The sequence below is a fragment of the Propithecus coquereli genome, unplaced genomic scaffold, assembly GCF_000956105.1.
Source record: "Propithecus coquereli isolate 6110/MARCELLA unplaced genomic scaffold, Pcoq_1.0 Scaffold409, whole genome shotgun sequence".
In the NCBI taxonomy this organism is placed as follows: domain Eukaryota; kingdom Metazoa; phylum Chordata; class Mammalia; order Primates; family Indriidae; genus Propithecus; species Propithecus coquereli.
In genome coordinates this window covers 535,384-602,383 of record NW_012149830.1, presented here as the reverse complement: position 1 = coordinate 602,383, position 67,000 = coordinate 535,384, and the positions used below count along the sequence as shown (strand labels likewise).

The 67,000-nt window shown below is 48.4% G+C and overlaps 4 protein-coding genes across 8 annotated transcripts in view; all 4 read left to right on the top strand.

Moving 5' to 3' along the window:
• Positions 1–6,564: 6,564 nt before the first annotated feature.
• Positions 6,565–39,452, top strand: PRPF8 (pre-mRNA processing factor 8). The gene is made up of 42 exons (XM_012653025.1): positions 6,565–6,670; positions 7,152–7,320; positions 8,286–8,450; positions 8,536–8,754; positions 8,867–9,079; positions 9,198–9,323; positions 9,407–9,512; positions 10,830–11,020; positions 11,151–11,270; positions 11,359–11,548; positions 11,680–11,799; positions 11,910–12,044; positions 12,401–12,530; positions 12,920–13,116; positions 13,382–13,588; positions 13,708–13,871; positions 14,015–14,141; positions 14,262–14,454; positions 14,723–14,910; positions 15,058–15,296; positions 15,507–15,653; positions 15,846–16,056; positions 16,258–16,374; positions 28,705–28,952; positions 29,397–29,576; positions 29,786–29,921; positions 30,033–30,202; positions 30,360–30,489; positions 30,611–30,757; positions 30,935–31,095; positions 31,400–31,591; positions 31,844–32,081; positions 32,218–32,346; positions 34,573–34,686; positions 34,771–34,944; positions 35,226–35,419; positions 36,173–36,412; positions 36,510–36,651; positions 38,206–38,346; positions 38,498–38,637; positions 38,740–38,942; positions 39,123–39,452. Exons 1-42 carry the CDS (start codon positions 6,571–6,573, stop codon positions 39,275–39,277), a joined length of 7,008 nt encoding a protein of 2,335 aa, XP_012508479.1. The 5' UTR covers positions 6,565–6,570; the 3' UTR covers positions 39,278–39,452.
• Positions 39,453–40,028: 576 nt separating this feature from the next.
• RILP (Rab interacting lysosomal protein) lies at positions 40,029–43,343 on the top strand. 2 transcript variants are annotated; one of them, XM_012653022.1, is made up of 8 exons: positions 40,029–40,441; positions 40,515–40,608; positions 40,701–40,807; positions 40,896–41,144; positions 41,429–41,574; positions 41,948–42,070; positions 42,544–42,627; positions 42,894–43,343. In XM_012653022.1, exons 1-8 carry the CDS (start codon positions 40,214–40,216, stop codon positions 43,036–43,038), a joined length of 1,176 nt encoding a protein of 391 aa, XP_012508476.1. In that variant the 5' UTR covers positions 40,029–40,213; the 3' UTR covers positions 43,039–43,343. The 2 variants fall into 2 exon arrangements, with proteins under 2 accessions (XP_012508476.1, XP_012508478.1); XM_012653024.1 differs by lacking the exon at positions 42,544–42,627.
• A 429-nt stretch (positions 43,344–43,772) lies between these two features.
• On the top strand, positions 43,773–56,115 carry SCARF1 (scavenger receptor class F, member 1). Of its 2 annotated transcripts, none has more exons than XM_012653020.1 (11): positions 43,773–43,935; positions 44,239–44,300; positions 44,488–44,589; positions 45,437–45,962; positions 47,112–47,330; positions 47,726–47,854; positions 48,597–48,700; positions 52,276–52,396; positions 53,625–53,746; positions 53,828–53,974; positions 54,637–56,115. In XM_012653020.1, the coding sequence occupies exons 1-11, from the start codon at positions 43,835–43,837 to the stop codon at positions 55,494–55,496; spliced, it is 2,493 nt and encodes an 830-aa protein (XP_012508474.1). In that variant the 5' UTR covers positions 43,773–43,834; the 3' UTR covers positions 55,497–56,115. The 2 variants fall into 2 exon arrangements, with proteins under 2 accessions (XP_012508474.1, XP_012508475.1); XM_012653021.1 differs by having other exon boundaries at positions 53,865–53,974; positions 54,637–54,681.
• Positions 56,116–60,453: 4,338 nt separating this feature from the next.
• The window catches only part of SLC43A2 (solute carrier family 43 (amino acid system L transporter), member 2), a 37,763-nt gene continuing 31,216 nt past the window's right edge, over positions 60,454–67,000 (top strand). The window contains exons 1-2 of one of the 3 annotated variants that reach the window (XM_012653054.1): positions 60,915–60,965; positions 61,361–61,563. In XM_012653054.1, coding sequence (XP_012508508.1) covers positions 61,404–61,563 — 160 coding nt within the window. In that variant the 5' untranslated portion in view covers positions 60,915–60,965; positions 61,361–61,403. Of the gene's footprint in view, positions 60,478–60,914; positions 60,966–61,360; positions 61,564–61,826; positions 61,936–67,000 lie in introns of those variants that run through there. The other 2 variants (XM_012653055.1, XM_012653056.1) reach the window with 2 other exon arrangements.

The following is a 67,000-nucleotide window of genomic DNA, read 5'->3' as shown; positions in this document are numbered from 1 at the left end:
GTGAGCCACCATGCCCGGCCTTAGGAAACGAAATATAATCATTGCTAACTACATAAATGACCTGCAAACCCATGGATATGATTTGAATAGAGAGACATTATAGTAAAGTGACTAAGGGAATGGCTCCTAGAGCCAGACTGCTTGAATTTAAATCCCAGATCTGCCACTTATTAGCTATGTGGTCTTGGGCAAGTTACCTGACTCTGTGCCCCATCTGTGCTCATCTGTGCTATGAAATAACAATAATAGGATTATTGCAAGAATTAAAGGCCAGGAATGATGACTCACTCTTATAATCCCAGTGCTCTATAAAAAATTAGCCAGTTGTGGTGGTATGTATCTGTAGTCCCAGCTACTTGGGAGGCTGAGGCAGGAGTATCACCTGAGCCAAAGAATTGAGGCTGCAGTGAGCTGTGATTGTGCCACTGCACTTCAGCCTGGGTAACAGAGTGAGACCTTGTCTCTAAAAAATTAAAAAAATTAAAAAAAGAATAAATGAGTTAATATGGGTAATGTGCTTAAAACAGTGCCTGACACAGAGTAAATGCTATATAAGGATGAGGTATTACTGCTGCATGCACAATTATGCAAACATTCACTATTAATCTCACCAAAATGATTATAACATAACCACATCGGGAGAAAGGGTAGTGGGAAGGGTGTGCATGTATATGCGAGGCTGGGGAAAGAGTTGGATCTCCATTTTCTATAGTGGAAGGTGAGTAGATAATACCTAGAAGTGAAAAGCCAAGAAGTAGCAATACAAGCTTATTACTTGGAAAGAAAATGCCAAATATGGAAATAAATATATGGAAATGAAATATGAAGTAGAAATAAATGCCAAAACAACCAGCTAAAATTATGGTTTCTTTTGGGGATGGAAAAATGGGAGGAGGGAACATAGACTGCTGTTCTTTATAAAAAAATCTTTGTAACAAACTCTATGAGACTGTACAACTTTGTAAAAATTAAAACTAAAAAATTAAGTAGTTATTTATTGTCCACTTCCCCAACTAGAACGCAAGCTCCCAAGAGGCAGAGCCTAGATATGGTCTGCTCTCCATTGTATCCTGGCACTTGGGCAAGGCCAGGCACCTGGAAGTTCACATTAAATTTTTTTTTTTTTGAGACAGAGTCTCGCTTTGTTGCCCTGGCTAGAGTGAGTGCCGTGGCGTCAGCCTAGTTCACAGCAACCTCAAACTCCTGGGCTCAAGCAATCCTTCTGCCTCAGCCTCCCGAGTAGCTGAGTCTACAGGCATGCGCCACCATGCCCGGCTAATTTTTTCTCTGTGTATATATTTTTAGTTGTCCAGATCATTTCTTTCTATTTTTTAGTAGAGACAAGGTCTCGCTCTTGCTCAGGCTGGTCTCGAACTCCTGACCTTGAGCGATCCACCTGCCTCGGCCTCCCAGAGTGCTAGGATTACAGGCGTGAGCCACCGCGCCCGGCCTCACATTAAATTTTTGTAGAGGGAAATCTGTAAGGGAATGTACGTTTTGGAAAGACTTCCTGCAATGAATGGGAATTTGGACAAAATAATCCCTGATGTGCCTGCCAGTTCTACCATTCTACTCTACCTTTCTTCTCATTTCAATTTCTCTTAATCCTCATGTTCCAGTTCAAATTCTCGCCTGTCTTTTAAGCCTAAATTTTCAAAGGAATGGTCAATTTCCCACCGCCTCCATTGCTTCATGATCCTCCAGGAGAGGCAATCTGGAAACTCCTCTCCCATTATTTTTCTGAAACTGCTCTCCATGGTCAGAGATTCTTTCTTGACAAGCTCATGTCCTTTCTCAATCTTCTTCTACCTCTTGCAGGATCTAACATGGCAGAGGGCCTCCTTTTCTTAAAGCTCTTCCTTCCTGTGAGCCTCTCCCAACCTCTCCAGCTGCTCCTTCCCTGGCTTTTTCCGAGCCTTCTCCTGTCCTTGACTGTGTATGTCTCAAGCCTTCCTCATCTGCTTTCCCCTTTTTCTTTCTTCAGTGAACTGATTCCTTCTCCTGGCTTTCGTATCACCTTTGGTCGGATGACTCAGCCTCTTGCTCGTGCTCTGGACTCCCACTTGTGTATTTCTAGCCCAGGAACACCTACATTTGTATGACCCACAGTCACTTCCAAGTCCTGTTTTAAACTCCTCAAACAATGAGGACACTGGCTTGGTGCAATGAGTGGTCCCTAATAATGGCAGCTAATATCTTATGTTCAGTTCTGTTCCCGGCTTTGTCACTTTCCTACTCAACTGAGCTTCGTCAGACTAACTCAGACAGACTGTGTTTGACAAGTTAAGAGAACTTAAGAGAAGTTCTGAATTCTTTTTTTTTTTTTTAGAGGTTCTTAATTCTTTAAGCCTTAATTTCTTCATCTGAAAATTATTTTATTTACATAAATGCTTTTCAGCTTAAAAAAATAAAGCTTGGAAATCATTGGTATGTAAGTTAAAGTAAAAACTCTGCTTGGAATTCAAGACCAGCTATAATTTGGCTCAAATTTTCCAATTCAGCATCATCTAGGCTTCTTAGTATGAATGTAGATGATAACATAGCAGCATGGTTAAGAACAGGAGCTCTGGAGACAGTAGTTTAGGATGGAATGAAGATTGCATTATTTACCATCTGTGGGGCCTTGAGGAAGTGGCTCAGCTTTTCTGAACTTCAGTTTCCTCATCTATAAAATGGGGCTAATAATAGTGCCCACCTCATTAAATTATTGTGACAGTTAAATGAACAAAAGCATTTAAAGTCGTTAGCAAGGCTGGGCGCGGTGGCTCACGCCTGTAATCCTAGCTCTCTGGGAGGCCGAGGCGGGCAGATTGTTTGAGCTCAGGAGTTCGAAACCAGCCTGAGCAAGAGCGAGACCCCGTCTCTACTAAAAATAGAAAGAAATTAATTGGACAACTAAAAATACATAGAAAAAATTAGCCGGGCATGGTGGCGCATGCCTGTAGTCCCAGCTACTCGGGAGGCTGAGGCAGAAGGATTGCTTGAGCCCAGGAGTTTGAGGTTGCTGTGAGCTAGGCTGACGCCACGGCACTCACTCTAGCCCGGGCAACAGAGTGAGACTCTGTCTCAGGAAAATAAATAAATAAATAAATAAAGTCTTTAGCAAGAATCTTGGCCATCTAACCCAAGGCACTTGACTTTGTTGATCCTGGGATTCTGATCAGGAAAATGGGAGTAATAGTAATACCTACCTTGTGAGGTTGTTTTCAGGATTAAATGAACTTTTTTTCTTTATTAATTAAATTTTTACGTTGAAATAATTAAACAAATTTTTTCTTTTCTTTTCTTTTTTTTTTTTTTTAGAAATAGGGGTATTTCTCTGTTGCCCAGGCTGGAGTAAAGTGGTATGATCATAGCTCACTGCAACCTTGAACTCTTGGGCTCAAGCAATAATCCCACCTCAGCCTCCCAAGTAGCTGGGGTTATAGGTGTGAGCCATTGCACCAGGCCTATGTTGAAATAATTTTAGGCTTACATGGAAGTTGCAAATAATAGCACAGAGAACATAAAGATAAACATAGATCAATGGAATAGAATCAAGAATCTCAGTAAAAAAACAAATAGTTGAGTTTTGATAAAGGGGCCAAGACAATTCAACAGATAAAGAATAGTCTTTTCAGGCCAGGTGCAGTGCTCACGCCTGTAATCCTAGCACTCTGGGAGGCTGAGGCAGGAGGATCGCTTGAGGTCGGGAGTTCGAGACCAGCCTGAGCAAGAGTGAGACCCCGTCTCTACTAAAAATAGAAAAAATTAGCCGGGTGTGGTGGCATGTGCCTGTAGTCCCAGCTACTTGGGAGGCTGAGGCAGGAGGATTGCTTGAGCCCAGGAGTTTGAGGTTGCAGTGAACCCGGGCAACGGAGTGACACTCTGTCTCAAATAAAAAAAAAAAAAAGGAATAAATTTGAGCTGGGTGCAGTGGTGCATCCCTGTAGTCCCACCTACTTGGGAGGCTGAAGTGGGAGGTCGAGTCCGGCCTGGGCAACATAATGAGACACCATGTCTAAAAAAAAAAAAATGAATAAATTTGGATCTGTACCTCACATGGATACAAAAAATAAACTCAATGAGAATCATAGACCTACAAGTAAGAGCTAAAAGTATAAAAGTCTTAGAAGAAAACATAGGAGTACATCTTTGTGACTTGAGTTAGGTAATGATTTCTAAGATCTGATACCAAAATCATAAGTGATAAAAGAGAAGCTTGATGAGTTGGACCTTATCTAAAGTAAAAACTTTTGTGCTTTAAAGGACACCATTAGGAAAGTGAAAGGATAAACACAGAATGGAAGAAAAGTTTTGCAAATCACGTATCTGATAAAGGACTTGTGTGGAGAATATATAAAGAACTCTCACAATAATAATAATAACAATGACAATAATAATAGGATGACCCAATTTAAAAATGGGCAGAGGATCTCAATAGATAGTTCTCCAAAGAAGATATACACATTGCAGTAAATATCAACCTCAAAAACACTAAGTAAAAGAAGCCAGTCACAAAAGGCCCCCACTCATAAGTCTATAATACCACTTATGTGAAATGTTGAGAACAGGTGAATTCAAAGAGAAGAAAATAGATTTGTAGTTGCCTAGGGCTGAGGAGTAGGAGGTGGGAAGAAATGGGGAGTGAATGTTAATGGGTACAAGGTTTCTTTTGGGAATGATGAGAACGTTCTGGAACTACATGGTGGTAATAATTGCACAACTTTGTTAATATGCTAAAAATAGTTGAATTGTACACTTTAAACAAGTGAACTTTATGGAGTACAAATTATACCTCAATAATGCTGTTTTTTTTATTTTTTTATTTTTTTGTTTCTATTTTATTTTACTTAAGCAATGCCAGCAATTAATGCTGTTTTGAAAATAGTACAGAGAGTTCTTGTATATCCTCAGTCAACTTGAGAACTTCTTACATAACCATAGTGCAACAATAAAACCAGGAAATTGATATTGGTATAAAATTATTAATGAAACTACAGGCCATATTAGGATTTCACCAGGGCTGAAAGCAATGTCTGGCACATAGTGAACCTTACAACAGGCCGTAAGGACTTTACTACAGTGATGATCATGAAGATGGTAATGATGATGCTGGACTTTCTACCACAGCCAGGTTGATTTGCTGGCTGTTTTCAGAGCATGCCATGTTTGTTCCTCTTTCTAAATTCTTACCCTAGCAGTTCCATCACCTGGGATTATCTTTTTCCTTCATGTTCCTTTACTTTTACCAAATCCTTCACATCTACCCATTGCCATTAAATCTTTACTAATTCTCCTCTCCTTTCCTTGTATCAATCTCCAGATCAGCCAGCCATTGTCTGGACTCTCCCTTGCATTTTTCTCTATTTCACCTTTGAGTCCTAAATCTCAACTAGATTAAGTGGCTATATGGGTATAATTCCTCTGCATCCTAAATGATAAATGAGGTGGGAGTTGAAACAAATTTATCTGTTGATTAAGATTTAAAGTTATTACCAGAAACAGAGCTGCAAAGAACGGAGCAAAGGGAGTGAGGTGAAACAGCGTGGCAGGAGATGGAGAGCCACTCAGGCAGCAAGACATAGGCTGAGCCTGAGCAGTCAAAAAGCATTTCATAGGGTGTTCACTATACACTCCATAGTGTAATCATTGCCAGGGAGAGAAAAGAGTAATAGAGAGGGAGGGGTGAAAGATACCCACCACTAGAATTACACACAGCCTCTTTTATTTTCCTGGGTTCATTGACTAACTCCTCCTTGACTTCACAGGCAGGATTAAATGCCCTGCCTTTGAACTCCCAACATACCGCAATGGAAGAGCCTGGGCTCTTGTCTGCCTTCCTGCTATCCTGTGAACTCAATGGGTTGTGTTTTTCCCTGCTATATCCCCAATCCTTGGTACATAGTGGACACTCTATAAATGATGGTTGAATGAACGAATGTATGAACAAAGGACCTGGAGCTAGTACTGCACCTCAAGCCTACATTTATGAGAACAGACACAGTGTGCAATTTTGACAAATTTATTAAAATTGTGTAAGCTTCGGTCTCTCACAGTGCGAGGTCAGTAGCCTATCAGACTCGGAGGTCTATTAGTGGGCCCAGAGATTGCCTCAGAAACGCGGGAGGCGGGGCTTGAGCACCCGAGCACACCCCTTCGCGTTCAAATCCTTTCCGCCTATGGACCCGCCTCCTCCGGCGCGGTATGCAACTCTAATTGGTGAGCTCGCCAATCCATCTGAGCACATCGGGGCCTATTGGATCAACTGCTGAACCCGGGTTGCGTACTTCCTGGCGTTGGTAACGCGCAGCGGACGCAGACTGGCCGCCATTGCGCTGCAGAGGAAAGCGGCGGTCTGTGTGAGGGGCTGTAGGGTGCGTGGTGGAATTTCTAGGCCGGGCTAGGGGAGGCATGGTCTGGACGGCCTGAGTGGCTGCAAGAGTTTGGCCCGGCCGGGCCGAGCCGGGCTGAATGTACTCTTAATGAGGCAGGACTGCAGGACGGGGGTCTCCGGAGGCGTTGCTTTGCCTCCTGTGGGCCTGGACCTTGTTAATTTTTCTCTCCCGCCTCTTCGCAGATTCTCCGGGTATGGCCGGAGTCTTTCCTTACCGAGGGCCGGGCAATCCTGTGCCCGGCCCTCTAGCCCCGCTACCAGACTACATGTCGGAGGAGAAACTGCAGGAGAAAGGTGAGGAAGGAGTGTGGGAGTGGCACGCGCGCGGGCCCGGAGGCGGAGCTCGTGTGCGCGTGCGCGCAAGCGGGTTTAAACTTTCCCCCCTCTTTTGTCAGGTCATTAGATGTCAGCTCTCTTGTTAGCCCCGTTTAATTTTTTTAATTTAATCAAGTCATTTTAAGCGCCTGTTACAAAGGAGCTTATCCAGTGGGGGCTCAATAATGGAGACAAAACTCTTGCCCTCATAGGGTTTAAATTATAATGAAGGAAGTAGACAACAAAAAACCTTGAAGATGTGTAATAAAAATATTAGGTAGCGTAAATGTGGTGAAGGAAAATGTAGAGTAAAATGGCAAGAAAATTGGCGAGGAGTGCTCCTCCCTGCCGATGCCTGCTCTTCCCTCACACCCTGACAGAAGCTTACCGTACAGTAAGGGATTGCGATAATTAGGTTAAGTTAGAGTGTGCGGTCCTTTAAACAGAGGTGTTTTCGTAGCTCGAAAATGGCAGCAATTGCAGGCCAAGCGCTATGCAGAAAAGAGAAAGTTTGGGTTTGTGGATGCTCAGAAGGAAGACATGCCCCCAGAACATGTCAGGAAGATCATTCGAGACCATGGAGACATGACCAACAGGAAGTTCCGCCATGACAAAAGGGTCTACTTGGGGTAAGGAACATCCTGAAATCGTTTCATTTGGAGTGTGGCCCTTTTCCCTTCTTGTCCCATAGGTTGCAGTCCTCTGTAGATGCTCTGTTGTTTTGGAATAGGACTCTGCTTTGACAGCCCTTCTTGGTGGTTATGAAAAAGAAGAAAACCATTAGGATTCTGTGATAATTTCTACATCTTCCCATTGCCCTAATTTCTCTTCCTAATTTGGGACTGGTGCTTTAATTTGTCCTATTGATGCTATTATAAGGTAGTCCTATCGTTGAATGGGTTGAAACCCAGGGTGGGACACTTTATGCACTCTGGCACCCTGTCACTCCTCAGTGACCAGTATTCTGAAATTGGGGTATTTAACTCCAGAGGTGTCTGTACTCTTGTTTTCCTGTGGCCCTAACCTGGGTATCTCCAGGTGTAAATGTCTTAGCAAAATCCCTATTCCATTTGGACACAAAAATGTTAGCCAGTTAATGAACTGGTCTAATGCAGCCATGGATTTATTTCAAGTATATATTTTTGAGAAATGTGCTAGGGCTGTAACAGTGAGCAGGCAGTAATGATCTCTACCTGGTAGGAATGTACAGTCTAGTGGCATGATAGACGAGAGACAAGTGATTACAACATAGTAGGGTGAGTATTTTATTGTTTATGCGAAGCTGCAGAAGGAATAGAATGTGAGACAGTGTAAAAGTTGTCTTCGGAGGTACAGCTGTTGATTTAGAGGGGTTGAAACCCAGTATTGTGGGACTGTGAAATTGAAGAGGAAGAGTGGCACAAGGTGAATTCGAAGAGGGGGAGGCAGGATTTCTGGTTATGGAGTGCCTGTGTGCTAAATTTGGGAATTTAGACTATATGGTAGAATTTTATGTGGAATATAGTACTGTGACAACCATGTGGCTTCTCTGCATGGCACAGGTAGCAGAACACGTTATCATTTCTAATATACTTCTCTCTTCTGAATGTGGCAGTGCCCTGAAGTACATGCCCCATGCAGTCCTCAAACTTCTGGAGAACATGCCTATGCCTTGGGAACAGATTCGGGATGTACCTGTGCTGTACCACATCACTGGAGCCATTTCCTTCGTCAATGAGATTCCCTGGGTCATTGAGCCTGTCTACATCTCCCAGTGGGGGTGAGAAAAGCTAGAATATGGTGTGTGGTGGTTGTGGTTGGGGGACAGTGGGTTGAAACCATTGTGTGACATTCTTGCCTTCCAGATCAATGTGGATCATGATGCGTCGAGAAAAAAGAGACAGGAGGCATTTTAAGAGGATGCGCTTCCCTCCTTTTGATGATGAGGAGCCACCCTTGGACTATGCTGACAACATCCTAGATGTTGAGCCACTGGAAGCTATTCAGCTAGAACTGGACCCTGAGGAGGATGCCCCTGTGTTGGACTGGTTCTATGACCACCAGCCATTGAGGGACAGCAGAAAGTGAGTGATGGGTGGAGTTATCACTCCTGTGAAAGTTTTAGGAAACCCAGGAGTCCTGGGAGAGCAATAGGTGGTATGCTATTTGACGTGGGCCCCTCTTTTTTTTTCTTAGATATGTGAATGGCTCCACTTACCAGCGCTGGCAGTTCACCCTGCCCATGATGTCCACTCTATACCGCCTGGCCAATCAGCTCCTGACAGACTTGGTGGATGATAATTACTTCTATCTGTTTGATTTGAAGGCCTTCTTTACCTCCAAGGCACTCAATATGGCCATTCCTGGAGGTCCCAAATTTGAACCTCTTGTTCGAGACATCAATCTACAGTAAGTTGGAGAAAGTAGAGATTTTAGGCACTTTGGGTTGAGTAAAATCTAGTTTTTATCCTTAAAATCCTGGTGTAACTTCCAAATTCGTCTGCTTATCCTTGATTTTGTACCCTAGGGATGAAGACTGGAATGAATTCAATGATATTAACAAGATCATTATCCGGCAGCCTATCCGTACTGAATACAAGATTGCTTTTCCCTACTTGTACAACAATCTTCCACACCATGTCCACCTTACCTGGTGAGAGAGCTGGAACGGAGAAGGCTGTAATTTAGGATGGGCCAGGGCAGGAAAACTTAAACTGACTGTTCCTTTCATTTTAGGTACCATACTCCTAATGTTGTATTCATCAAAACTGAGGATCCTGATTTGCCAGCTTTCTACTTTGATCCTTTGATCAACCCAATCTCCCATAGGCACTCAGTCAAGGTGAGAGGAAGGGGCACTTGACCTCAGCTTTTCCAAGAGAAATTTCCTGAGGTTGACTGAAGTGTTACTAGATAAGAACTTAGCTAGGGGGAGACATTTTCCATTCCGTTAAATGTTCCTCTTGAGCTACAAGCTAGTTTGAGAGTTGAGCATTTGGCTTAAAACAGGTTGATATAATTTTTGTTTCTGTGATTATCCACCTGGGTTTTATCATTATTCCTCTTGGGTGCTCAATATAGTTTATATAGGTCTATCTCTGTTGTGTTTTTTTTTTTTTTTTCCAGAGATGGGGTGTCACCCAGGTTGGAGTGCAGTGGTCTAATCATAGCTTTCTTTAACCTTGAACTCCTGGCCTCAAGTGATACTGCTACCTTGGACTCACAAAGTGCGAGGATTACAGACATGAACCACCATACCTGGCCCTGTGGTTTTTTTTTTAATATATTGAAATAGTTAACATACCATACAAGTCACCTATTTAGAGTATACAATTCAGGCTGGGCACAGTGGCTCATACCTATAATCCAAGCACTTTGGGAGGTTGAGGCAGGAGGATCGCTTGAGGCCAGGAGTTTGAGAGGGAGGCTGAGGTGGGCGGATTGTCTGAGCCCAGGAGTTCAAGGTTAGAATGAGCTATGACCGTGCCATTTCTCTCCAGTCCGGTTGACAGAGTGAGACCCTGTCTCTTTAAAGATAAATAAAGTGTATAATTCAGTTGTTTTTAATGTATTCTCAGAGTTATGCAGCTATCACCAGTGGTAATTTTAGAACATTTTCATTACCCCAAAAAGAAGCCCTCAGCAATCATTTTTCTTTTCCCCTCAGCTTCCCTAGGCAACTACTTATTTGCCTTCTGTCTCTATAATTTACTTATTCTGGACATTTTATATAAATGGAAACATACACTGCAGTCTTTTCCAACTGGCTTCGTACACTTAGCATGATGTTCTCAGTGTTATCTATATTCCCTTGTGTCCTTAACATGACGAGATCTCCTTCCCCAAGCTCAATTTTTGGAACTTGGGCAAGAGATGATTGCAGTGTTTACCTTCTGTGGTATTGGGGCTCCTTGGGGAGGCTTTTGGTGATGAGCCAGTTGAGGTGTGAGGAGTGATGCTTGCTTTCCTGGTTGGGCTTGGCTTGTTCTATGCTCCCTTGGTCCCCTTTGCCCTGGCCCTTTAGGGCTTCTCTTGTTGGGCAGCCCAGTTTCCATGGCCAATGTAGCCACTTTGCTTGGCCCTAGAGAATTTTCTTTTTGTCTCAAGTCTATGCTTAGTTCAGCAGGAGCTGAAGTCTTGAGGGGGCTTCCTCTTTCAGAGCCAGGAACCATTGCCAGATGACGATGAGGAATTTGAGCTCCCAGAGTTTGTGGAGCCCTTCCTGAAGGACACACCCCTCTATACAGACAATACAGCCAATGGCATTGCCCTGCTCTGGGCTCCACGACCCTTCAACCTACGCTCTGGTCGCACCCGTCGGGCTCTGGACATACCGCTTGTTAAAAATTGGTAAGGCTTGTACCTGGGGGGAATGATAGTGGATATATAGGAGAAATGACTCTGACTAGGTGGGCATGCAGCGTGTACCAGAGTGGCTGAAAGAAGAGATGGCCAGGTTCTGGTGGGCTTGTTTTCTCAGGTATCGGGAGCATTGTCCAGCTGGGCAGCCTGTGAAAGTGAGGGTCTCCTACCAGAAGCTGCTTAAGTACTATGTTCTGAATGCCCTGAAGCATCGGCCCCCTAAGGCCCAAAAGAAGAGGTAAGGTTCCCGAGGGTCCCTGCTTAGACTTCTGTTCTGGAGATTATTAGTAGGCTAACTCTTATTCTCCTTCTTATTCCCACCCCAGGTATCTGTTCCGCTCCTTCAAAGCCACCAAATTCTTCCAGTCCACGAAGCTAGACTGGGTAGAGGTGGGGCTACAGGTTTGCCGCCAGGGCTACAACATGCTTAACCTTCTCATTCACCGTAAAAACCTCAATTACTTGCACCTGGACTACAACTTCAACCTCAAGCCTGTCAAGACACTTACCACCAAGGTGCCTGCATTGGACCTTAGGGGTCTCCTTGGCTTTAGGGATAGACAGATAGTTTTGCTCTGGCCCTTGATCAAGGCATACATCTAGTTGGGCCCTTTTCATGTTCTTTTTTTTCTTTGTATCTTCTCCAGGAAAGAAAGAAATCTCGTTTTGGGAATGCTTTCCATCTGTGTCGGGAAGTTCTGCGTTTGACTAAGCTGGTTGTGGATAGTCATGTGCAGTATCGATTGGGCAATGTGGATGCCTTCCAGGTGAGGCGAGGTAGTCCCGACCCCTGCTCAAGTGGGGAGGCGGGATGAAGCCTGTGCTGACACAAAGAGCTGGCTCAAGCTCCAGGTCTGATGGGGCAATTGTGTTGCAGCTGGCAGATGGATTGCAGTATATATTTGCCCATGTGGGGCAGCTGACTGGCATGTATCGATACAAATACAAGCTGATGCGACAGATTCGCATGTGCAAGGACCTGAAGCATCTCATCTATTACCGATTCAACACGGTGAGACCTTGTCCTCACTGACTGACTTTCTCAGATTTTTATTTTTACATCTAATCAGGGCTCTTTCCAGGACCTATTTGGAGAGGCTGTGGGTGTGTTATTATTGCTCTCACCTTGTGAATCTCAACACTTCCCCCAAAATCTACCTTTAAGTCCACATAGGGAATCTCACTTCCTGGTTTTTGCCTTGAAATTTCTCATTTACCCCCTTGTTTTAGATGTAAGGATCCCAGAGTTTTTCCTTTTTCCCCTCCACTGCCATACATATGTTCCTCTTGCCCTACCTCTGCTCAGCTTTGTATTCTTGTCTAAATGAATTGCTAACTTGTGTTCTTAACTTCTGCTTGGCGTCCTAGGGGCCTGTAGGGAAGGGCCCTGGCTGTGGCTTCTGGGCTGCTGGCTGGCGGGTCTGGCTGTTTTTCATGCGTGGCATTACTCCTTTGCTGGAGCGATGGCTGGGCAACCTCTTGGCCCGGCAGTTTGAAGGTAAGTGGTTTTCTCTGTCAAACTTCTGTTATTGTTTCTGGGGTAGATTACGTGTTTTTGCTCCATCCCCTGCCCTTGTATGGGAACCCTTTTCTGCTACGTTGCCTCTAGGTCCCGTTCTCAAATGAGTCTGACGTGAGATTCTATTTCTTGGGCTTCTCTCTGAGGTGTTGAGGCAGTCATGCATTTACAGGAGTGGGAATTGCTTAGAAGCATAGTTGTGAATATTTGAGGTAGCTTGTCTTTTTGCACGTGCTAGGCACATGAATGCTTTGTTAATACTTAATGATTTCACTGTAACCATGGTTAGCGAGGGGCATGAAGGTAGAGACTCTTACTAAAAACCCAGGAATCTTGCTTTTAATAACCAAGGGCCACTTCATTTCTAGGCCGACACTCGAAGGGTGTGGCAAAGACAGTAACAAAGCAGCGAGTGGAGTCACATTTTGACCTTGAGCTTCGGGCAGCTGTGATGCATGACATTCTGGACATGATGCCTGAGGGGATCAAACAGAACAAGGCCCGGACAATCCTGCAGCACCTAAGTGAAGCTTGGCGCTGCTGGAAGGCTAACATTCCCTGGAAGGTGGGTGTCTTCCCAACACCAAAGAGACAGTAATATCCCTCTTTCTTGGGTTAGGATTACTACTTCTGGACTCCCTAGGGACTGGTTCCCATTACTTTCTTTTTTCTCTACTTTTTTTTTTTTTTTATAAGAAATGGGGTCTTGCTGTGTCGCCCAGGCTGGCCTCAAACTCTTGGACTCGAGATGCTCCTGCCTCCATCTCCAAATAGGTGGGACTACAGGTGCACATCACTGCCCAGCTTGATTGTGCCTTTTGCACTTTCAGGTCCCTGGGCTGCCAACACCCATAGAAAATATGATCCTTCGATATGTGAAGGCCAAGGCTGACTGGTGGACTAACACTGCCCACTACAACCGAGAACGGATCCGCCGTGGGGCCACTGTGGACAAGACTGTTTGCAAAAAGAACCTGGGCCGCCTCACTCGACTCTATCTCAAGGCAGAACAGGAGCGGCAGCACAACTACTTAAAGGTTGGGCAGCGTAGGCTGGACTCGGGGTGGGGAGTGGCCAGGAGGGGTTGCTGCAGAGTTGGGACCATGTCTTGTCCTGGAGAGGTTAGTGAGAGGCTAATTTAATGTCCACATTGCAGGATGGGCCTTACATCACAGCAGAGGAAGCAGTGGCAGTGTATACCACCACTGTGCATTGGTTGGAAAGCCGTAGATTCTCGCCTATCCCATTCCCCCCACTCTCCTACAAGCATGACACCAAGTTGCTCATCTTGGCCTTGGAGCGGCTGAAGGAAGCTTATAGGTGAGGAGCAAGATAGGTTCCTGCTGGGAAGGTGATGGGGAAGGAGTGGCATCATAGTCCAAAGAAAGAAGATTTAGCCTCAGTCCTTTCTGGCTTTGGCTTCCTTTTGGTTTTCCCATTCATCTTTCCTGTTGCTTTGTCAGCGTGAAGTCGCGGTTAAACCAATCTCAGAGAGAGGAGCTGGGTCTGATTGAGCAGGCCTATGACAACCCCCATGAGGCATTGTCCCGCATAAAGCGTCACCTCCTCACACAGAGAGCCTTTAAGGAAGTGAGTAAGATGCCTCCCCAGGTTTCCTTTTTGGCTGTGCTATTCAGTCTTGGCACCTAAGATAGCAGATTCCCTCAGGTGACTGGTGGATTGGTGTGAGCCAGCCTCCTTGTCCCACAGGTGGGCATTGAGTTCATGGATCTGTATAGCCACCTGGTGCCAGTGTATGATGTGGAGCCACTGGAGAAGATAACTGATGCCTACCTGGACCAGTACCTGTGGTATGAAGCTGACAAGCGCCGTCTTTTCCCACCCTGGATCAAACCTGCTGACACAGAACCACCTCCACTGCTTGTTTACAAGTGGTGCCAAGGTAAAACTTTCTTGGAATCACCCACTGCGGAAGGGGGGGAAGAATTGAGTTCTACATCAAAATTCTCATCTGGGCAGCATGATTGGTTTACTTTCTTGATGTATGATAATAAGGAAATAGTGTTGACGAGCAAAAGTGACACTTGTAGCAATCCACATGAAAGAATGGAGTGGTAGTGGGATTGGGTCATGGAATGTGATGACAGTGACTGTGGGTACTAGTCCCAAAAGGAAATTTCTAACCTGCTGGACGTCTTGCTACTCTTTAGGCATCAATAACCTGCAGGACGTGTGGGAGACGAGCGAGGGCGAATGCAACGTCATGCTGGAATCACGCTTTGAGAAGATGTATGAAAAGATCGACTTGACCCTGCTTAACAGGCTGCTGCGACTCATCGTGGACCACAACATAGCTGACTACATGACAGCCAAGAACAATGTCGTCATCAACTATAAGGTGTGTCTTGTGGTGTGGTAGCAAGGGATTTTGTGGGGGGAGGTTTCTGGTCCACTGTGTCAGGATTTTTTGAGGGGAGAACAAAAGGACCCTGGAGAAGCCTGGTCGATGGCCATTGGTTGTTGAGTTGTAGTTCTTTCTTTGTAGGACATGAACCATACGAACTCATACGGGATCATCAGAGGCCTGCAGTTTGCCTCGTTCATCGTACAGTATTATGGCCTGGTGATGGATTTGCTTGTGTTGGGATTGCACCGGGCCAGTGAGATGGCTGGGCCTCCTCAAATGCCAAATGACTTTCTCAGTTTCCAGGACATAGCCACTGAGGCTGCCCACCCCATCCGTCTCTTCTGCAGATACATTGATAGAATCCATATTTTTTTCAGGTGAGCCTTCCCTGGATTCTTACCATTGCAGGGCATTGAGGCATATGCCCTGCCTCTGAAAGCTGCTTTATTACCTTAGTGGACTACCTGCTGGGTTGGGGTTTTAAAATAGAATGAAGTTTGGGGTGGGGTGTGGTCTCCATCTGTGTAGCTGGAGGACCCATGGGATCCCAGTGCTTTGGCCTTAGTAATGTACCTTGCCTGGTATAGGTTCACAGCGGATGAGGCTCGGGACCTGATCCAGCGTTACCTGACAGAACACCCTGACCCTAACAATGAAAACATCGTTGGCTATAATAATAAGAAATGCTGGCCCCGAGACGCCCGCATGCGCCTCATGAAGCATGATGTCAATTTGTGAGTCTAAGTTGGGGCTCTGGGAGCTGGAAAGACTTTAGCCTGACGGACCCAGAGAGCAATTAGAGGATATTTATGAGGTTGTGTCCTGGTTGGGAGGAGTGTAGCCTTGTTGGGATATCATCTGTCTAGCCTTTGAAGGGATGTTTTTTTTTCAGGAAACTGATGTGGCCATATGTTCTTTGTGGACAGGGGTCGGGCAGTGTTCTGGGACATCAAAAACCGTCTGCCTCGGTCAGTGACTACAGTTCAGTGGGAGAACAGCTTTGTGTCAGTATACAGTAAGGACAACCCTAACCTGCTGTTCAACATGTGTGGCTTTGAGTGCCGTATCCTGCCTAAATGCCGCACCAGCTATGAGGAGTTCACCCATAAGGATGGAGTCTGGAATCTACAGAATGAGGTACGGCCTAGGAAGAGGGCTAGAAGTAATAACATTCCCACTACTGTTCCTCCAGGGCAAATGGGGGTGAGGAACACAGGCATACTTTTTCATTGTCCACTGAGCCTTGTTTGGTGGGGAGGGCTTAGTGTGGTAGTCAAGAGTTGGCCCTTAATTCTGCCGTGATTCCTGAGACAAGTTAACCTTGACCTTGTGGTTTAGGTTACTAAGGAGCGGACAGCTCAGTGTTTCCTGCGTGTGGATGATGAGTCAATGCAGCGCTTTCATAACCGCGTGCGTCAAATTCTGATGGCCTCAGGCTCCACCACCTTCACCAAGGTATATAAGGCACTGAGCCCCAGCTTCACTTGTGCCCTTTGCTCGTCTCATGTTCTTTTTCAACTGCTGGTTTGCTCTCCTTCCCAACTTTGCTTAGTGTACCGATTTCCATACTCTATGGGATGGCAGCTTAGAGTGTCAGGTCAATTCACAATTGTTTTCTGAGAATTCCCTGTAGGAATTCTATAGCTGCCTCTGTGGAGTTGTGATGACTCTAAATTAAGGCAAGAGTAGAAGGTGGATTCATTAATTTGAACAAAAAAAATATCATTTTTGTCTGGGCGCAGTTGTTCACGCCTATACCCCCAGCACTTTGGGAGGCCAAGGTGGCAGCATCACTTGAGGCAGGAGTTTGAGACCAGCCTAGGCAACATAGCAAGACCTTGTCTCTACAAAAAATAAAAAAAATTATCCAGGCCTCGTGGCACATGCCTGTAGTCCCAGCTACTCAGGAGACTGAGGTAGTAGGATCTCTTCAGCCCCTGGCATTTGAGGTAGTCAGCTATGATCACACCACTGCACTCCAGCCTGGGTGACAGAGTGAAACCCTGTCTCTCTTAAAAAGGGAAAAGGGAAAAAAAGTATCTTTAACTATGTGTTAAGTTTTTGCAAGGTTTGAAAAATTACCCTGATTTCCCTTAGAATAACTGTTAGCTCTAACATTTTTCTTTTGTTTTCACCTTTATATCTCTTTAAATATGCAGTATATGCAGATATAGAACATTTTATGTTTTTTAGTAAAACTTCCACATATATATTCTTTTATCTTAATATTCCTTACCTAAAATCTAAAATCCCTTGTTACACGGTTTTTTGGAGTGTAGCACCAGGGAAAAGTTTGTCTTTTTTAGGTTGGTTCCCCCCTCAAGGATTAGACAACAGAAATTCTGTAACTCATGTTAGCCTTTGTTGATATCTACTGTGTTCCAGGCATTATGCACACATCAGATATAAGATAGTGAGCTCAGAGGGCAGAGACTCTATCTAGTTGGAGAGGTAGATACACAGAGAACTGTTACAGGATGTGGTGTTTATAGAGCTTGTATTACAGGTTGAGTATCCCTTATCCAAAATAAGCTTGAGACCAGAATTGTGTTTCAGTTTTCACATATTTTTGGATTTTGGAATATTTCCTTTATACTTACAGGGTCAGCATCCCTAATCCGAAATCAGAAATGCTCCAGTAAGCATTTCCTTTGAGCATCATGTTGGCATTCAAAAAGGTTTGAATTTTGGATTTTTGGATTAGGGAATCTCAGTTGAGTGGAGTTGAAAAGATAGGATGGGAGACCAGGTATTTGGGAATCTGAGAACACTAGAGTTAATGACTCTCTTCCAGCCTAGTCTAGGAGAGGAAGAAGAAAGGCTTCCTGAAAGAAGTAGCATGTGATGTGATGAGGGGGGTGAGGGAGGGCATTCCTTTAGCCAGAGAGGTAGAGATGTAACTAGCACGGTATATATGAAACTATAAAACATTGAAGGTTTTTTGAGACCAGCCTCGACAATGTAGTGAGACCCCATCACTATAAAAAATAGGAAAAATAGCTGGGTGTGTTGGCTTGTACCTGTAGGTAGTCCCAGCTACTTGGAAGACTGAGGTTTGGAAGATCCCTTGAGTCCAGGAGTTCTAGGCTACAGTGAGCTACGATTGCACCACTACAGTCCTGCTTGAGCCACAGAGCGAGACCTGTCTCTTTAAAAAATAAAAAGGAAGGCCGGGCGCGGTGGCTCACACCTGTAATCCTAGCACTCTGGGAGGCCGAGGCGGACAGATTGTTTGAGCTCAGGAGTTCAAAACCAGCCTGAGCAAGAGCGAGACCCCGTCTCTACTAAAAATAGAAAGAAATTAATTGGACAACTAAAAATACATAGAAAAAATTAGCCGGGCATGGTGGCGCATGCCTGTAGTCCCAGCTACTCGGGAGGCTGAGGTAGAAGGATCTCTTGAGCCCAGGAGTTTGAGGTTGCTGTGAGCTAGGCTGACGCCACGGTGCTCGCTCTAGCCCAGGCAACACAGTGAGACTCTGTCTCAAAAAAAAATAAAATAAAATAAAAAAATAAAAAAGAAGAATTAATTCAAAGTTTATTGGAATAAATTATGGAGCTGGGAATGTTAGGCCGTGGGGCTGGATAAATAGACAAGAGCTTTATCATGGAGGGCATTGCAAGCCTTGTTGAAGGTCTGGTTTCATGGAAGACAATTTTTCCATGGACAGAGGTAGGGAGCTCTGCAGCCTGGTCCTTAACAAGCCCCAGTCCCCAGGGGTTGGGCACTGCAGATGTAAGGGTTTTAAGCATGGAATGATTTTGTCAGATTTCTGTGTTAGATAATTTGCTCTTGCAGCTGTGGGGAAGATGGAGTTAAAAGGACAGGCAGGATAGGGGACCAGATTTGGGGACCACTGCAGAAGTCCAGATAAAAATGATGAGAGCAGTGAAAGTAAAGGTAAGATGACGGGAATAAGTTAAGTAGTTAGCAGGTATACTCAGCAGAACTTTGTTATGGTGGGATGTCCAGAAAAGAAAAGTTAAAAAAGATGTTCAGATTTTGGCATGAATGACAAGGTAGATGTTGGTGCCACCAACTGGAAGATTATAGGAACAAGAGAAGGTTTAACAGGGAAGGTAAACGAAGTCAGTTTGGGATGTATAAAGTTTAAGTTTCCTAAGAACATTGAGATGGAGGAATCCCACAGGCATTTATTTATATCATATTTCTCCAATTCAGAAATACATATTTATGTACATATATCACATATACACACATATATATTCCCCCCTGCCTCCTTAGTGGTGCCTCTTAAATTGATGATTTCTTAGATTTGGTGAAAAACAGTATGAGTTTGAAGCTCCAGGGAAAGAAATGCAATGAGAAAGAGCAGTCATGGGTAACTTAGAGGTTCCTAGGATGTCCAGCTAGCAATGTGAAGCTTGGAGAAGAGATCTGGGTTGAAGATGTAGATTTAGGAGGCTTGTCAGCATAAAGGTTGAAAGCTTAAGAGTGAGTAAGATCACACAGAGAGAATGTAGAGTGAGAAGAACAGAGGAACAAAACTGGAGCCATGGGGAACACCAAGAAGCAGTGTGGCCAGAGCTTGCCAGGAGAGTGCTGGTCCTGGGATCCAAGGCTGTCAGGAACAAGTGTTCAGAATTGGGATGGGTACTTAACAGTGTCAGTTGCCTAAGAGCATTTCAGTTAGATAAGGACTGAAAAGTATCCATTGGATTTGGCAGTCAGGACGTCATTGGTGACCTTAGCAAGAGCTGTTACAGAAATAGTGGGGATGGAAGCCAGATGGCAGTGGGTGAGGCTTTACTGGGGAGTGACTAGAGACAGCAAGGACAGTCTGTCTGCCAGAGTTAGAGTAAGGAGGAAGGGTATTAGATGCCATCTAGAGGGAACTGTAAGTCAAGGCAGGTATTTCTGAATGGGAGCGACGAGTATGTTTAAATTAAGGAGTCAGTAACAGTTTAAAGTACAACAGAAATATGTGATAATTGATGAGCATAGTTGCAGAGGAGTTCACTAGGGATAGAGTAAAGGGCAAACAGAGGAAAACAACCTCTGAACCTAGTAGGAAGGAAGTCTGGATAGGTGTGAGTATGGATGTGATTAGCAGGAAATTATAGCAGAATCTTTAACTTTTCAGCTTTGGTTGGGCTGGAGTGAAGGGTAAGAGGTGTACATAGTGGACCTGAGGACAGTGGTGGGGGTATGATTATTGTTGAAGAAACTGAGAGGGATTGATTGGCAGGTGTGCAGACGGCCCAGATGGGTTTTGAGAAAGTGAAGACAAGTGAGCATTCGTTCTTCCCATAATCACCTAGCTACGCAGTGACAGGAATGGAGAAAGCAGTGATTTAGGAATGGGGTTTTGTTAGCTGTTGTGGAGTCTAAGGGATTGGATGCAAGGGAATTAAGGGTGCTGGACCACTTTGGGATCCTGAATGATGGGAGAGGGGAGAAAAGGAGGAGACCAGAAGAGGCCAGTGACCTTGGAAAAAAATGTGTAGGGATCAAAGAACTGGATGTGAGGTAAGAGCCTGGGTAATGGAGGAGTGTCTGAGAGGTTAGGGGAGCAGTTGACCATAGTGGTTAGAAGCACAGATTCTGGAGTCAAATTGGGTTCAGACTGTAGCTCTGTCATATTACTGGTTGGGACCTTGGGCAAATTGCCTAACCTGGGCCTTAGTTCCTTCAGTTATAAAATAGGGATACTGATACTACCTAGCTCAGAGGGATTTTGTGAGAACTAAATGAAACAATACATTTAGTAAGCCATATTACTTGATAAATTGCTCAATAAATGTTTTCCCTTATTAATTAAAACGATCAAGGCCAGGTACAGTGGCTCACACCTGTAATCCTAGCATTTTGGGAGGCTGAGGTAGAAGAATCGCTTGAGACCAGGAGTTGGAGGCCAGCCTGGGTAACATAGTGAGACCCTGTCTCTACAAAAAAAAAGTTTAAAAAATTAGCCAGATGTGATGGCGTGTTCCTATAGTCCCAGCTACTCAGGAGGCTGAGGGAGGAGGATCACTTGAGCCCAGGAGTTCGAGGTTGCAGTTGGCTGTGATCACACCACTGCACTCTAGCCTGGGGTACAGTGTGAGACCTTGTCTCTTAAAAAAGAAGAAGAGAAGGATCAAAGATTATGAGCAGATAGTGTAAAGCAGTTCCTGTAGTGACATATCTTGGTCTTCTGCGGTTGATAATAGAAGAAAAATCTCCAGTAAGATTCTTGTCTCCTGTAGTTTTCCTTTTCCTTGGACCTTCTTATAGTCATTGCTGCTGCCACCACCACCTTAGGTGCTGCCACCACTCTTGCCTGAGGTATGTGCAATACACTAGCCCAAGCATGGAGACAGAACCCTTCTCTTTAGTCCCAGTAGTAGCTGCAAAATAAGACTGGAACATTTAAACAAGATTTCATCAAGGGCCAGGAATCACAGAAGAAAAATCAAAGTGGTGCACCTCGTTAGGTAATCTGGCTTATAAGATACAGCCTACTTCGCTTTACTTCATGAGGGACCCTAAGGCTGCATTCCTGCAAACAGCAGAGTCTCTCTGTGCCTTTAAGCATGTGAACAATTCTTGAAGTCTAAAGCCAAGAGGGAAAGACCTTGAGAAAACATCTTTCATGGCAATAGAAGTATTTTTCTGCTCTTCTTTTTGTTTCGTTTTGACTTTTACACTTATTGTTAAATGGAAAAATTTATTACATCATGTACCATAGTTCAAAAGAATACAGTAAAAGTTCCCGTTAATTTTTCTACCATTTTATCATTTACAGTAAAAAGAAATTATATACTAATGAAATCAAGAAAACAGAGTTCCATCATCCTAACAGTTTGTTTGCACATTCCCTTCCAAGTTGTTCGTACGTCTACACAACTCTATTAATCTGCCAGTTAAAAGCTATGTGATGGGCAAATTCTGTAATTTATTTCTTTTATGAAGATGTAAAGGCATTTTATACATATGTATATGTATATAAAAGGTTCTTTTTTTTTTTTTTTTTTTTGGTGAGACATTCTGTTGCCCTGGGTAGAGTGCAGTGGCGTCTTCATAGCTCACAGCAACCTCAAACTCCTGGGCTCAAGTAATCCTCCTGTCCCAGCCTTCTGAGCAGCTGGGACTACAGGCATGTGCCACCACACCCGGCTAATTTTTCTGTTTTGTGTAGAGACGGGGGGTCTCGCTCTTGCTCAGGCTGGTCTCAAACTCCTGACCTAAAGCAATCCTCCTGCCTCAACTTCCTAGAGTGCTAGGATTACTGGTATGAGCCACCGTGCCCGGCCTATATATAAGGTTCTTACCGTGGTGCCTAGTACATGCAGACCTTAATAAATAAGTATTGTTTTCCTTCTTTCCTCTCTGATCCCCAGGAAGTTCCACTATTTTTAAAGGAATATTGGACTCCTTGGGAATTCATAATCCCTCCCCCCAGGTATAAAACACCGGTAACTGCAGCAGAACTAGAGTGTTCTGTGATATAAATCCGCAATTCCAAGAACCAAGTGCAATCAGAATTTACTAACCCTAGTGGGAGTTGTCCAACTTAAGTCAGTTTGCACTTACCTCCACATCTAGCCCACTGTGACCATGGCCTGCCTTTCTATCTATAGGTCTTTTGCCTTGGTTGTTTCATCCTGTGACCATGCTAGGTGCTCAGTCTAGCTTTTGTGATTTGGTTTGAGCTGTTTTGTCTTTTTTTTTTTTTTTTGAGACAGAGTCTTGCTCTGTTGCCTGGGCTAGAGTGCTGTGGCGTCAGCCTAGCTCACAGCAACCTCAAACTCAGGCTCAAGCGATCCTTCTGCCTCAGCCTCCCAAGTAGCTGGGATTACAGGCATGCGCCACCATGCCCAGCTAATTTTTTCTATATATTTTAGTTGTCCAGCTAATTTCTTTCTATTTTTAGTAGAGACGGGGTCTCACTCTTGCTCAGGCTGTTCTTGAACTCCTGACCTTGAGCGATCCACCTGCCTCAACCTCCCAGAGTGCCAGGATTACAGGCGTGAGCCACCACGCCCGGCCTGGTTTGAGCTGTTAACCTGACTCTGCAGTCCTGTCTCCTGCTTGTCTGAATACTGTTAGCTTAAGGCAAATTCTGTAACTCCAGCCAATATGCTCTTTCACGTCAATAATTGTCCAGCAGACATAATCTGGAAAGACTTTATCAGTTGGTATTTTGTGGTTTGCTATCTTTTTAAATTTTGTCAGAGAACCAGCTTTGTCTTCATTAATTTTACCTTTTTCTCTTTTTTTGTTGCATTTATTCCTTCCCTTTATTTACTTTGAGTTTAATTTGCTCTAGTTTTCTAGTTTGTTAAGGTAAATGGTTAGATGATCAATTTTGGACCTTGCTTTTTTTCCTAATAGAACTATTCAGTGCTGTAAATTTTCCTCTAAGCACTGCTTTAGCTGTGTTCCTTAAATTTTAATTTGTTGTTTTCATTTTCATTCAGTTAAAAATATTTTCTGATTTCCCTTATGAGTTCATATTTTACCCATAGGTAATTTAGAAGTATGCCATTTAATTTTTAAATATTTGGAGGTTTGCATTATTAGTTTCGAGTTTGATTCCATTATGGTTAAGGGAACATATTCTGTATGATCTTAGTTTTTTAAAATATTTTGAGACTTGTTTTATAGCCTATTATATATGGTCTATTTTGGTAACTGTCTCATGAGTACTTGAATCTGTATTCTATGATTATTGGGTAGAGTGTTTTGTAAATATCATGTCCAGTGGATTGATTGCATTGTTCAACTCTTCTATGTTCTTAATGTTTTTTGGTCAACTTCTATCAGTTACTTTGGAGGGAGTATTAGAAATCTCCAGCTACAACTGAATTTATTTTTTTCCTTTAAGTCTATCATTTTTTCCTTCATATATTTCGAAATTTTTTTATTAGGTACATAATGTACTTAGGATTATTATGCCTTGTGAATGAGTTGACTTCTCTGTCATTATCAAGTGTCTCTTTTTATTCGTGATAATATTGCCTGTTCTGAAATCTCCTTCGTCTTATATCAGTAGTGCCACTCCAACTTTGTTTTGTGTTTGCATGGGCATCTTTTTCCAGCTTTTTACTTTTAACCTATGTGTTCATAATTAAAGTTTATTTCTTGTAGACAACATATAGTCGAATCTTGCTTTTTCTTTAAATCCAACTTGACAGTCTTTGCCTTACAAATGATCTAAATACTCCAATTAGGGTTAATACAGGCTGGGTGCAGTGGCTCATACCTGTAATCCTAGCACTCTGGGAGGCCAAAGTGGGAGGATCACTTGAGGCCAGGATTTTGAGACCAGCCTGGGCAATAGCAAAAAATAAAAAATTAGCTGGGCATGGCAGCATGCGCCTGTAGTCCCAGCTACTTGGGCAGCTAAGGCAGGAGGGTCACGTGAGCCCTAGTTGGATAGTGAATTAAACTACGATGATGCCACTGCACTCCAGGGTTGATGAGAAAGCAAGAGACCCTATCTCCAAAAAAAAAAGCAAGTATATAGTTGAGTTTAAATCTACCACCTTGTTTTTTGTTTTTTATTCTTTCTGCTTTTCTTTTTTCCTGCCTTCTGGATTTAGTCGTTTCATGATTTTAATTTATCCCCACTCTTCACTTACTGGCTACACATCTTTGTTTTGTTTTTATTTTGTTTGGTGTAGGGTTTACAGCATATATCTGTAACTTACCATGGTCTACTATGACTATTAGTCTACTACTAATTACTTCACATATAGTACAAGAACCTTACAATAATATACTTCCACTCTCCTCCTACTCCTTGTATTTTTGTCATGTGTTTTAATTGTACATGTATTATGAATGCCACAATACTTCATTACTATTTTTGTTTTAAACAGCCTTTATCTTTTTATAGAAATAGCAAAATGAGAAAAAAATTTTTTACGTTTTACCCACATACTTACTATTTTTAGTATTCTCCATTACTTTGTGTAGATACAAATTTCCATCTGGTATGCTGTCCCTCTGCCTGAAAAATTTCCATTAGCATTTCTTGTAGTAAAGGTCTTCCGGCAATGAATACAATCTGCTTTTTGTCTGTCTGAAAAGTCTTTATTTTGCCTTCATTTTTATTAATGTGGACCAGTTCTCTCCCTCCTCTCCCCTTCGCTCCCCTCTTTTTGAGACAGAGTCTCACTGTCGCCCTGGGTAGTGTGCAGTGGCGTCATCACAATCATCGCGGCCTCTAACTGCTGGGCTCAAGTGATTCTCCTGCCTCAGCCTCCTGAGCAGCTGGAACTATAGGTGTGCACTACCACTCCCGGCTAAATTTTTCTATTTGTGGTAGAGACAAGGTCTCTTGCTCAGGCTGGTCTCGAACTGCTGAGTTCAAGTGATCCTTCTGCCTTGGCATCCCAGAGTCTTAGGATTATAGCTGTGAGCCACCATGTCTGGCCTAGACCCGTTATTTTCTTCGGCAGTGAAGTGATGTGATCACAGCTCACTGCAGTCTCTAACTCTTGAGCTCAAGTGATCCTCCTGCTTCAGCCTCCTGAGTAGGTGGGATTATGGGTGCTCACTACCATGCCTGGCTAATTTTTTAATTTTTTTGTTGATATGGTGTCTCACTGAGTCGTCCCAGCTGGTCTTGAACTCTTGGCCTCAAGCAATCCTCCTGCCTCAGCCTCCCAAAGTGCTGGGATTACAGGCATGAGCCACCATGCCTGGCCTAGATAGTGTAATTTTTATCTCTAGAAGATCTACTATTCGGGTCTTTTAAACATCTGCTTCTTACCTCATTATGTTCATGTTTTTCTTTATATACTGAAACATAACTCTACAATTTTTAGTAGCTGTTTTAAGGTCCTTGCTTTCTAATTTCATCATCTGTGTTGTTTCTGGGTCTGTTTCTGTTATTTTTCTTTTATTTATGGGTAATTTATTCCTACTTTGTATACACAGTAATTTTTTATTAGATGCTGAAAATTGTGAATTTTATATTGTTGATTGCTGGATTTTGTTAAATTTCTTAAGGAATGTTGGGCTCTGTACTGGTGTGTAGTTAAGTAACTATTAGTTTGATCCTTTTGAGGTTTGCTTTTAAGCTTGGTTGTGGCAGATCTAGTGCAGCCTTTTTTCTGGGGCCAGTTTACCTCCACTACTGAGTTGTTAGCTTTCTGGAATCTACTTCATTCTCATATATTACAAGGAGTCTCTACTCTGGCTGGTGGGAACATACAAACTGTTCCTGGCCTTGTTATGAGCTGTGGGACTTGTTCAGCCTACTGTTTTCCAGTGATTCTTTCTCTGGCCTCATGGAGTTTTACTGTGTTACAGATTGGTACTCAGCCAAAAAACATGAGGGGAATCCCTTCATGGATCTCCAGAGCTCTGTTTCTGTGCACAGTCCTTCTCTCCATTACTTGTACCCCACAAATTCTAGCTACCTTGGACCCCCGAACTCAGGTCTCTGTCTTTTCAGTTCACTATTTGGGCTCTGTTTCCATTACCTTCTCATGTATGTGCTGCTGCTTGGAAACTGCCACTAGGCAGTAAACTGGGACAGTTGTAGGTTTCACTTCATCTGTTTTTCTTTTCTCAAGAGTCATAGTATGTGCTGCCTGTTGTCAGTTGTCTAAAAACATTGTTTTAAATATCTCATTTAGTTTTCTAGTTAATTATACTAGGAGGGCAATTTCTGTGGCCTTGGTGGTGTGTTTTGTTTTTTTTGGTTTTTTTTTGTTTTTTTTGAGACAGCGTCTCACTCTGTCACCTAGACTGGACTACAGTGGTACGATCTTAGCTAACTGCAGCCTTGAACTCCTGGGCTCAAGTGCTCCCACCTTAGCCTCCCAAGTAGCTAGGACTACAGGTGCACACCACTATGCCTGGCTAATTTTTTTGTTTTTTGTAGAGACAGGGTCTCACTATTGCCCAGGCTGGTCTCAAACTCCTAGCCTCAAGTGATCTTCCTGGCTCAGCCTCCCATGGTGCTGGGATTATAGGTGTGAGCCACCCTAACCAGCCATCATTAGTTTTATTTCCCCTATTTTTGATGATTTTTTTTTTTTCCATCCTTTCTTTTTTTTTTTCCTCTGCACCCCCTGAGGTTACTCACTGTATCTGATCTTACTTTAACAGTGTTTCTGTTGCACTGAATGGCTCACAGTGGTGAGCACCTATAGTCCCAGTTACTCAAGAGACTGAGCCAGGAGAACCCTTTGAGCCTAGGCAGGAGTTTGTGGTTGCAGTAAGTTATGATGACAGCACTGCATTGTAGCCCCGGTGACAGCAAGAGATGAAACAGTGTTTCAGTGTTTCATTTTTTTTTTTTTTTTTTAGACAGAGTCTCACTTTGTTGCCCAGGCTAGAGTGAGTGCCGTGGTGTCATCCTAGCTCACAGCAACCTCAAACTCCTGGGCTCAAGCAATCCTCCTGCCTCAGCCTCCCAAGTAGCTGGGACTACAGACATGAGCCACCATGCCCGGCTAATTTTTTTCTATATATTTTTAGCTGTCCAATTAATTTCTTTCTATTTTTGGTAGAGACGGGGTCTCGTCTTGCTCAGGCTGGTTTCGAACTCCTGAGCTCAAACAACCCGCCCGCCTCGGCCTCCCAGAGTGCTAGGATTACAGGCGTGAGCCACCACGCCCGGCCTCATTTTTTTTTTAATTGAGGTGGAGTTCACATACCATAAAATCCATACTTTTAAATGTGTGATTGATTGGTTTTCAGTATATCCATAAATTGTGCAACCATCACCACTATCTTAATTCTAGAACATTTTCATCACCCCCAAAAGAAATTCCCATTAGCAGTCTCTCATTCCTCATTCTTCCCCCTTGCCCAGTCCCTGGCAACTACTTTCTATCTGTATGCATTTGCCTGTTGTGGACAATGTGTGGCCTTTTTTGTCTGGCTTCTTTTTCACTTAGCACAGTGTGTTTAAGGTTTGTCCATATCGTAGCGTGTATCATACTTCAGTCCTTTTTTTTTTTTTGAGACAGAATCTCTTGCTGTCACCGGGGCTACAGTGCAGTGCTGTCATCATAACTTACTGCAACCACAAACTCCTGCCTAGGCTCGAAGGGTTCTCCTGGTTCAGTCTCTTGAGTAACTGGGACTATAGGTGCTCACCACTGCACCCAGCTGCTTTTTCCATTTTTTGTAGAGATGGGGTCTCACTGTTGCTCAGGCTGGTCTCAAACTCCTGGGCTAAAGCAGTCTTCCTGCCTTGGTCTCCTAGAGGGCTAGGATTATGGGCATGAACCACCACGCCTAGCCAGTCCTTTTTAAATTATCTTATACCAACAAAGCAAAGGCAAAAGTAATTCAGTTCTTTTCACAGATTAGTAACATTTCATTGTATGAAAAATACCACATTTTGTTTATCCGTTTACAAATTGATGGACATTTGGGTTTTTTCTTACTTTTTGGCTATTATAAATAATGCTGCTGTTAACACATATATACATTTTTGAGTGTATAAATGTTGTTTTTGTTTTTCATGGGTATGTACCTAGGGTGCAATCTTTTTTTGTGTGTTCCACCTTTTGAGGAACTGCTAGACTGTTTTCCAAAGTGGCAAAGTGTTTAATTTTACATTCCCATCATCAGTATGTGAGGATTCCATTTTTTTCCACATCCTTGTTAACACTTGTCATCTCTCTTTAATTATGTCCATCCTAGTGAGTGTGAAGTGGTATCTCATTGTGGTTTTGATTTCTATATTTCTGTAATGACTAATGATGTTGAGCTCAAATCTTTCTTGAGTATTAGGGATATAACTAACTGGATTATATGGTCCCCATCCCTTACAGTTCGTCTATAATTTACTTTTTTTCTACTATCTTTAGATTGTGAATAAGTGGAATACAGCTCTCATTGGCCTGATGACATACTTTCGGGAGGCTGTAGTGAACACCCAGGAACTCTTGGACCTGCTGGTAAAGTGTGAGAACAAGATCCAGACACGTATCAAGATTGGACTCAACTCCAAAATGCCAAGTCGCTTCCCCCCCGTTGTGTTCTACACCCCTAAGGAGTTGGGTGGACTCGGCATGCTCTCAATGGGTCATGTGCTCATTCCCCAGTCTGACCTCAGGTAGGGCTTGGTTCAAAAATCATGCTAGATCTTGGCCGGGCGTGGTGGCTCACACCTGTAATCCTAGCACTCTGGGAGGCCGAGGCGGGTGAATTGTTTGAGCTCAGGAGTTCGAGACCAGCCTGAGCAAGAGCAAGAGCAAGACCCTTCTCTACTAAAAATAGAAAAAATTAGCCGGGCATGGTGGCACGTGCCTGTAGTCCCAGCTACACGGGAGGCTGAGGCAGGAGGATCGCTTGAGCCCAGGAGTTTGAGGTTGCTGTGAGCTAGGCTGACACCATGGCACTCTAGCCCAGGCAAGAGAGTGAGACTCTGTCTCAAAAAAAAAATAAAAAATAAAATAAAAATCATGCTAGACCTTGTTGCTTAGACCCAGAGGGAAGAGGGTATTTCTTTACTTTTAAGCTTTATTTTTTCTCTAATCTTGGTTGTGCCCCAAAATAGGTGGTCTAAGCAGACAGACGTAGGTATCACACACTTTCGTTCAGGAATGAGCCATGAAGAAGACCAACTGATTCCCAACTTATACCGCTACATACAGCCATGGGAGAGCGAATTCATCGATTCCCAACGGGTCTGGGCTGAGTATGCACTCAAGAGACAGGAGGCCATTGCCCAGAACAGGTGGGCATCTAGGAGGGCAGACTAACCCTGGGACAGGGGAAGGTGGTAAACTTTGAGTCCTGTGTAAGGTTTGGGAACGGAGCATGCCATATTTTTCTGAGGCGAGAAGGCAGGTTCTACTCCTGACCTTAATTATCCTTGGCTAGGAAGGGATGCGAAGCTCTTCATATGAGAAAGTGTTTTGACTTTAATCTTTGTTTCTTTGGTAGACGGCTGACTTTAGAAGATCTAGAAGATTCATGGGATCGGGGCATTCCTCGAATCAATACCCTTTTCCAGAAGGACCGGCACACATTGGCTTATGATAAGGGCTGGCGTGTCCGAACTGACTTTAAGCAGTACCAGGTATGTGGAGAGAGAATAGTGGGGAGATTTTCCCTGAATCAGGAGCACCCTGGAAACCTGGGACAGTAGGTACCTAGAAGCTTGACTGTGCCTGCCTCGCTTGCCATCTAGGTTTTGAAGCAGAACCCCTTCTGGTGGACACACCAGCGGCATGATGGGAAGCTCTGGAACCTGAACAACTACCGAACAGACATGATCCAGGCCCTGGGTGGCGTGGAAGGCATTCTGGAACACACGCTCTTCAAGGGCACTTACTTCCCTACCTGGGAGGGGCTTTTCTGGTGAGGATTCTCTTCTCCTTACACAAGGACCTATCACAACTTTTTGAAGTTGTGTACCTTTGTCTCCTATGGTGTTTCCCAGACAACCATTCCCAGGAAGTCAGCATTGTACTGGGAGTGGCAGGACATCACCCCACCTGGTTCTTCTTCTCCCCAGGGAGAAGGCCAGTGGCTTTGAGGAGTCTATGAAGTGGAAGAAGCTAACTAATGCTCAGCGATCGGGATTGAACCAGATTCCCAATCGTAGATTTACCCTCTGGTGGTCCCCAACCATCAATCGAGCCAATGTGAGTGTGATTGGTAGATGTGGGAGATGGGAAACTAAAAACAAGCTGTTTCTACTCCCCTAATTATGTCCCAAGTACCAAAGTCTTTTGGTCTTTAATGCCAGATTCTCTTTCCTGGCAGGTATACGTAGGCTTCCAGGTGCAGCTGGACCTGACGGGTATCTTCATGCATGGCAAAATCCCCACGCTGAAGATCTCTCTCATCCAGATCTTCCGAGCTCACTTGTGGCAGAAGATCCATGAGAGCATCGTTATGGACTTGTGTCAGGTGGGCTAGAATTGACAGGAGAGGACACCACAAAAAGAGGTCATCTTGCTCTTTTGTATGTGGGGAGTGCCTTCTGGAAGCTCTGAGGATGAGACTCCTGTTGCCTCATCTTAAATTGTACAAACCCTCATTCTAACTGGGCTTCCATAAAAATCATGTCTTCACCTTTGCCTTCAGGTGTTTGACCAGGAACTGGATGCACTAGAAATTGAGACAGTACAAAAGGAGACAATCCATCCCCGAAAATCCTATAAGATGAACTCTTCTTGTGCAGATATACTGCTTTTTGCCTCCTATAAGTGGAATGTCTCCCGGCCCTCATTGCTGGCTGACTCCAAGTAAGTGCCTTATGACCTAGCCCTAGGCATCCAGGAACAACCTTAGTTTTACTGTTTTTCTAGCATTACTACTTTAGGAATTGTCCCTGTCTGCTTTTCTTTCAAACTCCATGCTAGTGCTACCCCTGGAGACTATCAGTGCCCTCAGTCAGGTCTGCTGATTCTCTGGGGGTTTTGTTGATCTGGAACAAGCAGAGGGAGGGTAGTTTTGGGACTTAGGTGAATGACTGGGAAGTCTTGTAGTTCTGGGGACATTAGTAATGCGCAGGGCTTCCTGGAAGCCTGACCCCCTCTCCACCCTCAGGGATGTGATGGACAGCACCACCACACAGAAGTATTGGATTGACATCCAGTTGCGCTGGGGGGACTATGATTCCCATGACATTGAGCGCTACGCCCGGGCCAAGTTCCTGGACTATACCACAGACAACATGAGTATCTACCCCTCTCCCACAGGTGTACTCATAGCCATTGACTTGGCCTATAACTTGCACAGGTGAGTTGGGGCTCAGAAGGATGTATTTTCCATCAACCCCATACTTTAATGTAGTCATGCTTTTTTAGTTTGCCTGGGTGAGATGAAGTTTGGCGCTTTTCTCCTCTGGGTCACTGACTCTTTCTCTCAGCCTGTATGTACATGAGTGGACTATTGTCAACCTGGCCAACCGTCTTTCTTCTGCTGTAGAGTTGCCTTGTGCCTGGGACTGTCAGCCTGATTTAATTTTTCTTGACCCCTCCACCCTCACAGTGCCTATGGAAACTGGTTTCCAGGCAGCAAACCTCTCATACAGCAGGCCATGGCCAAGATCATGAAGGCAAACCCTGCCTTGTATGTGTTACGTGAACGAATCCGCAAAGGGCTGCAACTCTATTCATCTGAGCCCACTGAGCCTTATCTGTCCTCTCAGAACTATGGTGAGCTCTTCTCCAACCAGATTATCTGGTTTGTGGATGACACTAATGTCTACAGAGTGACTATCCACAAGGTGAGTATTAAAAGCAATATAGGGATGTGTGACTTTATACGCCTATGGGAAGGAAATAGGACAGTGTGTATGCATACTGGGATGAAGGCAGGGTGGTTGTGTCTAGGCTTTGCTAACTAATGTAATCATTCTTTAGACCTTTGAAGGAAATTTGACAACCAAGCCCATCAATGGGGCCATCTTCATCTTCAACCCACGCACAGGGCAGCTGTTCCTCAAGATAATCCACACATCTGTGTGGGCTGGACAGAAACGTTTGGGGCAGGTGAGAAGATTAAAGGATGGAGAGGCCATAGAACCTTGCTGCCTCTTATTCTTTCAAAAGAGGGAGGCGATGAGAGGGGGAATCTGTTTTTTCTTGTTGAAACACTGAGAGTATCTCATTTGAACTTATCCTCTGAATTACTTAACATGGGAAATATTCTCCTATAGGAGATCCAAGAGTGTGTGAGGTGCCTCATTACCAGCTGGTCTCTGCTTCCTGAATATCCCATCTCTGATCTTGAACAAGGCTACCAAAAATCATCTTTATAAAGGGAACATACATTCTTTTTTTTTTTTTAAATGAAGAAGTTATCATATTTCTTTATTAGTTGGCCTCTTCCCCTTCTTTTTGTCTCAGGGAGCACAGTAACTTTAAATGAACTAAATGCTACTCTGAGGCCTGAGAATCTCTGAGTTAATCTCTCTGGGCCTCAAGTTCTTAAAAACATTTTTTTAACCTCAATTATATGTAGTTTGAATCCTGAAGCTGCTTCACTCAAGTCTGCAGTCAGAGTGACCTTTATTTTTTAATTGAGGTAGAAAGTACCGTTAAGGCCGGGCATGGTGGCTCACGCCTATAATCCTAGCACTCTGGGAGGCCGAGGCGGGCGGATCATTTGAGCTCAGGAGTTTGAGACCAGCCTGAGCAAGAGTGAGACTCCATCTCTACTAAAAAAATAGAAAGAAATTAGCTAGCTGGACAACTAAAAATATATGTATATAAAATTAGCTGGGCATGGTGGTACATGCCTATAGTCCCAGCTACTTGGGAGGCTGAGGCAGGAGGATCGCTTGAGCCCAGGAGTTTGAGGTTGCTGTGAGCTAGGTTGATGCCGTGGCACTCTAGCCTGGGCAACAAAGTGAGACTCTGTCTAAAAAAAAAAAAAAGTACTGTTAAATTAAGTTTAGCCTAAAGCTTCCTCCTTACATATTTTAAGCTCGGGCTAACGGTTTCTCCATAACACAGTGAACTGTAGAACATGCATTCTTTTTTTTTTTTTTTTTTAGACAGAGTCTCACTGTGTTGCGCGGGCTAGAGTGCCGTGGCGTCAGCCTAGCTCACAGCAACCTCAAACTCCTGAGCTCAAGCTATCCTTCTGCCTCAGCCTCCCGAGTAGCTGGGACTACAGGCATGCGCCACCATGCCCGGCTCATTTTTTCTATATATTTTTAGTTGTCCAATTAATTTCTTTCTATTTTTAGTAGAGACGGGGTCTCGCTCTTGCTCAGGCTGGTTTCGAACTCCTGAGCTCAAACAATCCGCCCGCCTCGGCCTCCCAGAGTGCTAGGATTACAGGTGTGAGCCACCGCGCCCGGCCAGAACATACATTCTTAAAGCATCACTTACAGTAAATCTCTCTCTACCTCAAAACCTTTAGTAGCACCTTCCTTCTTGCTGAATTACCTCTTCTTTGGCTTCGTAGGTATTTGAAATTTGGCTGGGCTATACCTGTCCAGCCACAGTTTCTCTTCCTTTATAGTGTGTTTCCTCTTGCAAATTTGGGAATCCCGAAACCCTGATACTCATCTCCATCTTTGTAGCTTCACTCATTTTTTTCTCTGTTTCTAGAATGAAGTCCCCCTTTTCCTTTATTCACAATCTTATCTCTTAAGACTTATTTCTTTGAGCATTTTGTTTGTTTTTTATTTGTTTTTGAGACAGAGTCTTACTCTGTTGCCTGGGCTGGAGTGCCATCAGCCTAGCTCACGGCAGCCTCCAGCTCCTGGGCTCAAGTGATCCTCCTGCCTCAGCCTCCCCAGTAGCTGGGACTACAGGCACGCGCCACCACACACCCAGCTAATTTTTCTATTTTTAGTAGAGATGGGGTCTCACTCTTGCTCAGGCTGGTCTTGAACTCCTGAGCTCAAGCGATCCTCCCATCTCGGCCTCCCAGAGTGCTAGGATTACAGGCATGAGCCATCTCACCCGCCTGTGCAGTGTTTTATGATCCTATTAGCCTTAATTTCTTTTGTTTCTGAACTCCTGTAATACGGTAAATGGTTTTGCACATAATCATATACTGGCTTGTGGTATTATCTTGTATAGGTTGAAAAACCCTTTCGGAAAAGACCATCTGACACTTTTTCTACCTTCTGAGTACCTAACATTTAACACCAGTGTTGAATTTTGAAACATTGTTTGATTCTTTTGAGACGAAGATCTTCTGTTCTAGTTGATCTGGGAGAGTAGCAACTCAATTTCCATTTTCTTCTCTCTTGTTTTTAGTTGGCTAAATGGAAGACAGCTGAGGAGGTGGCTGCCCTGATCCGATCTCTGCCTGTAGAGGAGCAGCCCAAGCAGATCATTGTCACCAGGAAGGGCATGCTGGATCCACTGGAGGTAAGAGGAGGGTGGACAAGGTAGAAGAAAGGAGGCCTGAGACCTCTAGACTCTGTTTCTAATCTTGGACTTGATCTTGTCTAGGTGCACTTGCTGGACTTCCCCAATATTGTAATCAAAGGATCAGAGCTCCAACTCCCCTTCCAGGCTTGTCTGAAGGTAGAAAAGTTTGGGGATCTAATACTGAAAGCCACTGAGCCCCAGATGGTTCTCTTCAACCTCTATGATGATTGGCTCAAGACTATTTCATCTTACACGGTATGAAGCCACCTTAGGAAGAGAGAGGGGTCACTCTAAGAGGAGTGGGTTTAAGGTTAGGAGAAGAAGATCCTGTACCTTAGGTTTTCCCACAGGCCACTTTAATGGGACCATTTTCACATTTTCATTCTGTGGATGGGGCACAAACTCTGCTGGCTCATGGTGGGGGTGGGGACCTAAGAGTTTGAAATCCATTCTCAGGTTTCCTTTGGATAGGATAGAGAAAAAGGGGAGAGCCTCAAACAGCTAACTTGCCCCCACTCTTCCAAATCTCTTCCCAGGCTTTCTCCCGACTCATCCTGATTCTTCGTGCCCTACACGTGAACAATGATCGGGCGAAGGTGATCCTGAAGCCAGATAAGACTACTATTACAGAACCACACCACATCTGGCCCACTCTGACTGATGAGGAGTGGATCAAGGTGGAGGTGCAGCTCAAGGATCTGATTTTGGCCGACTATGGCAAGAAAAACAAGTGAGCAGTGGTGCTGGGGAGACAGATGGGAGGTCCAAAAAGGGTCAGGTGGGTGGCTTAATACATGGTTTCTGGGGTTTTGAAACATTTAGGCTCAGAAGTTTCTGAAGAAATTATCTTAGAGATGCCTATAGAAGAGCGATAGGCAGCATCTTCAGATAGTATGGAAAGTCTGTGTTTCAGGGCTTCACTCTGGCTCTTGGCCATTGTTTCTCAGTGGAGGCACTGTTGCCTTTTGAGCAGGGCATTTCTTTACTGTCCATGTATTTACAGGAAGTCTTAACATCCTGGACCCCATGTACCACTGCTGATAACACTCTCACACCTTCTTCCCTTCCCCTCCCTCCCTCCCTCCCTCCTTGTCATCATGGCAGCCAAAAATGTCCATAGATTTCCAAATATCCCCTAGGGTGACTGACAGTACCACTTCTGATCACTAGTATTCTGTGGTTTCTGGTGTTTCCATTTTTGAGAACTGTCCTGAGCCAGGGCAGTTTTCTTCAAGGAAGAGTGGGAGTTCAGGATGCTGAATAGCTAGAAGGTACACATGCAGACTGCCATCCTGCTTGCAGTCTGATGGATCTTAGAAGTATTTGTGCATCTCCACTTCACACTTCCTTTAGAAGTGTCACTTGAGGATTGTCTGGGACAAGAATATAGGCTGCCCTGTCCTACCAAGTTATAACCTTGCCATTGAAGCAGAAGTGACCAAGGGGAGGGAATCTTTGTGGTGTAACCACACTGTCCCCACAGTGTGAACGTAGCATCACTGACACAATCAGAAATTCGAGACATCATCTTGGGTATGGAGATCTCAGCACCATCACAGCAGCGGCAGCAGATAGCTGAGATTGAGAAGCAGACCAAGGAACAGTCACAGCTGACTGCAACACAGACTCGCACTGTCAACAAGCATGGTGACGAGATCATCACCTCTACCACCAGCAACTACGAGACCCAGACTTTCTCATCGAAGACTGAATGGAGGGTCAGGTACTGTAAAGGACAAGAGGGCAGGAATGGAAGGGCTTGCTTGCACTGCCTAAGGTGGTTGGGCTGAGAGATGCTGACATTCCCTACTTGGTTTTAGGGCCATCTCTGCTGCCAACCTGCACTTAAGGACCAATCACATCTATGTTTCATCTGATGACATCAAGGAGACTGGTTACACATATATCCTTCCCAAGAATGTGCTTAAGAAGTTCATCTGTATATCTGACCTTCGGGCCCAAGTGAGTAAGCATGCTCAACTAGGCTACAGTGTGTATCCAACATAATATGTGTCTAAAATTCACCTGAGATTTCCTGGAACTTGAAACTCTGGTTTCAAGATTCATGGACGAATAACTATACAAGGATAGCCAAAACATTGAGGAGGATTTTGGCTCCCGGGAGGTATCAAAACATATTATAAGGGCCGGGCGCGGTGGCTCACGCCTGTAATCCTAGCTCTCTGGGAGGCCGAGGCGGGCAGATTGTTTGAGCTCAGGAGTTCGAGACCAGCCTGAGCAAGAGCGAGACCCCGTCTCTACTAAAAATAGAAAGAAATTAATTGGCCAACTAAAAATATATAGAAAAAATTAGCCGGGCATGGTGGCGCATGCCTGTAGTCCCAGCTACTTGGGAGGCTGGGGCAGTAGGATCGCTTGAGCCCAGGAGTTTGAGGTTGCTGTGAGCTACGCTGACGCCACGGCACTCACTCTAGCCAGGGCAACAGAGTGAGACTCTGTCTCAAAAAAAAAAAAAAAACATAAGGCTGTGGCAATTAAGAGAATGTAGTAAATGTAGTATTGGCCTAAAAGTTATTGGAAGAGAATAGCATATAGTCAGAAATAGATTCTTGCGTATGTAATAAATTCATGTTTATGGACTAAAGATGTCTTATGATATTAAAACAATTGGAAAAAGGTTAGATCTCTGCTTCACTCCACTTACAAAATCTAGGTATAGTGAAAAATCTATAAAGAACTGCAAATGGCAAATATAATTTGAAAATATATTCAACTTTATCAGAGATGTTCGTATTTTAGAAAACACCATTTTGTGGCCATCAGGTTGGCAAATTTGAAAAGATTGTTACTATCCTGTGTGGATGAGTTTACAAGAAACAGTTCCTCTTACTTGGTTAATGGCAGCGTAAAATTTAAAATACCACCTAGTGGGCTTGGGCACAGTTGCCCATGCATGTAATCTCAGCACTCTGGGAGGCCAAGGCAGGAGGCCAAAAGTTCAAGACCAGACTGGGCAACATAGTGACACCCCATCTCTGCAATAAATAAATTAGCTCCATGTGGTGGCACACACCTGTAGTCCCACCTGCTTGGGAGGCTGAGGCAGGAGGATCTCTTGAGCCCAGGAGATCAAGGCTGCAGTGAGCTATGATTGTGCTACTGCACTGCAGCCTGGGCGACAGCAAGACCCTGTCTCTAAAAGATAAAATACCACCTAGTGCTGGTTTTACAGATATGTTTAGCTTGTGAAAATTCATTAAGCTATATGCTTTGTGCCCATTTGTTGATGGATACTATAATTATCAACTGAAGAGCTTGTGAACAGTGCAGATTGCTAAACACCACCCAGGAGATTCTGGTGTGGTTAAGCCTGGGATGAGTTCCATGTTAAGCATTTTTAACAAGCACCTCAGGTGATTCTGATGCAGGAGGTTCTGACCACATTTTGAGAAACCCTGTCCTTGTTCTTGGGAAGGGAAGGAAACACAGGGCAGACAGCCCAGACTTTGAACTGGTAGTAAGAATAGTTGTGGTTCTTGACCCCTTTGTCTCCAGATTGCAGGGTACCTGTATGGGGTGAGTCCACCAGATAACCCCCAGGTGAAGGAGATCCGCTGTATCGTGATGGTACCACAATGGGGCACTCACCAGACTGTGCACCTGCCTAGCCAGCTGCCCCAGCATGAGTATCTCAAGGTAAGTGGTGGCGACAGATCTTTGAGTGTGCGAGAACTGGGGCTTTCTGCTATCAGAGAGGTGGAGGGAAGGCAGGCATGTTACTCTCACAGGTGGGATTACTGTCTGCCAATGGGATTCTGAACAGGTCTCTACTGCTCTTTGCCTGTAGGAGATGGAGCCCTTAGGTTGGATCCACACTCAGCCCAATGAGTCCCCCCAGTTATCACCCCAGGATGTCACCACCCATGCCAAGATCATGGCTGACAACCCATCTTGGGATGGCGAGAAGACCATTATCATCACCTGCAGGTGGGCTTGAGCCCACTTGGGAGGAAGTAGTGGGGTAGGCATTGCAGGCCAGGGCCCTGAATGATGGCCTGAGCTCTTACTCTGTCCTCATTCTTGCCCCAGCTTCACACCAGGGTCCTGCACACTGACAGCCTACAAGCTGACCCCCAGTGGCTATGAATGGGGCCGTCAGAACACAGACAAGGGCAATAACCCCAAGGGCTACCTACCCTCACACTATGAGAGAGTCCAGATGTTGCTGTCAGACCGCTTCCTTGGCTTCTTTATGGTCCCTGCCCAGTCTTCGTGGAACTACAACTTTATGGGTAGGTGGGCTGTATGTGTTTGTGTGTAAGTGGGGGGAGCACAGGAAAGGGGGAGGGTTCTGGGGGATAATGTTAGACCATCACTCTTAGCTCTTGGGGCTGACTCTGGCTTGGAGATGGCCCAGGCTGCATGAGGCAGGTGGACCCTTGTTAACATTTGATGTCTCCTTCTCCCCTAAGGTGTCCGGCATGATCCTAACATGAAGTATGAGCTACAGCTGGCAAACCCCAAAGAGTTCTACCATGAGGTGCACAGACCCTCCCACTTCCTCAACTTTGCCCTTCTGCAGGAGGGTGAGGTCTACTCTGCGGACCGCGAGGACCTATATGCCTAGTTGTTCCCTTACCTCCTCCTGCTTCAGAGTCCCCAGAGGTTGGAGCCTCTTAGCCCCCACAGACAAGCTGGTGACATTCAGCAGCTTGGCCCCTTTTCCCTCTGTATTGTGCTTATTGTGTTGTTGATCTGATGGCTTGTAATTGTGAACAAAATATAATAAATTTTGTATAAATGTTTTGGGGGCTGTTTTTTCCCCCCGAGCTCAAATTCTGGGTGTAGGTCTGGGTAGGTTTGGCAGATTGGGGCAGTTGACAGCAAGGTGCCGGACTCATCCTTGACAGGGGATACAAGGCCCCCTCCCTGTTCAGGGCTGTGCGGCTAGATGTCCCCTAGACTCGGAGCTCAGGTGGGGTCGGGCTTTCACACTCCTGCTACCTCAACCACATTTATTGGTTTCCCTCCAAAATATAGTACTTGGCAAATCATTGCCCCTTTCAACCTCTCTGGGTCTAGGTGTGCCCTGCAGCTGTGGTACCCAGCCTAGCCCCCTTTAAAGCTTCCTGAGTCACTCTCAGTCAAGGAAACAAGCACACGGGTGACAGTTTGGCTGTCCCGTGCCAGGCAGAGGCCAGTGACTAGCCTCATACCTGTCACCTCTTGCCTCTGGTGCTTGGCTGCCAAGTTGGCCCCATGACTCCAAACACGGGGTGGAGCCTGGATAGGGCACTGTGGGGATGGCTTGACCTAAGTGACCACTTGCAGCCCTGAGCCTCTTGAATGACTGGCAGGAAGGTGGCTGTCCTGTTGCCTGTGACCTTGGGGATTGAACAGGACAGGGCCCTGGGGGCCTAAGTACTATCTCTCTTCCCTACGCCTTTTCTCTTAATCGCTCCTCCCCCACTCCCTGTAGCTTCTACCCCGGAACTGTTTGGGTTTTTCCTGTCCTAGCTGAGGGGGGAGTGGGGTTAGTCATAGCCCCAGGCCTTTGGGGGACATGGAGCCCAGGAGGGCGGCGCCTGGAGCACACGGCTGGGGGCCTCGAGTGGCAGCAGGGTCGGGGACGTCCGCAGAGCTCGTGTACCATCTTGCGGGGGCCCTGGGCACTGAGCTGCAAGAGCTGGCGCGCCGTTTCGGGCCAGAGGCGGCGGCCGGGCTAGTGCCGCTGGTGGTGCGGGCGCTGGAACTCCTGGAAAAGGCTGCGGTGGGGCCCACCCCGGATTCGGTGAGCCACTGCCCCCTCCCCTCGCCACCCGCGAGGCCTGCGGGGCCGAACCCTGAGACTTCGGCCTCCCCAGCTGCAGGTGTCGGCGCAGCAGGCCGAACGGGAGCTGCGGAGGCTGCGGGAGGAGAACGAGCACCTCCGCAGGGAGGTGCGCGCTGGGCCACAGGGTGAGTGCAGGCCCCGGCCAGGACGAGGGAGATTGGGGGCCAGCTCGGGGCCGCCCCTCCGCAGGCCGCCGCTTAGAACGCCCCTTCCTCAGAGGAGCGCGCGCTGCTGCGGCAGCTCAAGGAGGTGACGGACCGACAGCGGGACGAACTCCGGGCTCACAACCGGGACCTGCAGCAGCGCAGTCAGGAGACTGAGGCGGTGAGGGCGGGGCGGCGGGCGCGGGGCGGGGCTCCGTCGGGCCGTGGGCGCCCCGCCTACCAGCCCCCACCTCCTGCTCCGCCCCCAGTTGCAGGAGCAGCTGCAGCGCCTCCTGCTGGTGAATGCAGAGTTGCGGCGCAAGCTGGCAGCAGTGCAGACCCAGCTGCGCGCCACGCAGGACCGCGAGAGGGAGCGCGAGCAGCCCCGCGAAGGTGCCCTCGAGCCGGCTAAAGAGCGGGCGCGGGGCCAGGCTGGGGGTCCCGGGTGCGAGCAGAGTCAGGAACCCGAACGGCCGGCCGTCGTCGGCACAGGAGCCCCGGGGACCCCTGAGGACCCGGTGAGTGCCGGATGAGGGCAGGAATCCATCCCAGTACTCAGTATCTGGCACTCGAATGGGCACTTGGGCAAGGTTTGCCTTGTTGCGTAGCAGGTCCGCCAGGAAGTCGGAAGTGGCGCACCAGTTTGCACCCCCAGTCAGTCTCGCCTCCATTCTTAGCCTGGAGCACCGTTGTGTCATCTGTTGTAGCACCCTTGTCCCTTAAGTCTCCCTGCCAGTTACCTCCTCTAGCAGTCCTGTGATGGCTACCGGGCAAGGACCCTCTGACCATGCCTGTTCCGCAGGCGGTGGCCACCCAGCAGCCATGGCGCCCCTCGGAGGCAGGGCAATGCGGGTTCAGTCGGGAGGAGCTTGAGCAGATTCTTCAGGAGCGGAATGAACTCAAAGCCAACGTGTTCCTGCTCAAGGAGGAGTTGGCCTACTTCCAGCGGTGAGGGCTCCGGGAAGCTGAGGGAGCTCCGTTCACATCTGTTCCTGGGCCTCAGATCACCCCACCTCATTCTTTGGTTCACTGATGTATCCACAGTGACCTGTGCCAGGCCCTGCCCTGGGCACTGGGAGGACATGAATTACACAGCCCCTGCTCTCCCGAAACTTCAAACAGGGGAGAGGGTCACAGCACAGCAGCAGTAGGGGTTTCCCAGGAGGGGTGCCACCTAAGCTCAGTTAGTCTAAGGGGGTCAGCAAGGCAAAGTGTTTCAGATGTTTCCAGGGGGAACAACATGCCCAAGTACTTGGGGTGATACCTACTGTTGGCATCTCCACCGCTTTCTCCATGCCCCTGCCCCTGCCCTCTTCTGTAGGGAGCTGCTCACAGACCACCGGGTCCCTGGGCTTTTGCTTGAAGCTATGAAGGTGGCTGTCAGGAAGCAGCGCAAGAAGATCAAAGCCAAGATGTTAGGGACGCCAGAGGAAGCAGAGAGCGGGTATGTCCCTGCCTGCGTTCCCACTGAGTGAGCCCTCCCTCCCTCATTCTGCTGAGCCTGATGGCCCACCCCCCGAGCCTGTGTCCAGCCTGCCACCCTTCCCTCTGGATCACACTGTTCCCCCATGCCCTGCCTGTGGTACATCCCGCTGAAGAAATCTGCTAATGCCGCTTCTCCACATTCATTGTTCCTTATTCCGTATCCTGCCCTGGCTGGGTCTGTGTGCTCTTAGAGGGGTGAGATCATAGCTGCAGCCGTCTCAGGAGCCTGCTGTCTGTCAAGCTATAAAATAAAAGCCTCAAGATGTCCTGCATCTCTCCAGCATCTCCTCTTCCAGCCTTGTGGGCCCTGCAGTCACTCTGTCCTCCCCCTGCTGCTTCTGGGGGCCTGGCAGAAGGCCCAACATGATCCCAACTTCCATCACCCCTCAGGGCCTTGATAAATGGCCCTCACATCTCTCTCCTCTGTCTCAGTGATGATGAGGATGGCTCATGGCTCCTGCTCACCAGCGATAAGGGAGACCACCCCCCACCCCCTGAGTCCAGAATACAGAGTTTGTATGTTGGGGGCAGGGGAAGGGCAAGAGTGGGGGGTGGAGGAGGGGCCCCACCTGGTTCTTCTCAGTGCCCCCTTTCCCTCCGCTGCCTGTCGCCCTGCTGCCCTGGGCTCTAAGTACACCCTCCCTCCTTCCTCTCTGGCCCTGGCCCCTGCCCTCCCCACTTCTGCATGCTGCTCTTCCTTCCCTCTCTGTCTCTTGCCCTCAGCCCAAGTCCTCGACCTCTCTGGCTTTCTGGCTCAGAGGGCCTCTTGGCTCTCTCCCCAGCTTTGGCCCGTGGTATCGGGGTGAAGCAGAGGCACCCGAAGCTGAGACAAGCAGCGGCGCTCCCAGCAAGCTAGGGCGAAAAGAGGAAGCTCCCCGGCAGCCTCACTCGGAGCCTGTGGGCAGCCCTACAACCCTCAGCCCCTGAGCAGCCCTGCTCCGCTCCCGATGAACATCTTCGTCTAGGGGCCTCCGCTGCCTCCGCTGCCCCTGACTTTGGGGTCTGGCTGCGGGTGGATGTGTGACCTCAGAGGGGGACAGGGCTCCTTCCTTTGCAGCACTGCCCAGAGCTCTTCCCAGTCCCGGCTTGCACCAGGGCACGATGGGGAGTGCAGCCTGCCTCCGCTCTCCTCACCGGGCCTCTGGGGCCAGATGTGAAAGTGTGTCCCTGAGTCTCAGCTTCCCCATCCCAGGGGTTTGGGTAGATGGCCTGAGCTAATGCAATAAAGCAACTGCGCGTAACACCCAGAAATGGTTCCATGTCTTTCTGTCCGGGGTCTGTCCCCACCTCCCAGCTCTGCCCAGCGGAAGGCTGAGGGTTCCCCACAGGGTGTCCTTGGTCAGTCACTGGGGGGGAGGCCTCGCCCAGCTCTGACTGCACTTTGGGACTGTGGCCTGATGGACAGCCTGGCTCCCACCCTCACCCACCCTCACCCACCCCTTTGCCTGTCCCCGATACCCAGGGACCTGCAGCGTCCTCCTCTGGCCGCCTCCAGACTAAGACCAGCCCCTTAAACCCCACTCAGCCCTTCATGCACCTTCCTTTCCCTTTCATTTTTTAGCGTTGGTCTCCCCAGCACTCGCCCGCCCTCTCAGGGAGGTGCCTCATGGCATCCCGCCCCTCCGGCCTGGTTTCCTCAGGAAAAGCCTTGGGAGGAAGTAGGGAGGGGGTCGGGAGCTGTGGGGGCCAGATTAACCCAAGCCCTCCCACTGCACTGGCCGCCATGGGGCTGAGACTGCTGCTCCCATTGCTGCTGCTGTGGTCTCCGGGGACCCAGGGGTCCGAGCTGGACCCCAAGGGGAAGCACGTCTGTATGGCCAGCAGGTGGGTCTTGTGGGAATCTGATGGGGGAGGCGCGAGGCATTTTGGGGAAGGAGGCGATGGGGAAGAGGTCATGGGGCTGAAGGGAGGGGGTTTGGGGGGCAGCATGGAGGGTGGTGGAAAGTCACAGCAGGTAGAGGAAAGGCCAGGGAAGGAGAGGAGAGGGGCTGGGGACACCAGGGCTGCGAAGCTTGGCTAGGCCTCCCCAGTGGGGCTGGGGCAGCCTCCCAACCTCAGCGAACGACAGTGACCCGCCCTGTGGGGCCAGGCTGCCTGCCCCTCTACTGACTCCTTTTTGCCCCACAGCCCCTCTGCTGAGCTCCAGTGCTGCCCAGGCTGGAGGCAGAAAGATCAAGAATGCACCATCCGTGAGTCCAGGAGAAGGGAGGACATAGCCCGGTGACAGCCCTTCCTTCCTACCCTTCTGAGCCCTAGCGCCAGGGTTTATCCTGTGACCGCCCCTCCAGCCCTAGGGGGTGGCTCTTTGACAGGGGCAGGGGTGTCCTCTGGTCCTGCACATCCCAGTCCTTCCGACCTGAGTGGGATGTTTTTCAGCCATCTGTGAGGGGCTGGATGCCTGCCGGGAAGATGAGGTGTGCGTTAAACCAGGCCTCTGCCGATGCAAACCTGGATTCTTCGGGGCGCAGTGCAGCTCTCGTGAGTCTCAACTGCAGGATAAGGTTGCCGGGCAGAACTGGCCATGGGGGTGGGGCGGGGGGAGGCGCAACGGGTAGAAACGTAATCTTAGAACATCAGGACCAGGATCCCTCCAAGCTTTGCTGAGGAAATTGAAGCCCAGAAACAGGAAGTGACACACTCCTGGGAGATTCCCTGGGTCATCTGGTTTTTACTCACACCCATAAAGCCCTGCCCACTCTGGCCCTTCGCCTTCATTTTCAACTTCTCAGAAGAGGTGCCCGTGATTCCTGTTTATTGCAAATGGGTGCATTCCCAGTCTCCCCCACATGCACCTCATGGGGGGTGGGAGGTGGAAGGAGGTCCCTGGCTGGGTGGCTGCCCTCTCTGGCAGGAAGAGAGGATGGGAAAGGGGGTGGTAATCAGGATGGCCAGAGGGTGGGCACCAGGGGTCACTGCCGTGGAAGGAAACACTGGGGGGAAATGTGACTTCTCCTGTGACCTTGGTGGGCAGCATCCAGGCTTGAGATCTGGAGGAAGCCCAGCTCATGTCCTGCCCAGCACAGTCCCAGCAGGGAAGGAGGACGGAGCATGAAGGATGTCCCACCCACCTCTGCGTGACTCTGGGCAAGCCCCTTTCCCACTCAGGATCTCTGAGTGTGTTCTGGAATGTGAAGTGGGAGGCTGGGCCACTGCTAAGGACTTTTGTAGTTCAGAGGCTGGGGCAGGAAGTGAGTTGTGCCCAGGAGGACAGGCTGCCAGATGTTCGAAGGGTCTGTCGGCCCCTCTTCCTTGTGGGAGGGGACACAGGGCGAAGATCCGTGCCCAGCCCTGAACCCGCTGACCCCTTCCGTCCCCACCCCCGCAGGTTGCCCGGGCCAGTACTGGGGCCCCGACTGCCGTGAGAGCTGCCCCTGCCACCCGCACGGCCAGTGCGAGCCGGCCACGGGCGTGTGCCAGTGCCAAGCAGACCGCTGGGGCAGCCGCTGCGAGTTCGCGTGCTTCTGTGGCCCCCACGGACGCTGCGACCCCGCGACGGGCGCGTGCCGCTGCGAGCCGGGTTGGTGGTCGCCCACGTGCCGCCGCCCGTGCCAGTGCAACCCGGCGGCGGCGCGCTGCGACCCCGCGACGGGCGCCTGCCTGTGCGAGCCAGGCTGGTGGGGCCGCCGCTGCAGCTTCCGCTGCGCCTGCAACGGGTCGCCGTGCGCGCAGGAGTCGGGCCGCTGCGCCTGCCGGCCGGGCTGGTGGGGCCCCGAGTGCCGGCAGCAGTGCGAGTGCGCGCGCGGCCGCTGCAGCGCCGCCTCCGGCCAGTGCGCCTGCCCGCCCGGCTTCCGCGGCGCGCGCTGCGAGCTGCCCTGCGCGGCCGGCAGCTACGGGCCGCAGTGCCGAGACCGGTGAGCCCGCGCCCGCCGGGCAGCGCGCCGAGGAAGGGCGGGACGGGGCGCGGGCGGCGGGGAGAGATGGGCACGCGGTGGGAAGCGCGGGAGGAGGGGTAGGGGTCCGCGGTGCTCTCCAAAACATACGCAGGCAGGGATGAGACAGGAAAGAAAAAAACCTTCGTGACCCATAAAAATGTTTAAAATTAAAAAAAAAAAACCTTTGTTGTCCCTGGGCCTACCCCGCCCTCCCCTTTTATCCAATTAAGCAAAAGTACTAGTAGGTACTAGCAAGCCATCCTGAAATAAAGAATGAATCACGTGACCAAAGGATGGCAGGTCCCTTTAAGACACAGTGGCTTTCAAACTCTGCCTGGCTCCACTCACAATGAGACATCCCACCTAACACATATAACGCATATTCGTTCTATATAATGTAACTGAAATAAAAATGTAACCAGACAACACATACTTAACATACTTACCTTTGCTCTCTCTCTATATATACAATGTACTATTTTCTTTCTTTGTTTTTTAAAAATGCTGATGAGAATCAGTTAAACTGATTTTATACCTCCCCCCTTCTCCACCCTACTCACGCATCTGGCCCACGTGTGTGATTCCAGGTAGTTAAGTACTAGAGAGTACTGCCAGTAACTGTTAAGCATCAACGGGAAATTAAGATAAGGTAAACTTCAAGAGAAAGCTGGAGTGGGCAGGAAAAAAGATAAGGTAAATTTGAAATTATGTTGGTGAAAACAGTTTATATTGTATTTTATGCATTTTCATATTATGGGCAAACTACTAAGTCCGGTTCATGCCAGACCTGGGGGCAGCTGGTGTGGGAAGGGGAAGGGGAAGGCTGGGCAGAAGGGAAGCAGGGGCTGTGGTGACTTGGCTGCCCTGGCTGGGCTGCTAGCTCTGTCACCCTGGGACCCAGGGAAGGATGGGTCACAGAACTGGGGCTTAGACTCGGAGAGGGATGGAGTCCTATGAGAGCCCTCAGAGATCATCTCTCCAGCCTCTTCATTGTACAACATGGGGAAACAGGCCCAAACCTGCCTGAGTGACCCAGCTGGGACCTGAACACTCTCCAGGGCCCCTAAAGACCTGAGTGGCCGGTGCTCTATCCAGCCCCAGTCCCCTGTGAACACCTTCTCTTCCCAGCTGTGGCCACTGCAAGCAGAGTGAGCCGTGTTCTCCAGACACAGGCAGCTGTGCGTCCTGTGAGCCAGGCTGGAACGGGACCCAGTGCCACCAGCCCTGCTCACCTGGCACCTTTGGCGAGAGCTGCAGGCAGCAGTGCCCCCGCTGCCGGCTTGGGGAAGCCTGTCAGCCAGACACTGGGCACTGTCAGCGCTGTGACCCTGGCTGGCTGGGGCCCAGGTGAGGGGGCCACCCTGCTCAGGGTGGGGTGCACCTTCCGTCAGCATCCTTACCTTGAGTGGGCCGCCCCTCCCCTAACACATACATTCACACAGCCCTCTAGGGCTCCTCCTGGCGAAGGCTGCGGGAGAGAGGTGGGTGCTGAGGGGCCCTGAGCAGGATTGTCTTCTGGCTCCCCACTACTCAGGCCTCCTGCCCTCTTCCCCCCCGGGAAGTAACCTGTCACCTACTGGGTTCGGCCCTAGGTTCAAGGCTGTGTTTTCACCTGAGCTTCACTGCCGAGGAGTGCCCAGTTGGGTCCCTGAGTCCGGGAGCATGGGACAGATGGGCAGGTTCCCCACTGTGGGGCCAGGCCTGCCCTGCCTTCCCACTCCCTGAGCCTCGCCTCACCCTAGGTGTGAAGACCCCTGCCCCACTGACACCTTTGGAGAGGGCTGCGGCTCTCCCTGCCCCACCTGTGTTCAGGGGGCCTGTGATGCTGTGACAGGGGAATGTGTCTGCAGTGCTGGCTACTGGGGGCCCAGGTAAGGACTGGGGCCCTGGGGGGCAATCCGCTTCCTCAGCTTCCCTTCCTGGGCCTCTCTGCCTCCCAGATACCACTCAGCATGCTCATAACCAAGAAGTTATTCCTCCTGTTGTGGGGTGTTCCAAAGGAAAGTCAGATGATGCTTAATCTAAAAGGACTGGCTCCCTGACTAGGTGGAGAGCTTTTTTGGGAGCAGGGCTCCAAACCCTGTTGTCATTTCCCTAAGGTCTTCGGTGTAGAACGATCAGTGTCTCCAGTTAAGTTTTCCACCTTGAGGACAGCACGTCCTGTTAAATGGAAGAGACTTCATTTCACAGAAGAGAGGACAAAGGCCCAGAGAGTTAGGGGCAGCGCCGGGCCTGGCTCAGACCTCCAGACCCTGAGGGCATCTCTCTGGATGCCCTTGGCATCTTGCTTGTTTCCATTAGTGCTGAGTGGCAAGGGATGAGGACAGTTGCAGGTAGACCCTGCCCCCAGGGTTGCACACTGGCCAGGGAACAGCTGGGCAGCTTGTGGGTGGTCTCCCTGGAAGGTGGGCTTAGGGGCTGAGGGATTCTCCCAAACACTGCCAGGGGCACTTAGAATGTGGCTCAGAGGCTGGAGGGGCCCACTTAGGCATCATCTAGGAAGTCTACCTGGTGGAGGGTGGGGACAGTGCCCAGAAATCTACCTTCCCCTCTTCCCTGCCTGCCTCCATCCCTTCTCACCCAGCCTTCAGGCTGCCTCTCCTTCTTACATAGCTGCAACAATTCCTGCCCATCTGGCTTCTATGGAAACAACTGCTCAGTGCCCTGTGAATGCGAAGAAGGATCCTGCCACCCTGTCTCTGGGGCCTGCCAGCTAGGTAAGGTAGAGGGAAGGTGCGGAGGAAAAGCCTAGCTCAGGTGTGGGGAACCTTTTCATGTTGGAAGGTGAATTAATTTAGCTGTAATCAAAAGACCATATTCAAGAAACTTCAATTAGATATGCTTAAAAGTGTACATTATTTTTAAAAAATCTAACTACTATGTACTTAATAATTTTAAAAAATGAAAACTATTTGTTAATTTTAAAGTTAACCTTTTGATGACTTTGTTGTGTCTGCCTTTTGCTGGAAAGCGCTTGAATATTTGGTTGTGGCATGGAGGTCTGAAGTTTCAGTTGATCCTCTGGATGGGTATCAGTCATTTGTGACCTTAAGGGTGTCTTGATTTGGGTTAGGTAGGAGAATGTAGATTCGCAGCAATAAGCAGTTGAAAAGCAAGAAAGCATTTTTTGGGCATGTTGGTGAAGGCGTGGGTATTCTACTGCATTTTTCCATATTTCACTGGGATCTTTCTTAGCATCAAACAATAACTTTAAAATGTCGTCTAATGAGAGCTCAATCAATTTCCATCAGTAGTTCTTTAGGTGCCTTGGTGATATCAATTAGGTGAGGCTGAAACGCTAATTTGAGTGTGATATCATGATTCTCAAAGTCAGAAAACCTTTCTTTCTTTCTTTTTTTTTTTTTCTTGAGACAGAGTCTCACTCTATTGCCTGGGCTAGAGTGCTGTGTGGTGTCAGCCTAGCTCACAGCAACCTCAAACTCTTGGGCTCAAGCAATCCTACTGCCTCAGCCTCCCGAATAGCTGGGACTACAGGCATGTGCCACCATGCCCAGCTAATTTTTTATATATGTATTTTTAGTTGTCCAGCTAATTTCTTTGTATTTTTTTTAGTAGAGACGGGGTCTCGCTCTTGCTCAGGCTGGTCTCGAACTTCTGAGCTCAAGCAATCGGCCCACCTCGACCTCCCAGAGTGTTAGGATTACAGGCGTGAGCCACCACGGCCAGCCAAGGAAACCTTTCATTGTATTCTCCAGTTAATAGGTCTATAACAGCTGTGTATTCATCAAACGATTCCATATATCATTGTGCTCATCAATGACCTTTGCTACCTGGGGAAAATGTTCATCTAAAATTTTCTTTTGAAGAAGTGTTTTGAAAAAAGATAATAAAGCATTTTTAATTTAAAAAATGCTTGGATTTTTTGCCACATATATATAGACTTAGTTTTACCTTACAAAGAAATATTCAAGTCATTTCGGTTTGACATGATATCACATAGAAATGCTCTATTCCTATAGAAATCTTATTTTAATAATTCACATTACTGATTCTGTTCTTCATAAAATTTAACTGTCTGTTCATGCAGACATAAAATTTTGGCTAACAACTGTCCCTGCAATAGCCAACACACTTTAGAATGATAGAATGATACAGCAAATCCAGGCTGAATAGCTCATCCTTCTGAAACTGACAATGCTGTGTTGCATTTGCACCAATATGTTAATAATAATACTTATAACTTGTTGCTAAGTGTCACTTAAAATAGTAGCTTTAGCACAGAGATTTTGCTGATGGAACATACAATGAATAGAAATGAGAGCATCTGGATGTGTTAATACTTTTTTTAAATCTGGGCAATAAACGCTTCATGTTTTCCTGTCATGGAAGGTGCACTGTCTATACATACACTCACTGAATTTATCAAATTCAGTCCAACTTTATGACATTTATCTTGAAAGTTGTTGAAAACATCTATTCCCCCTATTCTGTCCACAAGAGTGCCCAAAATGAGTAACTCTTTGTAGCAAAGAAAATCTTCTGTTATGATCAGAATGAAGTATAAAGCCTGCACTGAGTCAGTAGTATCAGTTGATTCATCCAAAGCAATTGAATAATACATTTTGAAGTACTGCGTGAAGTTGTTCTGTTAAGTTGAAGGCTAATTCATGCTGCCGATCCGTTATGGGTCTCCTTGAAAGAGGCAGTTGTTTGTACTTTGAAACAATATCAGGGTCTAAGCATCTTACAACTTCGATAGTGCATTCTTTCACAATTTCTACATCACTGAGTGGCTTCCCTTTTTTCCAGAGTATATAAGCTACTTTATAAGTTGCTTCAGTGGCATTATTTTCAGGTCTTATTGTTGCTTGAAAGAATTGTCTTTGCTTTTCATCTTTTAATTTCTGCAATACAACCTTTCGTGCCTCTCCCTCTAGTAAAACATTTGTGATCCTTATGGGTGTTACAACGCTGATGAGCATTGAATTTCTTTAATGTTGATATTGCAGTATCACAAAGCAAGCAAATCATCTTATCTTTAGCAGAAACAAGATAATATTGCGGGCCGGGCACGGTGGCTCATGCCTGTAATCCTAGCACTCTGGGAGGCCGAGGCGGGCAGATTGCTTGAGCTCAGGAGTTCGAGACCAGCCTGAGCAAGAGCGAGACCCCGTCTCTACTAAAAAAATAGAAAGAAATTAGCTGGACAACTAAAAATATACATATAAAAAATTAGCCAGTCATGGTGGCACATGCCTGTAGTCCCAGCTACTCGGGAGGCTGAGGCAGAAGGATCGCCTGAGCCCAGGAGTTTGAGGTTGCTGTGAGCTAGGCTGATGCCACAGCACTCTAGCCTGGGCAACAGAGTGAGAATCTGTCTCAAAAAAAAAAAAAGATAATATTGCAATTCCCAGCCCTCATTAAAAAATCTGTTTTCTTCCTTCACCGTTCTGTTGGTCGTCTTTGACACGGTGGGCTATGAAACAGACAGAATTAAAAATACTATTGAGCTGTGCAACTATTCACAAATTCCACTTCAAACAGAAACACAGTGCACCGTTGTCAAAAGCTGATAACAGACTGGCATACTCGACCCCCATAAACTCTCACCAACCAGCCTCATGCGGTAGTGGCGCCAGTCAGGCAGGGGAAGTTAGAACCAAATCATGAGTGTAGCAGCCATCAAATTTAGCCCTCATGGTTTACTAACATTCTAATGGTGCCAGTCAATCTGGGAGGATTATTTTGTTGAAACTTATTTTATTCCTTGGTATTTTAAATATGTTCATTTTAAAAGTAAAATATAAAAGATGAACAAATATGTATTAATAAAAATAAAAGGATTTGTTCTGTAAATTTTGGATTCAGTCGAAAGGCTGCACTTAAGGACCTAGAAGGCCACATGTGGCCTTAAGGTCACAGGGTCCCCACCCCTGTTCTGGCCCTTTAGGTGGGCTCCAGGGGCCCATCACTTGCCAGGGAGGCTGGGCCCACTTCAGAGACATCCACTATGCCCGAACTCTGTGTGGATGCTTTTCGGTCCCCTGAAGATGTAACAGAGCCCCTGACCCCTAAGAAAGCAGGAAATGAGCAGGCAGGGCTGGACACTGGCATGGCATGAAAATTGGCGATTTCGTGGAAATGGAATGGGCTTCTGGAATGGGCTATGGACCTTGAGGAGGAGACACACCAGCAGAGAGGCTTCCTGGAGGTGGGAAGGGACCCCCAGGTAGAAGATTCTGGGGAGGAGGCAACTGACAACTGAAGACAAGACATGATGTGTGGGAGACGGAAAGGCCCTGAATGTCTGACCCTCTCCTGCTGCCCCCAGGCCCTCGCAGTCAGGACGCCGCCCTCATCGCCGGCATTCTTGTGCCTCTGCTGCTGCTGCTTCTGGGCCTCGCCTGCTGCGCCTGCTGCTGCTGGGCTGCCCGTTTGGACCCCAAGGACAGGTGAACACTGGCCTGGACCTTCCCTACCCCACAGCTCAGGGGTGGGACAAGGTGGCATCTGGTTTCCTTTCAGGGGTGGGGAAGGGCTGGCCTTGTCACACACAAGGTCAGAGGTCATGGAGGTAGTTTGGCAGGGGCTATGGCATGGAGACACCAGGTCAGCCACCTACCTTCCTCGGAAGCCTTCGATGGGGAAGTTGCACAAGTGGGGGCCACTGGGCACCAGGCTGGAAACCCAAACCTGCAGCAGGAGGCTGAGAACAGACCAGTGGGGACCAGAGGGGACATGGAAGCAGCAGCCCAGCTCTGGGCAGGGAGGGAAAGAGACCAGGCCTCAAACGCCCCAGAAAGGAGAGTGACATAAAAGTCTGCACAGCGGTTTAGCAGAGAATGTGGCTTTCTGAGAGACAGAGAGGGCCGCAGGGGATCGTTGCTCACACAGAGCTTTGTGGCTTTACGAAGGCTCTTCACATCTCTCGGCTCCTTTGAGACTCACAACAGCATGGGGGTTTGGAACAGGGCATGTGCGGGCGGGAGGATTATCGTCCCCAATCCACAGAGGACACTGAGGCCCAAGATGACCCAGTTAGTCACTAGCTTGCACAAAGCCCCCACCCAGCTTTCTGGACTCTTTGTCCAGTGCTGTCTCATTAGTTCACACGCTAATCCTTGAGCTTGTCCTTGTCTGGGCTGTGGGGCATTCACAGGTAAGCAGATCCAGTCGCCCCTGCCCTGGGGCATAGAGGCTGGGGGTGGGGGAGAAGCCCCTCACAGGAGCACGAGGACATGTGCAAAGTGTGCCAGAGGAATGGTGACAAGTGGAGCAGTTACTTCCAGCTTGGGGGTGGAGGAGAGTAGGGACAAGGACAGGCCTTCTGGGGGGGGTGCCACTTGAGACAGGTGAGCTGGGGTTCAGCTAGGATGATAGTAACAGCTGAATTTTGGGGAACTTCCACCAGGTGCCTGGCACTGTGTTGTTTCCTACAAAAAGCTCTGATAGATGGGATTGTTGTTCCCATTTTACAGAAGAGGAAACTGAGGCCCAGGGAGGTGAGGTCTGAGCCAGAGTTGTTACCCAGCTCCGTCTGACTCTAGACGCCCCTGGCAGGCCTGAATCTTGGGCTCAATGGTTTGGATTGTATTCTGAGGCCATTGAAATACATGGCTAGGTGACACAGGTCACCTTGGGTCTTGTGCAGAGACCACTGTCCCTATCCTACCCTCTCAGGCCAGTGAGAGATGGAACTGCTGTGTCCAGGATGAAGCTGCAGGTCTGCGGGGCACTGGCCAGCTTGGGCTCTGTGCTGCCCTGTGGTTCCCTCGGCACCCACAAACTACCCTGGGTGACAGGTAGGTGGGTGCTGGAGGTTGGGGGCTGGAATGGGACCAGGCTTCCCATCAGGCTCTGCACCTGACCCGGAGCCCCTACAGTCTCGCACCACGACCCGGAGATCCCCTTCAACCACAGCTTCATTGAGCCGCCCTCTGCTGGCTGGGCCTCTGACGACTCCTTCTCTTCTGATCCCGAGTCTGGAGAGGAGGACGAGGGCCCTGCCTACTGCGTGCCACCCCAAGAAGGTAGCCCCAGCAGCCCGCTTAGCCCCTGAGCGTCCCTGCCCGCCACACCTCTCCTTTAGTCGGCCTTCAGCAAACGTTGTTCGAGTGCCCATTCTGTGCCATCGCTGTTCCTGGCTCTGGAGTCACAGCAAAGAACAAGAGCGATTCCTGTCTTCACCAGGCTTATGGTCTGGGGGGCTGTAGTCAGACAAGTTGTCGGACAGTTACAGGACAGAGGGATACGTGCTTTGATGGGGCTTGTACACGCAGGGGCTCATAATCCAGCCATGGCAGGGAAGATTCTGTGTTAGTGACGTCAGAGTCAAGTCTGGCAGAATCAGTGGGAGTTAGCCAAGAGGAAGTTAGGGAGAAGCGGGAATGGTGTTTCAGGAAGAGGGAACAGCATACACTACACAAAGGCCCACAGGTGAGAGGGACCTGGCTCTGTGACACCGGAAGAGTCTTAGCTTGGTTAGAGTGTGGCAGTAGTGCAAGGTCGGAGGCTGGGGAGAAGAGTGTAGGAGAGGTAGTGTCCACCCGAATTGCCCTTCCCCTGCCTCTCTGCATTCAACTCTGCTCTTCGCCCCATTTCTGAGGCCTCCCGGAAGATGCTGAGCTGTGGGTGGGATGAATTGGGGAGGGCCAGCCCAGCTCCCGCCAAGCTCTTGTGTCTCCTCTGCCAGGGATGGCCCCTGTGGCCCAAGAAGCGTCGTCAGAGGCCAGCCTGACTGGAGGCCCCTTCCCTCCCCCCGAGGATGCCTCCACGCCATTCGCCATCCCACGCACCTCCAGCCTAGCCCGGGCCAAGCGGCCGTCAGTCTCCTTTGCTGAAGGCACCAAGTTTGCACCGCAGAGTCGCCGAAGCTCAGGAGAGCTCTCCAGCCCACTCCGAAAGCCCAAGAGGCTTTCCCGGGGTGCCCAGACAGGTCCTGAGGGCCAGGAGGCCGAGGAGTCCATAGGCCCAGAGCAAGCAGAAACGGATGAGGCCCCTCCTGCTGCTGCCAGCCCCAGGGATTCAGCCACTGGCCGCCGGTGGGTTCCGCTCGGAGGCCGGACAGTGGCTGAGCGTGTGGAAGCCATCGAGGGCAGTGTTCAGGAGAACTCAGGCTCTGTGACCACGATCTACATGCTGGCAGGGACGCCCCGGGGATCTGAAGGCCCTGTCCGGTCTGTCCTCCGTCGTTTTGGTAGCTTCCAGAAAGGCCAGGCAGAGCCCAAGGTCAAGAGTGCCATCCCTAAGCCTCCACGCCGGGCCCTGAGTCGGAACAAGGGCAGCCCAGGGCTGGCCTCCGGTTCTCCCAGCCAGAGCCTCAACTCAGCCCCAAATGCCGAGCTCACTGGGGCCGTGGAGTCAACAGGGGTCAGATCAGAGGAAATGGCCAGGGGGCTGGGGACTGGCGCTGAGAGCTCAGGGAGGGCCCAGGAGCTGGTCTCTGGGGGTAGCCCCCCAGAACAGGATCCCCAGAAGCAGGCTGAAGAGGAAGGGCAGGAGGAGCCCCAGTATGAGAATGTTGTACCCATCTCTGGGCCACCAGAGCCCTGAGGACTTTGAATTTGGGGAGTGGGAAGACTATGGATGGGCCCAGGGGAACTGCCGATGGATCAGATTGTGCCTTGTGCTGGAAAATGATCCCAGGGCCAGAACAGACACACCAGAGCCTCTGCCTTCCCACAGAGAAAAGGCAAGGGTTGGAGGCCAGTTGGCTCTGGGCCCTGGCGGTACTCCAGGAGTGGGTCTGGAAGGCCTGGGCAGAGACCCCGCAGGACGGGGTCAGGAAGGGGGAAGAGATGGCTGCAGGGACTTTTCCTCTGTTGTCCTGGACTCTGTTAGCCCCAAAGAGCTATTCTTTCTTTCATTTGCAAAAATATTTTGGGAAACAACCTAAATGTTTGATGATAAAAGATTGGTTAAACAAATATTTCTTATAATATATTACTACACAACCACTAAAGATCATGTTGTGCAAGAATATTTAATATGGGAGAATGTTCGTGCTATGCTGTCAAGTGTGTAAAAAGGATTAATAAGTTACAAGTTAGGGTATACAGGACAGTTCCATTGTTTTCTTTTTATAAACTATTTCTTTTTGCCTTTGGATACATGTTTAGAAGTCTCCCTTTTGTGTATATTTTGTGATTGTCTAATGAACTTTTTTTTTAAAAGGATGTATGGGCTGGGCATGGTGGCTCATGCCTGTAATCCTAGCACTCTCGGAGGCTGAGGTGGGAGGATTGCTCAGGCTCAGGAGTTCAAGACCAGCCTGAGCAAGAACGAGATCCTGTCTCTACAAAAAAAAAAAAATAGAAAAAATTAGCCGGGTGTGATGGTGCAAACCTGTAGTCCCAGCTACTCGGGAGGCTGAGGCAGGAGGATCGCATAAGCCCAGGAGTTCGAGGTTGCAGTGAACTATGATTGAGCCACTGTACTCCAGCCTGGTTGACAGAGTGAGACCCTCATCTCTGAAAAAAAAGAAAAAATTATAAAAAGCAATGTTCTTTGTTAAAAATAAAAAGTACTAACATTACAGGCATGTATAAAGTAAAACCTAGATTTCCCTTCTCTCCAGAGGCAGTCTGGGAGGCAAGGAGAGGCAGGACTGACTTTTCACTGAATGTCTTTTGTTCTTGTTTGAATTCTTTGTTCACATATTATATTACCTAATCAGGAAAAAAAAAGGCTTCCCTTCTATTCCAGTGCTCAGAGAATCTCATTAACAGTTGAGGTGCTTCCTCTCAGATATTTTTCTATACACCCGTAAACAGATATTTTAAACAAAAACAAAAAAGCATATTAAGCACAGTTCTACACCTTGCTTTTTGACTTAACAGTATATCCTGAATATCGTCGGATGTTAGTAAACATAAAGCTACCTCTTTTTCTAAAAAATGACTACATGGGAATACATCCTGTAGAAATAACACAGGTTATTTAAACCGTTCCCCCTGCCCATGGACAGTTGGGTTGTTTCTAATTGTTTTGATACAATAAACAATGATGCAGTGTACAATTTTGTCTATATTTCATTTTGCATTTGTGTAAGTTTTTCTATAGAATAGATTCCTAGAAGTTGTTGAATTATAAGGGCAGGAACATTAGACATTTCTGTACTTACTCCAAATTGCCCTCCAAAAAAGTTGCATGGGTGTGTGTTCTCACAAATTATGGTAGTATCCATTTCCCCACACCCAATTTGGTAGGTTAAAAATGGTATCTCATTATTTTAGTACAACAAAAATAAGGTAATATATGTTAAACCTTTTAAGTTAAAATTCTATACAAATAAAATTTTTTTTTTGTTTTTAAACCATCAAAAATATCTAATAATTTGAATTTCTATGATTATTCTAAGGTAATAGCTATTTGTATTTTTCCTATAGGTTATCTGATTATATTCTTTTACCTATTTTCAATTGAGTTATTCATCTTTTCTGATTGATTTATAAGTGCCTTTTATGTATCAAGAATATTAATTCTTTGCCTTGCTTGTGGCTGGTCTTTTAATGCTGTTTATAATTTTTCTTTTTTTCTCTAAAAAAGTTTAAAATTTTAATTTAGACAGTCTTTTTATTTATGACTTCTGGGTTTCATGTTGTGCTTAGTGAAAAGGTCTTCTCTACCCTAAAATCAGCAAAATAATCTTCTACATTTTCTTCTGGTACTTTAGTAGTTTTATTTCTTTATGGTTTTCCAACAGTGCTGGAGTTGGGGCTTTTTTTTTTTTCCTTGACAAAAAGACTGAAAAAAAAAATTAAAACAGTTTCATTCAAATAGACCTGGGTTCAAATCCCAGCTCTTGACATTTTGACCTTGGAAAAGTTACCTAAAGCCTCAGTTATTTCATTTGAAAAACAAGAATGCCCTTCTCCCAGGGGTTGTTGTGGGGATTAAATGACACAAAGGACATAAAGCACCTGGTAAATGTTTAGCTGTCAATAAAAGGTAATTATTATTGACATTGCCATCATTCTCTCAGCTTTGAATGCTTTGTCCTCGAACCTGGTACATTTCACCCCATTTCATTCATTCATGTTTTCATTTGTTCATGTTTTCATTCCACAAACTCATATTGTGTGCCTGCTTTGTGCTTACTTCTGTATTTTATGGGCTGGTTATACACATACAAAGTTAATAAGACACCAGTCCTGCTCCCAAAGAGTTCATAGTCAATGGGAGGGAAAGACAAACAGATGAATAGATAATTATAAAACAATGCAATCTGCTGGGTGCAGTGGCTCACGCCTGTAATCCCAATACTTCGGGAGGCCAAGGTGAGAAGTCAGGAGTTGGAGTTTGCAGTGAGCTATTAATGATGCCACTGTACTCTAGCCTGGGCAACAGAGTGAGACCACGTCTCAAAAAAACAAAACAAAATGAATGCAATCAGTGGACAAAGATAGTGACAAGTATTATGGGGAGTGCTTAGGGAAGGCTTCCCAGAGGAGGTGCTGTCCAAGAAGGGACTATGTTGAGAGCCAGCAGGTGCAGGAACCACAAAGAATTCCATCTGATTGCAGCATCTAGGATCAGGCAGGTCAAAGAGCCTTCAGAGGAAGAAAGAGGGAGGAGCCTGTGTGGGATAAGTTTGGAAACTTAAACTTTATCCTATAGGACAAATGATAGAGTTTCTGAAGGAGTTTAAAAGCAGAGGTCAGATTTACCAAAGTCAGATTGGGATGGGGGATGGATTTGAGGAGCTGAGACTGGAGGCTAGATGAACAGTAGTTGAAGTCCTAGGGACAGAGATGGACAAATTAGATAAATATTTAGAAGATATGGCTGCATTGGTGTGGTGAGGGTGGGGCGGAGGAGAGGGAGAATCACAGAAGTTGCCTACCAAATAGCTGTTGAAAGGATGGTTCTCCGTATCTAACTTCAGTAAGTAATCATGCTATTATCTGAGAGAAAATGGGGGGAACAGTTTTGGGGGAGAAAGGGATTTATTTTAGATATACTGGAGACGCGTTTGAGGCCTGGAGATGGCCCTCAGGCAGATAGCTCAAGGAGGAGGCGGGGAAGGACTGGGGATTTTGTCAGGTGGCAGCGTAAACCTTGTGAGTGCGTGAAATTCTGCAGGGTAGGGAACTGGATAGGTAGGATAGGTAACCAGCCGACACTCCCCAAGCTTACTCCGAAGTACTGTCTGGGAGAAGTTGCCCTCGCCAGGTGGCCAACGGCGGGTTTACAGCGGTAGGGGGCGCACTCAGACTGGGGGAGGTGGAGTAGGAGCCTGCTGGGACTCCCACAGCTCTAGGGTGTTAAGCCAGCTGCCCCCTGGAGTGTGCGAAGGAGACCAAGCCGAATCTGGGGGAGACCAAGGGTCTTCCGAGGTCGGGCTAGTGCCTCGGATGGAGGAGACGCAGCCGGGCAGCTGATCCTTCAGAGCTGGGGCTTCATCCCCCTGCCCGAGTTGTTCCCTGGGGGCAGGTCCAGCTTGGCTGATAGATTGGGAGTCCCGAGCCCTCTGGGACCCTCGCGCTCTCCCGGAGGCCAGACTTGTGCTCGCAGCTTGACGTTGCCCACGGCGACACCCTGTAGAGAGGGCCCTTACCTGAAAGGAACGTCCGGAACAGGGTAGCAGGGGTGGGGGTGGCTCCGGGCAACGAGAAGGTGGGGTGGCCAACCCGGTTAGGAGCAGCACCAAGATGACCGGCTAGGGTGGGGGTCCCCAAGGGAACCGAGGAGAGTGGGAACGGGGATGAAGAGATCACAGTCTAGATAGGGGACCAGAGGAGACACCATCCTAGGACGGGACAGACAAGCCTCAAACTCCCACCTGCAGATCTCTAAGGGACACCTTCCAGGGACCGGGCAGATGGTATCTAGGAGAGGGGAAGGGATCGGCGAGTCAGGAGAGCAGGAAAGCGGTACACCACGCCTGGACTGGGATCCGGGGTCCGAGATGGGCAGATTGTGCCTGGGAGGGGGCCACCGAGGGCGCGAGCGCGCGGAGGAACCAGAACACAAAGCCCGTGGCTGCGTGGGGAGGAGTCAATGGGGGCTTCTAGAGCAGAACGACCCGACCCAACCCACGCGAAGCCAGAGCATCCGGGCGTGGTGCCCAGGGCGGAGGGGAAGTTAGGGACTACGCAGAGGGCCGCAGGAGAGCCGAGGAGGGTGCGCTGGCGGGGCCGGCGTGCATCCACCGAGGTCCAGGGGGCGCCGGAACGCCAAGCCAGCGACCCAGCGCAGGGTCAGGGCTCCAGGGTGGGGCTCCAGAGGGGCAATGGGGCAATGCCCCCGGGGGTTCTCAGCCTTCCAGCTTAAGGCAGCAGAGCCGCGGCACAACCCGCAGCTGCCCCCGGCCCCCCCATCCCTCTTGTTTGTCTCCGAGTCCGGCCGGAACCGGCTTCTGCTCGCGGCGGGGCGGGCGGGTGGCTGCTGATTGGTCAGCGTCTGTTTCCAGCCCCGACCCAGCCAATCAGCGGACGGCAGTGTTTTCATCTTGGGGTCGGAATAAAAGGGCTGGAATAAAAGGGGGCAGAAAAGACGCCGGGCGGGCCCGATACACACCAGTAGGACCCGGGTGAGCTGGACCCCGGGGATCCGGGCCGGGCCGAGGGTGCTGGGGGCAGATGCTGCACGCGAAAGGGCGTAAGGAGAGGATGCGTGCATAAAAGAGGAAAGAGACTGGGCGGATGAGGAGCCGCCAGCGACGAAATGACGAATAGAGGCGGGAGCTGGGGGATGGAGGGACGGGGTCCGCTTCCATGGAAACGGGCTAATTGCCGAGGTAACGGCCTGAGATGGGGGTCGCACGGCCAGCTCGCGCCGCCGGTTTGAACCGGCTTCGCCTCTCCCATGCCGGGTTCGCGTGGCCGCAGCGCCTAGCGACCCAAACTGTGGCCAATTGCGCCGCAGTTCCTGTGCCGTCAGGCCAATGAGCGGGCCGTGGGCGGGCCGTGCCGGAGCTCGGTGCGCCGATCTCGTGGTTGAAGGAACCAGCTCTGGGGAAGGGTCTGGAGTGCGGGCGGGAGGGCGCCTGTCAGGGTCTCCGGGAGTGGCAGCCCTCAGGTATGCCCCTGCCCAGGTAGCCGGACCGCAAGCTGCTTCCCCTTACGGCCTCCAAGCTATGTCAGTCCTGCTGGCGGCCAGGACTAGTTCCACATCTCTGAGCATACGTTAGTCTCTCGCTGCTTCCATGCCTCAGTTTACCTCAGATTGAGCTGAGGGAGAAGTCTCCCTGTCTGGCCGGGGCAGCTTAATCGTCACCGGGGGCAGCGGTGCGAGCCAGCCGCGGTTTCGAGGGTGGCCCAGGTCCCGGGCAGGGCTGGGGTTTGCTTCCTTCGCTGCGCGCACCTATTGCCGGAGCCTCGGAGGGATGACAAGTTCCGCGCCCTGCGGCAGCAGCCAGCGGCGGCCTAGCGATCTGGGCAGGGCCAGACGCTGACGCTGAGATCTGTGCGCAGGTGGCTGCAGAGCCGAAGCCGGGCCGCCGCGCCGCGCTGCACCATGGCGCCCACACTGGCCACTGCCCATCGGCGCCGCTGGTGGATGGCCTGCACGGCCGTGGTGGAAAACCTCCTCTTCTCGGCAGTCCTCCTGGGCTGGGGCTCGCTGCTCATCATGCTCAAGTCGGAGGGCTTTTACTCCTACCTGTGTACTGAGCCAGGTGAGATAGGCGCCTCAGGCTGGGTGGTGGTGGTACCTGGAATCGGGGCTTTGGGAGGGGGCGGGATGGAGGTGAAGACCTAGCAAGCAATGCCACCTCATTGCACAGCGCCTCCCAGGTACCAAAAGGCCCATTTGATCTTCATCATTGTCATCATTGTCGTGTTTTGTGAATGAAGAGATTGAAGCTCAGACCGATCTTCCGTCTTGCGCAAGACCACAACACAGCTGGGGACTGTGATAAACCCAGAACCCCACCCGAAGTCCAGGGTGTTCTTTCCACCACCCAGGAACACTGCCCGACTCCTCTCCTCCCAGTGCCTGGAACATAGCTTCATGGCTTGCCTCGTAGTAAACATGTTGCTCTCTGATGGTAAGAAAGAGGAACTCCTGATTCAGAGGCTGGGGTGCAGCAAGACAGAGGAAGTGACTTTGCCTCCACCCAAAGGAGGATTCATCTAGAATCTAGATATTTTTTAGTCAGGCCATTACGGTGTCTCCTAAGGGCTTGCTGGATACAGTTTCTTGTCTATTTTTGCTGCTTTATAATTCTCCAAACGCCATTTCCTCCCATGGGCTGTGAGAACATCTCAGTGGCCTTCAACCCCATGGAAAGGAAGGACTAGGGGAGAAGGGGGCATTTATGGAAAGGTTTGTTCCCTTCTCTTTGCCACACCATTGGTGTTGAGGCAGAGGGTGCTTGTCTACGTGAAATCTGCCTGTCCCTTCCCATCTTCCCTCCCCGTTTGAGGGCCCTAATTGCTGCAGGTCAGTAGGTTTAGCCCAACAGAAGGGCCAAAGTGACTGCCAGCCTCTACCCTCCACCCTTCTTCTTAGGCAACCTCGATAGGAAATGTTTGCCTCTGTCCTCTCTCTCCCTGCCCTAGCAGTAACTTCATAATAATTGAACTCACAAAATCTCTCTGCCTGGTGCTTAGTCCCCTTAGGTGGAGATGGCCCAGGTTTGACTCCCTGAATCACCACCTGCATGGCTTTTCTTTCTAGAGTTGTTACTCTGTAGAAAGAGAAAGCTTTGGACCAGCTCGTGCTGTCTGTGACCCTGTGTAGAAGCCTCCCTATTTGCCTTCTCTGATGTGCTTAGGAGATTCCTGAGTGTCCCAGTCTCTAGGGAGGCTTAGCTGGAGAGGTTAAGGGCAAGAGAAATGGAGGGAATTCAGAAGCCGCCTGGGAGAGGGCAGAAAGTATATCATTTATAACCAACCTTTAGCCTTTAGCCACTCGAAAATATTTCCTAATAGCCTAAGGGTTCTTGGCAGGCTTTTCCCCACATCAGCAAGAAATCCTGGGAGATGAGAAGAGTCAGACCTTGTTCCCTGAACAAGCTTTCTGCTTTGCCCAAGAGATGCTAGATTAATGACTCTTCTGGAAGGAACAGGTTGGGGTGTTTGGATTTTTCTCTCCTTTTGTCGCTCCTCCCTTTTAGATCATGCCCCTTCCTACTTGCCTCCCTGATGGGTGCCTTCAGGCTGCACAGAGGGTTTGAAAAACAGACAAAAATCACCATCCCCAGACAATGCTGTTAGTATCTCATCCAGACCAGAGGACTGTTATGTGGTCAGATATTTTTTTTTTTTTTTTGACCCACTGTGGCGTCAGGAAGTTCATATTCTAGGGTTCCCCCCGACCCAGATTATCCACTGATTTAATTTATTTTATGTTATTTGGCAACATTGGGACTGGTCACTTTATTCCTGCCTCGACCTTGGCTTCTTCCTTTGTTTAGGTGGGAGGAGTCCCAGAGATTGTGCCAACGTGGTGCTGAGCTGGTGTTTAAGCCCTTGGGAGACTTGACAGTTCACCAAAGTGAAGGTGAAGGGTCAGGATTGTGAGTTGAACATCAACTTCTTATCCTGTGCCTTTGCTCCTGCCTCTGATTTTGGCTTTTCCAATCGTCTGGGAAACCCGCCCTCCCAGCGTCCTTGCGGGAAGGCCAGCCGATTCCACACACTTTATCTCTCTGGCCTCCTTGCTCCTTGATTCTTGGAGGACACATAACCTGTTGACTTTCAGGGCCAGAAATCTCTACTCCCCCTGTCTGGGAGTGCCTGGCAAAGTCAGGGTCAAAGTCAGGGTTTCTGCTTAGGCCTAACATTTTCAAACTTGGTAGATGGCTGAATTTCAGAGAAGCAGTTATGCCATTATTGAATTTATTGAATTAGACTTGTGAAAAGCTGAAAAGTCTGCAGCTGGTTGAGATGCAAGTTTGTCAGCTCTCTGTTGCTTTTAGGACTGATGCTGTAGTTTGTTCTCTAAAGAAAATTTGCCTGAACCTGTGAAAAGGTTCTCAGAACTCTTTCTCAAGATTCCAGCCAGACTTTGGCCAAAGATACCGTGTTGGGTTCCAGCCTGGTGAGGTGGGAGAAGGAAAGGAACAGCCAGTTGCTCCGTTGCCCCTTGGTTTGCCTTGCCTTGCCCACTGGATGGGCAGAGAGATGAAAGGCTGGGGATAGGAAGCCGGGGGCAGGCACTTTTGGACTTTGCATAATGTCCACCAGGTTTTGGCCACAGCATGCCTCCCCGGTTCCCTTGGCAAAGCTGTGTCTTTTTGGCCTCCTGATGGCCACTGTAACCACCCACACCTGACCTCTTTTTTCATTTTCTCTGTTGTCCAGTGGCTCACTTCGACAGGGTCAGCTCGGGGGGATGGGGCTACCTGTGGATGCTTAATCTCCTCTTCGACATAACCTACACATTCAGTAAACATCGATTGGGGTGCAGAGCAAACAAGTCGTTGCACACAGACCTGTATAATTTCAAGTGGCAGTGGGGACTCCACAGAAAGCGGGGTGCCAGGAGCGAACAACAGTGGGAATGTGATTCTGACGGGGTGGACAGGCCTCTCCAGGGTTTAGGCCAAAGCCTGGAGGATGAGCAGGGTGAGTCAGGAGAGGAGGGGGCACTGCGAGGAGGAGAAGAGAGAAGGGGCTGGCTCAGCAATGGGAGATGACTGGAGAGGTGGGGAGGAGCTGGGGCCTGCAGGGCCAGGAGGCCACTTGGGGAGACTTGATTTTATTCTCAAGGCAGGAAGAAGCCTTGGAGGCGGAGAAGGGTGATGCTCTGATGCACCTATTAGAGACTGTTATGAATTATTGAGGGCTTGTCACAAGCTGGGTGTTAGGTGGGGTGGCATCTATGAAGGTGGAAGTCGTCACAGCCTCTGCCCGAGGAGGCCACAGTCTAGCCATGAACATGAAGGCAGACTCTGGTTCTGTGCTCTTGACCACCATGGTCACTCTGCCTGTGGTGGCAGGAGTGTATCTCTCACCTGGCACAAAGCAGGGAGCTGGCCTCCAGGGTCCCTGAGAGGGCAGAGGAGCTGCCATCCCCTGGGCAAGCAGGGCCAGACCTGGTCCCCACGAGGCTGGCAGGGCTGCAGATGTGGACAGGAGAGTTCACTGCTGCTGCAAGGACCTCCCTTCTTATAGTCTGTCCCATACCCACAGGCCAACGGTTGACAGCTTTTTAACATCCAACCTTTCTATATTATTGCTGTGAATATGACTGTTTTGAATTTTTCCCTTCAGTTTATTTGGAATTTTTAAAAAATTTGTAGCAAAGAGTAAGGGGGTCTAAAGGCTTGTGCGGACAGCCTCAGGATGTGTCTCAGAGAAGGGCTTATGCCCTTGGCTGTCCCTACCAACCTAGCCTTCCTCCTCGTTTCGTGACCTAATTTCCCTCACACACGTCCATTGGGCCCCCCTCCCCCCGGTTTCTTGGTGTCTCATGAAGGTCCTGTCCAGCTTGCGCTGGCTTTCAGGGGCCTCATGGGAGGGTCTTGGGGCAGTTGCATTCCCATGCCAATATTAAGGGCCACCTGGTGTTGCCCCTAACACTGTGTGACAGCCTTTTCCCTCTGAGGCGTGACATGCCTCTAACCAGGTAGGCCAGTGTCAGCACAGCCTAAAGGTTAAGAACAGGAGCTCCAGGATCTCACAGTCTGCATTCAAGTCCAGCTTCCCCATGGATCATCTATGAGACCTTTGGCAAGTGACTTACCTGCTCTGACACTCCCTGTATCTTGTGGAGAATATGGGGTAGAGGTAAGAGGGTGCTAAATGTCACAGGAAACGGAAAGCATTGAGCACAGAAGCCAGCACACACAGGCGCTCTGCAAACGGCAGCAGCTGCTGCTGCTGCTGCTGCTGCGACCACAGCTAGGGGGCTAGGCCCTGGTCAGCCCAGGACGGCCTCTGACTGTGTCCTATCTCTTGTTTGCTCTGTGTCTGAGCCGACCTCTCACCTACATCTCCCCTGCTGGACTGAGATGCTGCTTCCTGTTGCCGGATAGACTAAGGATTTGAGAGAGACAGGAGATCCTGGGGCAGGGCTGTCCAGGGGCCCGCACCCTGAAGTGGGGGGACTCAGAGAGCAGGCTGTCAGAGATGGGGCTGCTTAGGAATTTACAGGGGACCTCAAGCTACTTGCCACCCGGCCCGCGCAGGCATCATCCAGCCAGCTGTGCTGGAGGCTCCCCGCTCCCTTCATTTCTGTGGGGTGGGGGAGGCCCCTCTTTGACCTGGGGAGGCTTGGGGGAGTCCGAGTGGGGTCACAGCTCCCTCTTTTCTCTCCCCTGCTTTCTCTGTAAAGATTTTTTTGTTTGCGAGTCTTCTGTAAGTAGGGCCGAACAGTGCAGGGCATTGTTCTTTCTTTCCTGGCCCTGGGTCTCCTCCGAAGCAGCCTTATTCCTGTTCCTGGCACACTCTGGCCACACCAGCTCCTTGCCTGTCTTCCTGGTTCACCTTCCCTGGCTGGGCTGGGCCACTCTGGCCGCCTACTAAGGAGGCATCTGTTTTTTTTTTTTTTTTTTTTTTTTGAGACAGAGTCTGGCTCTGTTGCCCGGGCTAGAGTGAGTGCCGTGGCGTTAGCCTAGCTCACAGCAACCTCAAACTCCTGGGCTCAAGCGATCCTCCTGCCTCAGCCTCCCGAGTAGCTGGGACTACAGGCATGCGCCACCATGCCCGGCTAATTTTTTATATATATATATTTTTAGTTGTCCAATTAATTTCTTTCTATTTTTTCGTAGAGACGGGGTCTCGCTCTTGCTCAGGCTGGTCTCGAACTCCTGACCTTGAGCGATCCATCCGCCTCGGCCTCCCAGAGTGCTAGGATTACAGGCGTGAGCCACTGCGTCCGGCCGAGGCAACTGTTTAATAAGCAGGTATAGGCGGGAGCAGAGCCTGCTGGGCTGGGTGAGGGCTGAGCTCTGGGCCGTGAGCGGAGCAGCACTTCCTGGGTGCTTATCTGTTTTTGTCTCTTTCCTGGCCCACGGTGGCCCAGGTGGGAGCAGAGGGAGAGGAGCAGCCTAGGTGTGACTGTGTTTGGGCATCTGCTGGGTCTGCGATTAGTGTGGGCTGTTTACTGCCAACAGAGCTTCTGGGCTCACCAAAGGTTTCCTTCCCTGCAGGAGTGAGGGAGAG

What these genes read in the sequence shown, in the direction of transcription:
- SCARF1 (XM_012653020.1), top strand. Translation starts at nt 43,835, where the DNA reads ATGGGGCTGAGACTGCTGCTCCCATTGCTGCTGCTGTGGTCTCCGGGG. An exon ending in CGGGGCGCAGTGCAGCTCTC is followed by an intron (nt 44,590 to 45,436) that starts GTGAGTCTCAAC and finishes CCACCCCCGCAG; the next exon opens with GTTGCCCGGGCCAGTACTGG. An exon ending in CAAACTACCCTGGGTGACAG is followed by an intron (nt 53,747 to 53,827) that starts GTAGGTGGGTGC and finishes GAGCCCCTACAG; the next exon opens with TCTCGCACCACGACCCGGAG.
- PRPF8 (XM_012653025.1), top strand. Translation starts at nt 6,571, where the DNA reads ATGGCCGGAGTCTTTCCTTACCGAGGGCCGGGCAATCCTGTGCCCGGC. An exon ending in TCTGGAATCTACAGAATGAG is followed by an intron (nt 16,057 to 16,257) that starts GTACGGCCTAGG and finishes CTTGTGGTTTAG; the next exon opens with GTTACTAAGGAGCGGACAGC. An exon ending in CAACCATCAATCGAGCCAAT is followed by an intron (nt 30,490 to 30,610) that starts GTGAGTGTGATT and finishes CTTTCCTGGCAG; the next exon opens with GTATACGTAGGCTTCCAGGT.
- RILP (XM_012653022.1), top strand. Translation starts at nt 40,214, where the DNA reads ATGGAGCCCAGGAGGGCGGCGCCTGGAGCACACGGCTGGGGGCCTCGA. An exon ending in GAGTTGGCCTACTTCCAGCG is followed by an intron (nt 41,575 to 41,947) that starts GTGAGGGCTCCG and finishes CCTCTTCTGTAG; the next exon opens with GGAGCTGCTCACAGACCACC. An exon ending in GAGTCCAGAATACAGAGTTT is followed by an intron (nt 42,628 to 42,893) that starts GTATGTTGGGGG and finishes CTCTCTCCCCAG; the next exon opens with CTTTGGCCCGTGGTATCGGG.